We start from the raw sequence: 72,089 nt of genomic DNA, 5'->3' as shown, positions 1-72,089 counted from the left end.
AGTCAGTTACGCCGCGATATGACTGCGGTATTCATGTTGTCAAGGTGACATTTATATCTGAATTCTGTCAAATCTAAGATGACAACATCATAATGGCAATTCGTTACTCTATAAGAGTGGAAAATAGGAATACATGCAAAAAATGAATGTTTTGTGGAACTATGGTGAAGGATTTGTTTCCCTCGTGGTGTCCAATCCAATTGAAAGCTCATCATACACGTAGATTGGGGGCCAACATCTTCCCACTTTTAAAGGTATAAATTTGCTTTAAACCATGTTGAAGTTCATGTCTATATAAGTTTTACAAGATGCTCTGATGCAAGATCTCCATCTCCATAGTGCAACTAGCAATAAATAACAAAAAGAAATAATTATCGATTTCGAGATACCTAAATGAAAATTTTGGTCCGTTGCGATGGGAAGTGACTTCAATGAAATTGTGTGTGACAGTAATTTTTTAACCTATTTTGATGGCATCTAAATCATGACAACACTTCATCATAATGTGTTGGCACTGACTAAGTGATGTTTTATAGATAATGCTTATTACAAAGGCCAATAGTAAAAGTGTTGCCATGCACTTCAATAACTTTTGAAACTTATGCACCCATGCTAACTAGTGAGTCAAAGAATTACAGTGAAGGGTGCAACGCAAAGTTACTTTGCGCGAGGAAAAATACGTTTTAAAAATACACTCCGACAGTTCAGCTGCACTATCACGCGAATATGAGCTCTTAATTCATGCATATATACGGTTTATTTATAAAAAAAAATCTTAGTGACTTTCTCGAAGTTTGAGGAATTCAAGTAATTCAAATGTAAATGAATTCTAAAAAGTGCATTCCCATAAAAATCCCATGTTGTTTTCCCTTTCATTATTTTTTTCTCTCCATTTTAAGTGCTCTATGATGCCATGTGTGTGCATCTGAAGACGTCGTCGTTGTTGTTGGCTTATTTGTGTATACACACAACATTATTGGCTTGATCATTATTTATTTTCAATAAAGCTTGCTTGGTATATCTTAGACATGACTATACCACTACCGGCATTTTAAATCAGGGTTGATGGAGTCTGGACTCTGGTCTGGAGTCTACATGTACTTAAACCTGAAACTCGAAGAGTCTACCACGAACAACTGCAGTTAATGCACTCTTTATAAGTCCGTCATTAACTCCCCCCCCCCCCTCCCTTGTTCACATCATCGTATCCATAACCTTGATCTACGTCATTGACTTAAGGAGTCTTTGAAACCATTGTTCTTATCAAGACAACATCATCAATATTTCATTGTATAAGTTTTACGGGTCTTTATTATATCCGAACGAACGCATGGTAGAGAATGGGATGCACTTTAAGTTGGAAACTCAACACCACGCTAGAACTGGAAAAGATATAGGAGTGGCGTCAAGTAAAGTACATACGTACATGCATCATTGCGTAATCCTGATAATTCTGGACAAAGTTATCCACTGACTGGGTACATCAAATAGAGCTTCTGGTGAGTGCTTTCATACACTAAACATCATTAAGATAATCATCTTGGGAGGTGCAGTGGCGTGAGATGAAACCAAGCATCTCCTTGTTTGCCATGCAAGTTCGCGTTAAACTTTAAAAAGCTTGGATGTATTCCCTCTTTAAAGCAATCACCTCTCCTTACAAGAGTGGTTGATGCAATTCCCCAAATGGAAAATCATTTTTAAAATACACACTTTATTTAAAATCAACATGGCCAAAACTTATTTTTTGCTTAGTATAACAACATTGAAAATGGCTGGGTTGCGGTTCAATATCGTGATTGATAGATGTATCTCGCCTTCGAGAATACCAAACCTTCTTAAGTTGTGATTTATTTTTGTGATTGACGTTCGTTCAACCAAGTAATCAAACATGTTCTATATTTGCGTATTTTCCCCAAGTCTTATTGACACGTTGATAAATTAGACATCATATTTGCACGTTGCCAATAAAATAGGAGAAAAGGTAAACCCGTTGATATACTCGGACGTCCCATCTAAGTTCTGAAATCTGTCACATTGGGGTTGTGTGCTCAATAATAGTTTAAGCATTCATCAACATCTTTATTTTCCTTGTCATCATAATAATGTTGATATATAGCAACTAATTATACCTCCTAATTATAAAAGACATCGTAAATCATATCTTCTGCGGTTGTAGAAGTATACCGCCAGTGAATTTATTTTACATTGTATACCGTTATTTCCGCTTAACAGGTAATGATTTTGTTTTGTTACTTAAATCCCGCTTAAACTGTCAGAAATACCTCAACATATTGAATCTAGCAAATGGAATTCCAACTCTATGTACAGTGCATGGAAAATATAGACCTGAAAAGCATGAACAATCTATATTTAAAGGGTGTGTTGTAATTCACAATTTACAAACTCTATCTGAAATGGTTGTTGATTAATTTTTAAGTAATCTAGATAGCCCCCTCCTTTTTGATGGATCGGATCAAGATACGATGTAGCACGATTGAGCCGTGTGAGCAGGGAACTACGATTAAAACTCATTCCTGTCCCTATAAAGTATAATGATAACCATTATTTCTTGCATTTGAATTACACTGTCAATTAATGATTATTGCCGACAATGGAAAAGATGCAACAAATTGTTAAAACATCCAGACGACAGGCGAACTTCAGTGCACCACTTATCATAAATTCCTAGGTTGCAAATTCTGAACAGTATATTGACAGTAGGTCTTCACCTTAATGGCATTACCTTGGCTTAAGCAAACATTCTTAGCCTATACAGTAGCTGACGGGTTCATTTATTCTTTGTGGACCTTGGTACTTTTGAGAGACACCAGACACCAATTAGGTATTTCATCGGTAAATGAACACTAATAAGGATCTCCACTTGGCGTCATGAACGATTTTAGTAGGCTATAGTTACTCAAAACATATTATCACAATTACGTCATTTATACAACTCTTCGTAACTTCATGATACTGATCTTAAATATACGATCTAGTTCGCTGCAATGATAAAACCAATTTCTAAGAAGCAGATAAAACGAGCGATGATTAAAATTATGGCCATGAGAGTTATTTCTCTGCTCTGCGAATTTTAACTCACTATGTTTTTTCCCCAGCAAATTAACACAAACTTCCCATTTAAATTGACCTGATAATCAAATTTCTTTTTACATCCTTCATGCAAACTGAAAGAATAAAAAAATGTTATACATACATGAACTTTTATAGAGGCATACATTACTTGTTAAATTTCATAATTTCTTACCTTGGGCGTGTGTCATCAAATAGCCAATGTTCGCAATCACGTGTTGCCTGCTTCCTAGACCCGAAGGCAACATGGCTAACAACATCAGGATGAGGTAGAAATAAATCCATGTTAGAGAGTCCATGGTCGCAATACCTCTAACCCAACGTTCCTTTGCTGATGTCAGCATCAGCGAGGTTCCCGGCGAGGTTCTGTGGTCAGTTACCTGAGGCCCTCGCACCCGACAGCAAACGCCAGAATTTAGGCCAATCCTCATTCCTTTGTGTCTTGAAGATTCACCCGTGCTGTGACCACAGAGATGGCTAAAACAAACTTTAAGCTACAGGTATAGGCCCGGGGCAAATGTAGCTAATCGCATAATGAACCCTGCCAAAGTAGAAGTGCCAAAGTGGCAGAGATCATGGATTCTAGCCGGGCCGCCGGCCGGGATAAAAGAATCACCTCCCAATGCCGATTTTAAACCAAGCTTAGTACTCGAAATGTCAAAGATCTTTAAAACAGTAGCACTCTTAAAGATTTGATTCTTTTCTTGTTTATTTAGCTGTTTATACAACCAATCTGATAAAATACCTCATTATTGGCTCAACTCCGCTAAGAAAGAGATAATTCTGACTCTGGTAGATGCGGTTGTAAACATTATCTTGTCATCCGTTGTGAAGAGCTACGAGATTGTTAAGATCCACGCCCAGGGTAGGACTAAATCGAAACTTAAAAAAGTTTCCTGGCGTGGATTATGAACGCTGTCGCAGTTGAAACACGGCTTTTTATATTCGGAAGTACAAGATCCGATCTGAGATTAAATTAGACGGCTGAATCCAAGGTAATGCTGAAACTCGTCACCCTTCGGTTCAGACCAAATAATAAGGTATTCTCGATTCTGCTATCTTTCACCGAAAAGAAGAGGCCTCTTGTGCCGCTCAATATTACGTCGCCCTCTGAGACGAAACATTTTTTTTACACAACACGGCTCTATCCTTACACCTTACTCCCCCTATCCCTCTCGCTCTCTCTTCCCCTCTCTCCCCTTCTGTGATAATTTCTCTCTCTCTCCTTAAAAAACAAGGAACTCCAAACTTAAATTTTATTTGAATAAAAAGAGAAAAATCCAAAATATAACACTGAAAATTTCATCGAAATAGGATGTTAAATAATGTGGAGCGTTGTGGCCCAGTGGATTAGTCTCCGGACTTTGAAACAGAAGGTCGTGGGTTCGAATCACAACCATGGCGTAATTTCCTTCAGCAAGAAATTGATCCACAATGTGCTGCACTCAACCCAGGTGAGGTAAATTGGTACCTGGCAGGAATTTATTCCTTGAAAAGCAGCGCGCGTAACAGCTGCACTGCTAAAGCCAGGGTTATGCTGCATATACTGTAGGGCGCTTAGAGACTTCTGACAAAGTAAGTATTAAGCGCTATATAAGCAAGTATAATTATTATTAAATAAGAAAGTTAATACATTTCAAACTTTGGTTTAACTTCACAACACATTAGTATGCACATCCTGGTCAGTATAGGAATGAAGGGACTAATGACGTCACCAACTCACTATTTCCATTGTCTTTTTATTATAACATATATGAAATATTCTTATTTTCTCCTCTTTGTCGTAGGAAATAAAGTTTAATTCCTCCCTGAACATTTGGAATTATCATTATTTTAACATTTTATGGTTCAGTCTAGTGGTTCTGTACAAAATGAAATATTGTATAATTAAAAGAATTTAAAAAAACACAAAATAAATAGTGAGTAAGGGACGTCATCGAATCTCTCAAAAGCATATCACTGAATATAATTATTTTGTGCATATAACTATTTTGTGAAAAGTAAGGCGAAATGTTAGAATATCATAACTTTCTTATTTTACATCTGATTTTGATGAAATTTTCAGCGTTAGGCTTGTTTGATTTTTCTCTATTGATTCATATTTTTCAAGTTTCTGGGGGGAACTTGACCTTTTTAAAGTATCTTCCCTTTCTCTTCATCCTGTCTTTCCCTTCAAACTTTGCTCCTTCTTTCCATCTGATTGTATCAAATTCATTATTACATTCGCTAAAGCGCTAAAACAGAAACTTAAGACACATTGAATTTCTTATCTTTTACAGTTCTTTTGTTAAATTTATATTATTGCATACACTGTTAGAAAAAATAAAAGAAGTTCCTGCAACAGAGTCTCGAGAACACCTGTAATCTTACCGAATTGCGTAATCTTACAGGAAATTGGTAAAAACCCGTGATTTTACAGAAAATAAACAGAAGATTTTGTAGAAAGCAATAACAGAATCATTCTGTAAATTCATAAAACAAGAATGTTTCTGCAATTTAACAGAACAGGTCTGTTTAAAAAGGGGAAAAGGGTGTTTTATTCAAGGAAATTTGTAAGATTCCATACATCAAATACCAATTTCCTGTAAGATTACGCAATTCGGTAAGATTACAGGTGTTCTCGAGACTCTGCTGCAGGAACTTCTTTTATTTAATTTATATCATTGCATATCATGAACGCAGCTTTGACTGTTTTGTGAGTGTGGTCGTATCGCATCGTTGTTTATTATTCTTTTAATTGTGTGATTCACCGCATGGAAAAATGATGATCAGAAACTTCTCGCAATCATCATTTAGAATCATTTTTTAAGGAAAAATAAAACCATTACCAACATACCACTGCCTGTTACTTGATAAGTCAACACATGGTGTAGGAGAAATTTTACGCGGCATTGGCAAAGCTCAAATGAGTGCAGTCCTGCGTTTCCGATACTATAGTTTTGTTTTGTGCGATTCTGAAGATGCATGAGTAATTTACTATCTAAAATGCACGGGATAATATATACATACTTATCGCATTAAAAGAAAATGAGCATTTTCTTCCAGACTACAAAAATTAATCCGTTTGCAATTTACCCACTTTTGTCATGGTGCATGATATATAGATGGGGCATTTAAAAAAAATCCCATTTTGGCAAATATTACAAAGACCACGAACTTCTTTCGAAATATTATTGTGATGGCGCTGTTCAACTTTACTTAAAGATGACATTATCATTACATAGCACTGACCGGGGAAAGAGTAGGCATAAATGATCACCGGTTGCTTCATTTCCTAACATCCCCATTTTCCCCATGGGGAAAAATAGAACTGATTTTGTTTTACAAGCTACTGAAATCCTTCAATCTGATTGGTTGATAGAACATTTGTTCTAGAAATTGTGCATTTGTTATTATGCATATTGTGACTAATTATTTTTTTTTAAATTGAATTGACTGATTATTCAATATCAGGGAGAGTGCCAGGGTACACTTGCTAATTGTGCAAAGTTGCAACATCAGCGTGCAAAGGTCCCAGACGAACAAAAGGTAACGTCTTTCTTCATCAATTGAATATAGGGGTAATATAAAGTTACACTAGCTTTTAATCTCTATATTCTTTTTTCTTTCTCTCTCTCTTTCTTTATTTCTTTCTATCTTTCTTTCTTTCATTCCTTCTTTTTTTCTTTCTTTCTCTCTTTTTTCTCTCTTTCTTTCTTTTTTTTCTTTCTTTCTTACTTTCTTTCTCTCTCTTTCTTCCTTTCTTTCTTCTCTCTTTCTTTCTTTCTTTCTCTTTCTTCCTTTCTATCTTTCTTTTCTTCCTCTTCCTCCTTTTTCTCCACTTTAAAATCACAGACCTCATGTAGCTTCGCTCCTGCTCAAGAATGAGAACATTCTAGATGTTAATCAATTCACTCTGGGCCCCATAAAATTACCAATATAGTAACTTTGCCATTCAACATGTCCAATGGTAACTTGCATGAAATCCTTGATTTTGATTGGCTAATGATCAGCATTACCATGGTAGTTGCTATTAGATGACAAATAATAGTAACTTTTATGCAATGGGACCCAGATATGCCGGCGAAAATTACGTTTTGATTATGGAAAAGTTACCTTTTATTTTTTTTTTCGGAGGGTGAGGTACATTTTAGAATTAAACACAAAATACTTTCATAAATATTATCCAAGCATTGGCTAATTGAGACGAGAGACAAGCGATTTATTTATACAACCTTGGCAAAATATTTGTTGTTTATTATTTTCATTTTATTCTACAAAGAAATTCATGGAATACACATCGCAAAATGAGTTACATTCATTTCTACATCTTTTTTAATATGTTAAATGGCAAGGTTTTCCGAAAATGTAATAATAAAAAACGATATAAGCCGTTCTACACAGTAAAAACGGTGTACATTTTTTTGATACATCGCTGTTTCTTATATGAACCTTACAGTAGTGGTTTAAACTGTGTAAACACAATGTTTAAAATCTTACACAATAAAGTTTGTTTTTATATTTAATTCTCAATAAGTTAAGCATGTTTGTTTAAACGGTTAAACAACTACTGTAAGATTCATATAGTAATAAGCTTTGTGTAAAATTGTAAACTGCGATTTTACTGTGTGGGACGGCGGGGATACAAACAAACATCTAAACCCCTCCAAAAAAAAGTTTGAAAATCTGTGTTTGGCCATTAATATCCCCCAACTCCCAATTATACACAATGCATATTTTACATCATTCAAAAGACGGTTTAATTCTCTTTAAACTGATACCATGCTTGTTATGATCATGCCATCATGAAAAGAGCAGGGTTCAAAAGTGTTGGATAAGGTCTGAATTGAAAGCTGCAAAACGAGCAAATTTTTTTTTTGAAATCCGAGTTTGGCCATTAATTTCTCCCAACTCACAATTTCACACAATGCATATTTGATATCATTCAAAAGATCATTTAATTTTCTTTAAAATGATACCATGCTTGTTATGATCATGCCATTACGAAAATAGCAGGATTCAAAAGTGTTGGATGAGGTCTGAATTGAAAAGCTGCATAACGAGCAGAAAGAGTCATGAAGGGTCAATGCAGAACATGATTCTTTTGTCTGTGTCAATAGAGATGAAAATTCATTCAAATCAAGCCCCTGCTTCTGTAGCGATGGTTCTGTGAGATAACATGGTTTGAGTCGTAGTTTGAAATACCTATGCATGTTTGTTTGTGTGTTTGCTTGTGCAGAGGTGTGTTTGATTCCATGATAATGTTGATGTTAAGGTGCATGAAAATAATCAAACGAAACCGCTGAGAAACCCACTCATCAATGCACCACTGGAAAAAGAACAGTGACTTTCAATATTGTGTCATTTTGCAACTTTTGAATTTTGACCTTGCCCTACATTTCAAGGCACTGCATTTCCATGTGAACGATAATCACATCATGTAGGGTATTATTTTAAAGAAAATTAAATGATCTTTTCATTGATGTTAATTATTTATTGATATTTACTAAAACCGATGAGTGATTATCGATCGAAGTCAAAAGAAACCGCTGAGAAACTCACTCATCACCACGGAAAAAGAACAGTGACTTTCAATATTGTGTCATTTTGCAACTTTTGAATTTTGACCTTGCCCCCACATTTTAAGGCAATGCACCTCCATGTGAACCATAATCATATCATGTAGGGTATCATTTTAAAGAAAATTAAATAATCCATATTAATTACACATTGATATTTACTAAAGCTGAGGAGGGATTATCGATCAAAGTCAGATTTCCAAACTTTTTTGAGGAGTTTAGGTTCTAACTTTATTTGGGGGATGGCCTTAAATGTTGTCATCGGAATCGTTCAAGATAGTGTAAGAAATACGAACTTGCAAACGCTGTTTACTTTAGGAACATACAGTATAGTTGTTTAAACGGGTGGAACAGGTTTTTAAAATCTCAAAAGACAAAGTTTATGTAATTCTCAATAAATTAAGCACTGTTTCTTAAACTGTTAAACAAATACTGTAAGGTTCATATTGTGAACATTGTTGTATAAATTTTAAACAGTTTTTTTTAATGAGTAGGGGATTCAGAACAGAAAGAGTGTTTTCGCCCCCGGATCTGAGAATAATGCAAGCCAATGATATCATGAAAAACAAGAATTTGGAAAGCTCTGGCGCTCCCATCATATGAGATGCTTGAAGAAATAGCGGATTGATAGTCATCATTACATTATGTATCATTTTGTTGTTGCTATATATATTGTTTTTCTCAGAGCGAGTGTCAATATGACCCCCATCTCGTAATGTAAAAAGGATGATTCCGAGTTGGCTCTCATTATTGAATGTGAATATAAATCGCATCATAACCGCTTAAGGACACACATATTAGAATCATATAGAAAACTAGAATAGACATCATACTTAAGGAAATTTACCAAAACAATTAAAGAGTGGCTTTCGACTGTCTTAAAAAATTGCAGGTTATATGGTTGAACGAAACGGACGAATGTGTAGCTTTATATTTGCTTGCCAGGGCTTCTGTACACCTAGATATTGATTGTTCATTCTTCAAAGTTTTCAGCTGGTTCTACAGAGAAAGCCGACAACCAAGATATTTTCATGATATCCTTCTACTTAACGGTTGATATATTTTATCAACGGTCTTCGGCGTCCTTTGCTGATTTCTGAATCAGTGTGCGTTCCACAAATTGTTTTGTTCACGTTTCTGTAACTGTACTCAGAAGAGGTTTGGCGGCAGCAGTTACTTTGTGATTCTTTGGAACCCGCCCAACCAGCGACTTCTCCACCTGTACCGGTGGCAGTTTAAGTTTCCCAGCATCTCCAGTCTTTTCTGAAGGCTGATTGTCCGGCTTTGACCCTTCGTTTGGTCTGTTTGCATCTGCGAGTTGCTCAAGTGTCCCATAATTCTCAAAGTCTCTTCTGCTTCCTCGAGTTGTTTCCCTTGAAACGGGCATGGCCAGCATGACGCTAGGGTCATCCATCATCAAACTCTCCAAGGCTTTCCGCATCTCAGGTCCAAATTCTTTCCTCAACTGATTCACATCAAAAGGCGGCGGTGTCTTGGTACTGCTTAGAGACTTCGCCCGAAGATCACTCTTGTCAAGATTTATCTTAACCGGCATCGCCTTTGAGATCTCCTCGATGTCGTCGTCGTCATCGTCGCTGTCTTGGAAGGCAAGAAGCTTAGCTGCAGGTGGTGCCTCGACCACGCTAATACGACGACCCACCTTGAGATAGGAATTGGACGGTGCCAGTCCTAATAGTTTTCCTCGATCCATTGCCAATGTGCTGTTCTTCTTAGCCGGTTGTAGCATCTTCCTGGCCTTCTCGAGACGTTCGTTGTAAGATTCCATATCTTCCTTTTGCGTCTTCACCTCGTTCCGCATGGCATAAAGATAACGCCCTAGCAAGGGATGAAAAAAGCGGTCATACAATATTAAAAAATGTCATGACTTACTTGTGACATAGCATTATAAATTTTCCCACGACCTGATATTCAGCATGATGGTAGCTTGCCCAATTCGATTATCAGTACTTGTAAAATCTTATCTATAATCCATAGCTTTTATTGCATTTAATTTTTTTCACCATTTTTGTAAATTTGTATTTAGAATAAATGCATAAAACAAACAATTTTATGAGAAACTCGCTCCTCAAAAAAATAATGAAATGATTATGCGTTTGGTTATTTTTAGGGCACCTTGATCAAGCTTCAGGGTACCAGCTCATTTGAAATATTACTCTGTTATTTTGTGTGACTATGGTTACAGTGATCTCTCGTCATAATGACGTTTATGAATTAAAAAGGAGTATATATCATGCCTACCTCTTTGGCAATACTTTGACAGATCCTGTCTATCTCTATCCCTGTCCTCATCTCTAACGCAGATGGAGCGTCTCCTAAGGGCTCGTCTCCCAGCCTCCATCTCGTGAAGCTCCCGCCTAAGCTGGAGCTTCATGCGCTGGATCCTTGCCTCCGCCACCTTGTGTGCCTTCACCTATGATTTGAATAATTATACTGATAATCAAACAATGCAGGTGGTTGAATGAGTGAGTATTTGATCTACAATTGATCCTACGCCAGTCACATCGGTGAAATTTAATCAAGTCTACAGAAGTTATAACCTTTTATCCATTGTCAGACCATCGGTCGGTTTGGAGTCGATTTTGTTGGTGAGACTGGACATGCTCGGAATGCAATATTGAACATCGGCTAATGCAGGATGTAATGTTTACATTTCCCATTAAAAAATCATATATTATTTTCTAATACGATTAGATGAACACAGTTGTAAAAAACTTATTTCGTTCTCGAAGACTTGTTTTCATTTTTGGTACTATATGCCACATCGAAGGCTTTTGTTCAGTACCGATGTCATAGTACGATTACATTTACCATTACAGGGATGTATGAACTATAGATGAGCCTTAAAGTCAGACGATTCTTATAGTATGACGAGAATATGGTAGAGTCTTCATACTTCATACTTTGAAAAACAAATGTAGTACATGAAAATAATGATTTTTGTTGGTTTTCACCCTTTTGATCCGCTGTGTTCTAAAAGAAAATAGAATTGAAATTAGTATTTGACATACCATTTGATTTTCTACGATTGTCAGTCTGTTCTTTTCACCAGTGTTTATGATACCGGTACGATGTCGAGTGCGTGCCGAATGCTTCCGAATGTTCTCGAAGCGACGTCGAGCCAATATATCCCCAGAGTTTCGAGGTTTTCGTTCTTTCCCATCCTTGTCCTTGTCAGTCTCCCCGTGCTGCTTGGTAGCAGGGCGACTGGCCTGCTCAACTACCATCATCTTTGAATTTCTTTCACCCTCACCTGACTGTGCTGATACTGATAGTTGCCAAACGAGACTGTGTATCTTTTCACTGGTGTCTGAGAAAACTTTCAAAACTTGGTATTCATTAAAGTAAAAGTTTTATATAGATTTATCAAGCAGCCATGCTTCAATCGAATATTTTTTCAACAAGTTCACTTACAGATTAACCTGGCCGCAAAACAAATGCAATTTGACGTTCTCGTTCGAAGTTTCGAGATTATACAAGCTAGCTTAATATTTCAAAGTAGATTATCAAAATGTTGTTTCTTGAAGAATATCTTAAAAGACAACGAAGAACTCCTTTCAAAAGAAAAATATAAAACGTCTTCCAAATGTCAGGTTCCGCGAAAGAACATGGCTATGACGCTCGTGCAAACGTTCTTTGTTGATCGCATGTGTTCCTTTCTTCAAAACGAGTATATCTTGAAACAAAACCAGAGTATTATCAGTTATTACAAGCTCTAAAGTGCAATCAGTCAAATTTCACTCCAATATTTCGTTCCAGATCCATCAATTTATTACAAGCAATGTTTCTCTCAAAAGTTTGAATAATATAAGCATAGAGCTATTAACAGATTGGTATGCAGTTTGTACCTTGATAGCTGTGTCAGTAGTGCGGTTTGTTTTGCATCCTAACAACCAACCCCTTGTATATATATACCCCTATCTGTACAGCCCCCTTATCGATAAAACTGTTCACAGTTATTCTATTAACTCCCACCCAAGGCTTCTGTTGTGCCTATAATCCTCACCTTAATCCATCCAAATCTATTGATTATCTTCGCATCGAAGACTTCTTCGTGTCTTGTCATGATTGTCTTCCGAGGACAATACTATTATTAGAGTGACCGCTTCGGTCGATCGGCAGCCTCTTAGAATTAGACTGACCATTTTTCATCGTCATGAAGAATTCTTGTAACGCTCTTGTTTTTGTTGTACTTTTGGGAGTTGATGATTTGGCAATTAGGATTCATGGTCGCACGGACGTTCAATAATCGATATTTCGGGTTCTGCCAAATTGCGGTCTTTACAGAAAGCTTTGAAATCATTAATGAGAGTGACGTAAAACTCAAAGAAAAGCACAAAAGAAGAATGCAGAAGCAGTTAAGAATGGTTGGTTTTCCTGCGAATTCATGCCATTTGACAACAGAAGTAAATCGCCTGTAATCTTCTTCGAGTTCTTTATCTTTTTTTTTTCAATCTCCTTATTCTTTCTTCTTCTTTTTTGTAGTTATTGTTATGATTTTTGCGTTGTTCTTCTTCATACGCTTCTTCTTTTTTTCTTATTCTTCTACCATAAAAAGCCATACTTCTTTGCTTGTCAGCCCACCAACGCAAAACAAATTCGTCATATCTGACAATTTTTCAGATGACAAATGTTGATACAACGCCTCCCAGGTCATGCAGGTGTATATTTATACATTCACAAATTTATTTTCTAAAGTAGCCACGATAAGTTAAACCTTGGTGAACTTAGACCACACTTTTATAGAGAGCCAGTTGTCAACTCTTTCACCAGCTAAACATAATTCTTAACCTCCTACAAAAAAGTTGTCACACAATTATTACAAATTTCATGAAAATTGAAGCACAGCTTTCCATAGAAGTGTGGTTTAAAATTCTATTTCAGACTAGGTTTAGTTATCAGAATACCACCCAAGATGTCTAGAATGATAAGAAGACTGGCTTCCAGGCTTCGTTGAATGATTTACTGGCAGACTGACTGACAGGCAGAAAGTCTGACCGACAAAAAAATGTTGATACACCACACCACACTCAAGAAACGATTCTACGGGCACAGATCCACCGTCAAAACAGCAAAGCCGTGTTATCCATCAAATAATTAGAATTTAGTTTTAATAGGCAATTTTTTTTCCAACTCGCTTTGCTCGCTGGCGACTTTTTGCAGATTAATTGCTGTTTTGCCCCCGTAAAAATATTTCTTTTTCTTTATTTTTTTTAAAACGAGTGCACACCTAGTTACCAATAATGCATTTAGCATTTCCATTTATCTAAAAGCAGGATAAAAGAGAATTGGAGAGTAAATGCCTTGCTCAAGGGCATAGGTGCCGCGGCCGGGGATCGAACCCCGGACTTTCCATGTGTAATCACGCGCCTTAGACCACTTGGCCACGGCACCACCACTTAAAAATATTTGGTTCATTACGCAACTGGGTTAACTAAATTTACTTCACCTAATCTATTCCCACTTCACTTCTCGTCCTCCCATCATTCCTTCCGTCCATCATCTTTCCCGCCATTCTCTTTCCACATGCATGTGATGTTAGTGACTCTATCTCACCCGTCATTCCTTCCCTGTTCATCAGTAATATCAAACGAGCTCATCGTGTATAAAGCTCAAAGCGGGCTTCAGCTGGATCAACAACTACAACATGAACCCGTTTGGTAGTTACAAGCAGTCCGGCCTCGGTTGTGAGAATGCCTTGGATACGATCAACCATTTCACCCAGAGTGTCTATATTGAGATGGGTGATAACGACTGCCCTTTCTAAATTACTAATATAATTGCCAAGCCTTAAAACTCAATGATTCCATGATGGTAGCTCAAGCGACAATGGCTACTTTGGAAAATCTGCACATCATTTAGACAAAATTGGAAGGCCAGGGGCATTTCATGAAAAGTTCCATTCCATGATTTTTCACTGACTAAATTACCCTTAGCCAATCAAATGGAAGGACTTTTAGTACAATTAAAAAGACTAATGAAAATTAATGACTATTTGTCTAGTGAAATTCTCCCCATAATCGTATCCTTAATGGGCTATCAAGAAAACAAGACAAGGCTGGAAAGCCCTTTTGTAACGTAAACTTTGCATTTACATAAAATGTCTTCAGAAAAAAGAATTGTTGCAGGAGCATTACTTAGCCGATAAAAGGTCACCAAGCCCCAGTGCTTAGAACATAGACATATTACCACGTTCTCACTAAGCCCCAGCTCGCGAGTCATACCCGCGAGGAGAGACTAATACCCCTTTCATAAACCCAATTATGCGGCTAATAGCAGCATAATTTGGTCGTAAAATTGGAGGAGGACAAGAGTTATCCGCATTACTCTGATGCTGCTATTATCCGCATAATAGCAGCATCGGGACAAGATTTTGAGTTTATAAACGCATTTCCAAATAATGCGGATAATTGCCATGGTGCGGTCACAAGGTCACCCTTTTCCAACACAACCGCATCGGAGGGGGCGTGTCCAGTTGTCATGACGAATATCCGCCTTTTTCAGGATGGGCGCTCGTAAAAATAATACGGCTTATTTTCGTTTGTGAACGCAATTTTTATTGAATTATCCGCATTACTCTTAGGCGGCTAATTGGAGGATAGGTTTATGAAAAGGGTATAACTCACAATGTGAACGGAAATTATCATCAGTAATTTAGTAAGAGCAGTCGTTATCACCCATCTCAACATAGACACTCTTAACCTGGGTTAAGAGGAGGATGATTGTGACGTAGCAACTCCGCAAAGAACATGGATGGATAAATGTCATCAAGAAAAATAAGTACTTATGGGGGTATGAATAATTTTGAAACTGGTCAAAAGTGATAACAATCTAATAATGCAATAAATGCAAATGAGACGATATATTGCATCATCGCAAATTCATAGCCGAGTACTGATACTACTACCATTCCAGGGAGATTTCGCAAAAATATCACTCGTGAGTGAGAAAAAATAATAAAAATACAATTTGTGTGGTAGTAAGAGCAATTTTGTTGATAATTGTAGATACTGGTATTTCAAGTACATCACCAAGGGTACCTCTCCTCCATACAAAGCATATCGATTCAAGCATTTCATGTTTATCTTTCATTTAACACAGTGGATGGTATTCTGATAGTCTAAACTATGTTGACTTTCATCTTCCTTATTCATAGCTAAGATAATAAACAATGAATTCATTAAAAATTCATTACATATTTTCATTTTCCTATTTTCTAACTTCTCAATACAATCAGAATACTCCATTAATAATAATAACATTCAGATTCATTTTGTTCAGACTTCATAACATACCATTTCATCATTTCTTTATTTTTTTAACGAAGAATATAATTAATTACTGTAGTAATCTTTGGATGATGATGATGAGCATTGTAGTAATCAAATGTCCTATAGCAGCATGCTATAACCACACTGACATGACCACATTCAAATGTGCACTATCAGCAACCTCCGCAAACCCTTTCTGTATATTGTTATCATTACGCTATTCATAACCATAGTATTGTCAACCAGACTTTGTCATTTCTTTTTAACAAATGGGGTAGACAAAGAAAACAAGATTCTTGCCTAATATCACGATCAATAAAATATTCAATACGATCTTTTGAACCCTTGATGACCTATGACCTTATCCACATGAAAACATGTTTATTTGTACAATGTGTAAACACAAATGATGCAGAAATAAATAAATGAGAGCAATTTGAACAAAAACTTGACCTTTCGACAAGGTGACTTTTGATCCCATCATCCTCATGAACACACATGTGGTATTACAAAAGGATCATTAATTTTGATAAAAATTGATTTAGAAATAAGGAAATGAGAGCAAGGAGAACAAAAAACTTCAAAACAGAATGGATATGACCTCATATCATTTGATGCTTAGATGACCTTTGACCTCCTCATTCCCATGGGCTTGCAAATGTACCAAGTATGAATTTAACTCATGCAGTAAAAAAGAAATGAGAGCAACTTGAACAAAAATATTTTTGTAACAGACTAACATGAAAAGCGATCACTTGGACTCTGCCGAACTTCATTCAGGCGAGACAACAAAAAGAGGACCCCAAAATCGTATTTTGGGAGGTGGAAATGATTTTAATAGATGTGTTAAGCTTGATCAAAATCGGTTTACATTTCCTGATAAAATGATGGCTGTAAGGTGCAATTAAAGGGCAGAGCAAGATGGTGTGGCCCAAGTAAAATAATTCATCACTAATGAAAATGCTGACTTTAAGATGTACATGAATTCAGAAAGTTTACTTTTGCTTATATAAATCAACAATTCCCAACTCTCACATTATTGGTTTGACTTATTTCAAATCATTATCTTTCTCTATGCCATTTTTTCCCTTTGGGAAAGATATGAGTGAATCAATGTGTATCTAAATACCACATATTTCCAAAAGGGTGTTAATTGAACCCTCTCATATCATATGTAACATAATACATAGAAGAGTTCTATTCAATAATATCCACATATTTACATTGTATGGCTGTACTCTATCAAAATAATACAAATCACACAAGTTTGCATTAAAATTACGTGAACTAGATATGGCACATTAATATATGTTCATCATATTCAAAGATTCCTGAGCACCATATTAACTTATCAATACTATGTACAACACATGTAAAAAAGAATCATGGAATGAATTCAAAATAAACAAAAATCTTATCACTTTAATGCTATGAGCTAGTGGTGTATACTGAGAACATTATATCACTGATATCTTACCATGTATGAGCAAGGAATCAATATACTACAAACATTTTGTTCAAATGTACGTAGTTTAATCAGAAATGTAAATTGGCATCTGTAGTTGAAAACCAGTCTATATATTATCAATTACACTTCATATTATCAATTACGTTTCAGAAATTTTACTTAATAATTCCTAATCTCATATTATTGGTCTGACTTACATATTTCAAATCTTTATCTTTCTTTATTGAGAAGGGATCCATGCACATCACACTACATTCCCAATCATCTGGTTTTGGATCATGGCTAATTTATTTCAATAAACCAATAGATGATCTTCCTGAATAAAACAATAAAACATCCTATAGATATGCATGATTTATACACAACATTTGCATAAATTTCCACCATTGTTTTCATATGCACATAGATTACATTGATGAGGAAACCTAAGTTTACTTGAAATATTTTTCTTAAAAATACAGTGAATTGATTGTTCATAGCTTGACCAAGCCTGGCTACTTTTAAGTTGCTTGAGCATTAAGGCAAATGTTAAAAACAATTGAATTCATTGTATCTTGGGCCTTGTTGGAAAAGCACAATATTAAATGAAAAGTAATAATTGATAATAATTATAATCATGACAGTAATAATAACATTACCATCACTATAACCACTTCTACTACTACTACTACTACTACTACTACTACTACTACTACTACTACTACTACTACTACTACTACTACTTCTTCTTCGACTACTACTACTATCTACAAATAAAAAATGGAAATGAACTACATTACTTCATTACATTTCTTTTTTTATGCCCAGTATTCACAAAAGTATATTAAAAAATGATTAGCACGTAAAAATGTCATACCATAAAATAATGAATTGCAGTGTTACTGTTTGAAGTGAATATAGCAATTAAAAAAATCTATACAAGTATATACATCGTGTACCAGATAAAGAATAATGAAACTAGGATTCTCAATGTTTAATCATAACTCAATCACGAATATGATTATTAAAAGATATAATTTCAAAGCTTATAGTCTCCTCTTTTATCTGATGTTACTCTTAAAAAAATCTTAAAATCCATATTTTATTGTTCGAAATAGACACCAGATATGACATACTCCGAAAATTTGTTTTGCCCAATTGATTGTGGGCCCGGCAGCCGCAGTGCAGCGCCAGATCGACGAGGCTCTATCCCTTTAATTATTGAACACCAAACAGGGTAGCAGCAACTCCCATCTGTTAACGTCTTTTGGTCTGACGCGGCCGGGGTTGGAACCCTCGACCTCCCGGTTGTGAGACGGACGCTCTACCAACTGAGCCAACACAATACCTACTTCATGCATGAGTAAAAAACACTTTAAGAAAAACTCCCCAAAAGGTCATTTTGTGAGCAGTATTTGAGTTTACCCCCCCAAAAAAAAAAAAAACAGTGTCTCAAAAAAGTTTTACATCTGCTTTTCAATATACCTCTTCACAAAAAATAACAAAAACAAAAATAATCTTTATGAAAATACCTGTATTTCCATTATCATGAAATAAATGTGTTTTCACAGATTGCCTACTGCAGCAACAGCACGGTTTATCGTCAACAGATTGATACGAAATGTAAGTCTGACATTATACATGGCTGAACATCAGCAGAACATAGTGATATACTACATGTAGCACATCAATGATGTGGAGCTCATCCAGCATCTCAACGAAATTTATCACAATTTTTAATTTCAGCCCAGTTGACACTGTAGTGAATTATATTGGTGACATAAATTGAGGAAAAAGAATTGAAATTGATATAGAAATTACATAGAACAAGCATTCTTTGTGATTTATGAATAAATTTTGTATACATTTAATAGCATAAGTAATGTTCTGATCAAAATTTCTAAATTCTGTGTAGAACATTGGTGAACCTCATGTAGCTCTCAGATGGAACCAAAAAAAATCAAAATCAGTCAACAAATACATATTTTTGTGAGTTTTGAAATATATGCATGAATAAGCATATTTAATGAGTTTCAAAATTCTGTGTTGAAATTTTGTATCCCTACCAAGAGCTTTCATTTAAAGGAAACATATGAAGGAGAAAAAGCATTTTTTGTGATTTATGAATAAATTTTGCATAAATTAGCATAAATAATTTTCTAGTCAAAATTTCAAAATTGTGTGTGGAAATTTGGTGACTCTCATGTAGCTCAACCAGATGGATGAAAATAATCAAAATCGGTCAAAAAATAAAGAAAAAGAAGCATTTTACGTGAATTTTCAAAAATATGCATAAATTAGCATAAAAACTGTTCTCGACAAATTTCAAAATTCTGTTTACAAGTTTGGTGAAATAGTGTCAGCATCAAAACAACAATAATGAACAAACATAATAATTTTGTGATATCATCTAAAGTTCATTTGAACAGAATCCTGCGTAGTCTTTGAAAAGAAAATTAGCAGTCTTGGGGCTGTATTGAGGTAATTAGAGCAAATTTTTATTTTACACCTGAATTAGCATAATCAAGTCTTATCATTTTGAAAAAATTTACCCCCACAACCTTGTAGATTACATTACAACCTACCACAATACAAATTTTTGTACGGCTCACGTGATCAGCTAATAATAAAAGGATGTGATTTTTTTTTATATCACATTGAGTAAGAGAGAGTGAGGAGGGAATGAGGTAAGGGGATTGCAAATATTTATTATTAAGTAGTATATATGTATAGGCAGTGAGTTGCAAATTTTCAAAAATAAACTAATTTGTGTCAAATATGAAACAGAGACAGTAAAACAACATGGATGAAGAATCAAACAGGCAATTTGCTTAAAGAATCTATCAAAATGTCTAGATGACAGTGTTGTATGCATGGTACTATGGCAACCATTGATTCTAGGCAAATTTCCTCATCAGTCATGTATTATAGTATCAAAAATATATCTCCTGAAATAAGTCCTCTTAAATATATCTTGAGTGATTGCCAACATATTTAATTGCTATTGTTGAGAAAAGTATGTTCAAGTACAGGTGGGAACCTGTTTATCAAGCACTGATTTTAGGCTACGTGCAAATTTAAATCTTATATTTTATCCTGCATGTAGACTGCTCATCTTAATCCCAGATCCAAGGCATGCACTTCAAGATAGCAAAACATATTTATTATTGGTGATGGTAGGATCCTGAGTCATTCAGCACATTACATACTTCCAGACACACAAACAATTAATGAATCTTCTACTTTCCATTTGAATTACAATTTAAAGCCAGTCTTTAACTTGGTAAAAGGTCATTAATATGAATTAGACTCCAGTATCATTTAACATTCTAATATTACAAAAGTGTCATTAATGTGTTAACACCCATTAAATTCTAAATTCTTTGTCCATTAGCGTTTGAATGTAGAATCTAGTGCCCTCTCTCAGCTATGTTTTTATTGAAAACATCACTTTGAAAATCAACTTCACAGTTAGTAATTGAATATTAAAAAGTTACTGATACAGATCATATCCTGATATTTTAACCCATTTCATTCTTCAGGAGGGGTTCTATTTAAACAAGACATAAATAGATATCTAAATTTGATAGGGCACTCAATCTTTTGATGTAAATCAGTAGATTTATTCAATAAAACACAATTTTAATTCATATCCTTCTAATCATAACCATTTTGAGGCACAATATAATCTAGTAATCAAGTGGGATAGTGACATTCATTTTGAGGTACAATATAATCTAGTAATCAAGTGGGATAGTGACATTCATTTTGAGGCACAATATAATCTAGTAATGAAGTGGGATAGTGACATTCATTTTTGGGGAACTTACCAAAACTACCATAACTAAAGATTGCCTTTAAGAAGGTATTTTTTTCAAGATGGCGGATCTAATCACTGTTGATGATAGTAGAAGGTACCATCCCTAGATGTGGGTGTGTTAGAGTTGATGCATACATGTAAACCTGAGCATCCACAATAACATCCTTCTCCTTCGCCATTTCTATAACAGAAAAAAAAGGTACCAAGAATTTTCATAATAGAATGTGAAAAAAACACAAATGAAATAAAAACCCAAAATTTAATTGATGAAATCTGCAATAACCTTGAGCAGAAAAGTGAAATGAAGACTAATTTGATGTCGATCATTTTACCACAACACATTATATCAACATCTGATAACTTAATTCAATCTGGAGCTCCCTCTACCTTGAAATTCAAAAGATTTGCAATTCTTTTCAAAATATCTTGATAGAAAAGCTTGGTAGAGATTATCAAGTTATTACTTCACTCAAAGAGATACATGTAGTATACTGGGATTAATTAAAACCTAGTACACTGGGGCACCTTGTTGTGTAGAGCTATTCATTCAAGTATAACTCCAGAGTTATGTATAGAGTCAGTGTTGCGCTCCATGGCGTGACTGCGCTGCTCACGCTATGCGCAAGCTAGTTAGTGCGAACGTATTATCACCATCACACAATAGTATACAAATGATGCATGAGTGGGTTGTTAGGAATTGTGTGCACAAGGTTATGACATGGTTTAACCTTCGAGGCACAGCCATGTAGGTTTATACCCATTCACACATAGTGCGAAGTGAGCTATAATAACATCGCTCTAAGAACATGATTTCACAATGGATTTTTTAAATAACAGAAATAATATTTAGAGAGTCAAAAAGGGCCTAAGCTTCGATCCTAGCAGAATCTTCGTCGGAGGCAAAATGACAAACATATAGAGTGGAACAACCATTATATAGACCACAGACATGCAACAGAAACTCTTTTTCGCTACTCATTGGGGCTCTTTCCAGTAAAATGGCTTTCTGTTTTTTTTATTTTGAAATATTTTCTTAATATAAAGGCATATAAAAAAGAGCAAAATCACTTACCTCGGCCTAGAAAGTGGGTTCACATCTCAAATAAAAGGAAGCTCATTGGTGGCGCTTATAAAAATCACAACCTTAATTCACCTCATCGTCGGTATTTTATAATTGTCTAAATTCATTGTATGTACAATTTCTATGATTGTTTGATCAAATATGGACACCAACAAATGCAATACCTTCAAATACACACTTTTAGATTATCACTGATGATGACACTTTTTGGAAATCATTTAAAGCGATGACAAATTACACCATAAAAATAGAGAATTTTATGTGCCTCGAACAAAGCCAGCCGTGCGAGTCTTTGTTCATTTGTCAACAAACATCCACCAAAGTCTTTTGCCGACTTCGCTTAACGCTTCTCATCCATTTGCGTGTAAAATAGTGTAGTGCCTTGTCTTTTCCTTGTAGTGTCTTTGATATGTATATAAATCACACGCCCTCCTTAGTCTAAATTGGTCAGCACAGAAGTCTGGAGCACCAACCTCAACAGCGAGAAAAATATTATTTATTCAAAAGTCAGGTAAAAAAAAGTCCCAAAAGAGACTTTACATCAATCGGTAAGTAGAATGTAACATTTTTATTAGATTTGAGATTTCGTCAAAGTATCAAATTTTGTGCAATCCCATGGAAGGTTTTCATCTGGACTCCAGGAATCTCAAAAAAAAGTGGAAGGATCAGCTAAGAGAGAATTGCATGCATCGTGCCTTGATTTTCTTGTGGACGGCAGCATGTAATGAACCTTTGATTGGTTTATACCATACTTCCACTGATGCACAAAAGAAACCCATGCATCCATCTCTTTTAAAGAATCAATAATTTTATTGAATAAACCACATTTCATGATTTACCAAATGGAAATGCAAAGCAATATCTGATATTTTGAGTATAGTAATGGGATATGGCAACATATTACCAAGATTAGCACATGCATGTATTGATTTAGTCCAGGGTCCTCATTACTATTTAGAATTTTCATGCATCCAGTAAAAAAAAAAATCATGCATCCGGTAAATTGAATTCACAGGACACATGAAATTATCATAAATTCGGTAAATCATTAATTTTTGTGGTTTATTCAGTAAATTTTTCCTTTCTATCAAACAGCTGATGAATGGGTTTCTTTTGTGGGTGAGTGGAATTATGTGCATGTAATAACTGGCATTAAGGTCTAAGCCTACTCGACTGCACCTCGTGGGTTAAACCATGCACCTTATGCGCAGAGTGTCTACCGAAGCCCATGCATCACTTGTATATACTCGAAATGCAATATAAAGCTTGCATTGCCATTGGCTAATGTGGGCAGTGGACTACTACTAGCCAGGCTAAGAATTCCTGTAGCTGAGTGTGTATATGCCCGGGCAGTGCTAGGGCCGGTGCCTATACATGTAACTGCCAGTTGACTGGCCCTGAGAGTGACTAGCTTGTTAGACCTGTGCACCTATCCCCAGAGCGTATGGACTACTCAATGAGCAGGACAGTGATAAAGCAGGCATTTAAACAGAGAATCATTTATAAAAAAAAAATTTGCATCCGTTTACATGCGCGTTGACATCTCATTAACCTTTTTGAGCGATAGCTTGTTTACAATGGATATCATTTTTATTATTCCATCATTGATGTCACAGATCATTCAAAATCTCAGACGCACTGAAAAGCGAGGTGTCTCCACCAGGCAATTCTCCTGATGCAACAGTGCACACTACTCAGATTCCGCTGAATGCACTGGCTGAACAAAAAAGTAGGTCTGTCAGCACTGCTCTGCAGAGCATCGTATAGATTTTGGTTCAGAGGACTATTGCTTTAACATTGTGATTTATCCCTCGTTCTAACCTACTGACCCTAAAAAGCCTGGAGGGGGACAGGAATCGGCTCCCTCAACATCTTTCGAGATAAAAACTTGTCGAGTGCGCTGCTCACTGACTTGTAACTTTCAAGTCTCGAGCAACTTTTGAGACCAATTTGTGAAACATGGTTGAGTTACTCGAGTAGTTCGGAACTTATGCTACATTACCCAAGTGAAGTGTCAGACCCAGAATTGCTTAAAAATCTGATTTTATATTCAAATTTTAAATGTAGCCAACTTTGGTAACTGTATAATTTATTTTACTATTAATGAGTACCAGTAAAAGCAATCGATTTCACATTATTTATGACTGAGTTCAGTTTGAGTTGTCATGGATCACATCCGAAGGGCTCCCATTTTTAAAAATGCTGAAGAAAAATGAGTTGTTAAATTTCAAGGTCACACAACCTGATGGCCCAATGAACATATTAAATTGATAGGAAATGTAAGATCTCCCCAAACAATCAAATCTGGCATTGACTTTGTTAGTTTAATTGGATTGTCTATTTGGGGCCTTGCCAAGCCAGATCAAATTTTTGGGTGGCACCTCATTTTGGTCCAATTTGAATAACAATGGCATCAAAATGCTCAGGAGATGATACTACAACAAATAAGGTGTAAGATGGTCCCCTAAAGAATTTAAAACATCACCACTTTTTACCCCTGTATAGCCCACCTCTATTTATAGATCATCACAACTAGTATATACACGAAAAGAATAAAAAAACTTTGTCCGAATGTTATTGAATTGAACGTTACTCTTTTAAATCAATTGCATAAACTTGGTATGTAATCAACAATCATCAACACACTTTCATCTCATTATAAATTAGGATCTAAATTTGGGACAGGCATGTAGAGATACCACATGATTGTTCTATTCAGTTTTCCTCGCCATTTATTTTCATAATTTCAGTGTCTATTTTGCGACATACGTGGTTCTATGAAGCAAACATCAAAGAGAATCAAGGATGAAGATGGGCTCACAAGATTTATGACCTAATGACCGGGTACTGCTATGAATGATCTTACCTTGTAATCTATGACGCAAACTGGTATAAGATGAGCACTGCAATGAATGATCTTACCTTGTAATCTATGAAGCAAACTGGTATAAGATGAGCACTGCAATGAATGATCTTACCTTGTAATCTATGAAGCAAACTGGTATAAGATGAGCACTGCTATGAATGATCTTACCTTGTAATCTATGAAGCAAACTGGTATAAGATGAGCACTGCTATGAATGATCTTACCTTGTAATCTATGAAGCAAACTGGTATAAGATGAGCACTGCTATGAATGATCTTACCTTGTAATCTATGAAGCAGTTCATTGACTGGTATAAGAAGAACTTCAACAAATTCATCATTTCCTGTGGAGGGGAGACAAGAATCATCTTTATCAAATGATCAAGAACAGAGGGTTTTGTTGTTAGTTTGAAGCAGGACAAATCACTAAAACGTATGTAGAAAATAATGCAACTCTTGAAATCGTAATTTTGCCATAAATTTCTCATTCATTTGGAGTTTATTTTTGTTTCTTTTCTCCAGTGATATGAATATATGTGGGGGGGGGGGGACATGAGCACACCTGGCATAAAATTCTTAACAAGTGGAGCGACTCTGGCTGTCTCACCCCGCATCACGCGATTCAATATAGCAGCAGTACTGACTATGAATACTACTATGAAATAATTGACAAAAAACACCATTCATATAATGATACAATACTATGTTCATTGACAATAAATGACATTTGAACTTGATCATGCGACCAAGTATTTGGGCTCAAACAAAAATAAAGTGTGAAAATAGCAGCTTTTGTCAGGTGAAAATATTTATTTTGTAGCATATTTTAGATCAAAATTTTAACCTATATTACAAAATCTTTGACCTGAAACTAAAGAATGATTTTTCTTCTTTACAATGATACCAAAATCATGAAATTTAATGCGCAATTAGAGCAGCAATGACCGAAGGAAAAGAGGTGTTTTGGTCCGCATCAAGCTCATTAAATATGCAAAACATCTCAAGTCATGAATATCACTTGGATGAAAGAAGCCACTTTCTTGGGACTTGCCGTCTGACTGCCTTATATCCAAGTTTAATGAACTAGGTCCATATACTTTCTAAGTTATGCTGACATTTAAAAAACTTAACCTTCAGTTAAGATTTGGTGTTGACGCCAACGCCGTCAGAAAAGCGGCACCTACAGTCTCACTCTGCTATGCAGGTGAGACAAAAATGTGAACTAAAGAGGTAGCAACAAATAGCATCATTTCAAAACAAAATACATATCATCTAGCAAACTGTTTTGATAAAGGGATTCAATTTTGATGAATGGTACCAAAATTACACACAAAGTCATCAAAAATAATGCTAACAAAATCAAGAATTCAAAAGGAAAATTAAAAAAATAAATATTGATTAAAGTAGAAGAGATGTTACCTGGATGAGCGACTGCACAGTCATTAGCATTGTCATTGCCATCGATCTAGTCAAAAATAGAACAATAAAAAATTCAATGTCTGAGGTAATCACGGTGGAAAAAGGTAATCACCAATGAACATATACTACCCATAATCTTGAGAACATTGTAAAAATCTCATTTCACATATGACCATTGCTACACCTGTGATGAAAGTAGAGAATATATAGATTGCATTTCAGGCCAAGGGAAAGTCAAAAATTATTTTAATAACAACTTAAGTATGGTTAGCCATAAGAAATTCTAAAATCACTCTAAATTGCATGAGATAAAATTGAAATAAAACAAATGAGGGGGCAGGTTTAATGTGAGATTATTAGAAGTACTTTCATACTTTGACAAGAGATCGATAGAAAACATCAAGTACCTCAAAATAGGACTTCTAATTCTTATTGTGTGCAAATAATTTGTAATTTAGGAAGAAACTCATGAAAGAGCCCCCTAGTCTTAAGAGGGTGAATAGGTTGACTGAAGGATACTAAAGAATGTTCAAAAGGAACAGACTCAAAAGTCTAAATTTTTCTTCTCGGCAAACTTCATTATGCAAGGAAGTATTTTCCAGAAAATATAATTGGGATCATTGAAATATCTGATGCATCAATATAATCTAAATTTGTTAAAGCGTCAGGAAAAGATTGATAATCCCACTTTGCCTACAATAGTTAGTCATCTAGCTGTCCATAGTCAAGTCAAGAGTATTAAAAATTATCAAACTTACTTGAACATGAACATAGCTACACGTAGATGATGATATGCCTGGGTCTAAAACTGTACCTATAATAAAAACAAATAAAAAACATCAATAACATTAAGGGTAAAAGAAATACTTTTAATAATCATCTCAAAATTTCTCAAAGATACTTCTGTTGAAGACATATTCTGAGCTTTTTCTAAACTATTTTTCTTACTTTTTGAACAGAATACATAAAATTGAGTTTTTGTAAACTGGACATTTTGGTTCAATTTTATACTCTACATATTACACACTACTTGGAAATGAATGATGCTACACATTCTAAAAATCTGTTTATTCCATGTGCAGAGAACACCTACTATTTTGCATGAAAACAGGTGTTTAGTATAGTTGGGGGAGATGGAGGTGTTTCACAAAGATTTAAGTGTGACTTAAAGTCGCGCTTAGATTACCAGTAGTATGTGGAATGTACGTGCCAACGCATTGGTGATATCATGCTATAAAGAGAACACATGCTACTGGGTATTAATCAAGGCCATTGCTTTGTAACTATCATGTAAGCATCAGCACTAAAGGTCTGCCAAACTCATTCAAGTATGTTTAGAACACAGTCCCTGTACATAGGTAGGTGTTTCACACCTATTCACAATCAGCAGAAATCAACTACATGTAGAATGAAAGAAAAGTGAGGACAAATTTGGGGGGATTTCAAATTCACCCGACTAGAGTTCAAATACTAGTGCATTGGCTCAGTTGGTAGAGCGTCTGCCTCACAATCAAGAGATCGGGACTACAAGACCAGGCCGCATCAGACCAATGAACATTAAAAGATTGGAGTTGCTGCTACCCTGTTTGGTAGAGCTACGAGGATCTAGTGATGCACAGTGGCTGCCAAGCTCACGATCAACTGGGCAAAAGTATTTCTGTTTCAGATTTCAACAATATGTTACAGATTTTGCATACTGTATATTAACCAGGACACTCATCTCAGTCCCACTAAAGGCAAAATGAAGTGAGATTGAACAGATGTTCTTAGATATTCCAGGGGTATTCAATCTACAATATACCCACATTGTGCTGCACTCAACCCAGGTGAGGTGAATGGGTTCCCGATAGGAAGAAATTCCTTGACTGCTTGAGCGCCTAAGTAGCCCAGATAACCTTGGTTCAGTACAGCGCATCATGATCAATTTCTTGCAGAAGAATATTACGCAATGGCTGGGATTCGAACCATGATCCTCTGTTTCAAAGTACAGAGAAAAAATCAACTGGGCCATGACGTTTTAGGAGAGCATGAGCCGAATAGCCGGGGGGGGGGGGGGAATTGACCAGCATTAAGAGTATAACAACAGTCATTTCATTCTGGCCAATTCTCCTTGATTAGGAATATGTGGAATGGGGGCTTAAAAGTACTAGTCTAAAGCTGTTCTTACAATTACAAATGACTTTACGGATGACAGGTGAACTTTACTTGTGCTAATTCATATATCCCTATGTAACTGGTTAAATTGATCTCCGAATCATAACTCTTCCAACATTAATTTCCACATTTCATAAACATGTATCCTCCAGTCTGGCTAACCTGTTCAAATCAGATCCTGTAATGACCTGATTGTGATCTCTCTAAACATATTCTTGCAAAATACAAACTTTACTTAATCTCAAATAATATTTCAATATCTAATCTCACTACTAAACAAGTGGAATGCCTCTGGCAGTTTTGGCTGCATTATGCTATTCACAAAAAACACCATTCATATGATAATAAAACACTATATTCATTTACCCTAAATGACCATAGACCTTAATCATGTGTTCTAAGACTAAGACTCTTGCTAAACAATAGGTAATACTTGATTACCCTTTCATCCTTGTTTCATGATCTAGATCAATAAACTTTAAAGTTATGATGACAATTCAACCATACCCCCAACACAGTCAAAGTTCATTGACCGTAAATGACCTTTGACATTGGTCATGTGTTCAATGATACTTGATTACTCTTATATCTAAGTTTTATGCAATAGATCCACAAATTTTCAAGGTTATGATAGCAATTCAAGAAATATTCATGTAGGAGCTATATCTTAGAATTTATAAGCTCTAAATATATGCGGGTTCTTCCAACACAGAACAAGAACAAATGCTTGGCTATAGTCGGAGCTGTCTGATCTTTCATCGGGTAAATATTTGTGCACTTGCTGAAAAGATCAACAACTACCAGTATAAATCAGGAGACTATTCTGGAAGTAGGGAGCTCTGCAACATCCGCAAATACTTTCTGAAGAAGACGCTCTGTGTTGATATTGTGAAGTGATGCTCGGTACTTGGAATTTGGCAATCTCATCAACTCACATGCTGCACAAGTTTGGCAATAGTTCACAATATCTCTGTGTACAAATGGCCAATAACAAGAGGATTTGGCCTTTGAAGTGTTCTTCGGGTACCAAAATGTCCGGCAGCGGGATCACCATGTAGCTGGTTGAGAGCTGTTGAGGCCATGGAGCGTGGTACTACTGCTTGGAATGTAGTTTCACCAAGATTTTTTGTATCTGGCGATAGAGGATGTACTGTTTTGTACTGGGAAAGAAATTTGATGAACACCTACACAATCTCCTTGAAGTACTCCAACGCTTCAGAGAAGCCGGACTCAAACTCAAGCCAGTTAAGTGTCAGTTCTTTTGTAAGTTACATACATGTACCTGTGTTATGTCATCAATGCTAACAGTGTACTTCCTGATCCAAACAACATCAACAAAGTAGCATCTTGGCCAAGATCAAAGAACCCTACCAATGTCAGATCCTTCCTTGTACTATACTCCTATCGACGGTCAAAGTCAAAGTTTCATGTAAAGTGCGGAAGCTTGAAGGCAAATTTTTCCTATGGTTCTTTCAAAGAACAAAGTTACCAAGAAATTAAACAAGTGATAGTGACCCATAACAAGTGGAATGCCTCTGGCCGTCTCACCTGCATCACAGGATTCAACATAGCAGCAGTGCTGACTTTGAAAACTACTAAAACTCGCAAAAGATGTTCAGTGATACTTGGGTACTCTTATTTCCGTGTTTTATGAACTAGACCAATACACTTACAGAGATAGGATGGTAATTCAACAAATGATGCACCACGCCGTACACCGAGGTACCGTAGTACCCCAGGGTACGGCGTTGTGCAGCGCCATCTCGTGTTGTAATAGTGTACAGTTACATTGTTGTCATGTTGATCTCGGTCGTACGATCAGTGCGACAATCATGACAATGAATGGGGACAATGATCACAACGCCTATTTCCTTTCTTTGATACAATCTAATGCCAATAATAGTAAACAAATTATGTTATACTTAAGAATTTAAGTATACTTTTCGACAGCTAACTTACACAAAAGATTAGCTTTTAATATAGTCCCAAAACTCGCCCCGGTACACGCGGTGGGGGTGGTGTTATTATTGAACAGTGAAGATTAGAAGATTAGAACACTAAAAAGAAATAAAAAATCTATACAAAACATTAAAATATACTTGTACACATTTTTTGGTAACCCAGGGTACAGCGCAAAAAAATAAAATAAATAATTCAACAAAATGGCGAATTATTATTTGGTACCCCAGGGTACCAAATACTGCATCAAATACCCCCAATGTGGCCAAAGTTCGTTGACCTCACATGACCTTTGACCTTGATCATGTGACCTGAAACTTGCACAGGATATTCAGTGATACTTGATTACTCTTATGTCCAAGTTTCAAAAGTCAGATCAATAAACTTGCAAAGTTATGATGGTAATTCAACAGATACCCCCATTATGGCCAAATTGCATTGACCTTTGACCTTGGTCATGTGACCTAAACTGCGCACAGGATGTTCAGTGATACTTGATTACTATTATGTCCAAGTTTCATGAATCAGATCCAAAAACTTTTAAAGTTTTGATTGTAATTCAACAGATACCCCCAAATCGGCCAAAGTTCATTGACCCTAAATGACCTTTGACCTTGGTTATGTGATGTGAAACTCATGCAGGATGTTTGATGATACTTGATTATGTCCAATTTTAATGAACTAGGTACAATTTTAATGAACTAGGTCCATATATATTCTAAGTTATGATGACATTTCAAAAACTTAACCTCAGGTTAAGATTTTGATGTTGATTCCCCCAACATGGTCTAAGTTCATTGACCCTAAATGACCTTTGACCTTGGTCATGTGATATGAAACTCTAATAGGATGTTCAGTAATACTTGATTCACCTTATGGCCATGTTTCATGAACTAGGTCCATATACTTTCTAAGTCATGTCATTTCAAAAAATTTAACCTTAGGTTAAGTTTTGATGTTGACGCCGCCGCCGTCGGAAAAGCGGCGCCTATAGTCACACTCTGCTATGCAGGTGAGACACATACAAAAAAATATACTAGCATTGTTAGAAAGACAAATTTCCCTAAATCATAGTCTCTCAAAATGTAGAATTCTAGACCTTTTTGGGACTTTGGAAGGTTCTAATGGCCAAATTGAGGCGGACATCAAAGGACCAAAGTAAAAAAATATGAAAAGAATAAACTGGGAGGACAGTCACATGTAAGTGAATTAAACTTTAATCATTGACCATCTCTCATACATGTATGTTCAAGGATATCCAGAGTTAAACTCAAATCATACATGTAGATTAGAATTTGAATTAACCAGAGTTCAGAATATGGGACCAAGTTTCATTGAAGCATTTACCTGGAGATACTGATAACACTGTTCCTGTATATCCCGTCTCTTCTTTCAATTCTCTAAGTGCTGTTTCCTCTAAGCTTTCATTTGGCTCAACTAATCCTGCAAATTAAAAGAATAATTACAAGATCACATGAGTAATTTTACAATACTAGGGAGGGAAAGTATGACATCAGACTAAAAATATAAATTCTGTAATAAAATGCTCTGAACACACTGAGTTATCAATAAACATTCATGAGATATCCATATAACCAGGGAAGACAGTTCAAGCAGTCTCCAATAATATGAACATACTTTGGTTTTTTTCTTATGTATAGGTCTCTATTGGCATTTTCATGAATTATACATGGTTATCCACCATAACAAATGTTACCTAAGCATGGGTGTCGATCACGGGGGGATGGGGGGGATATATCCCCCCCAATATTTCAAGTGGGGGGATGGCCTGTATTATCATCCCCCCCAATAATTTAGGGTAAAAAATTATAATAATGATGATGAAAAAATGAAAAGTTTGATCATGATGATTATAGTATGCCATCAATCAATTTGTTTCCCTCGCAATTTGTGTATATTGTTATTAAATAAAAACAATCTTTTTCAGGACTATTAAACAGATGGGTGGAGGTTCAAGATGAAAAAGAATGAAATGTTCATGTATCTGATATTTTTTAACACATGACATAAAAGGACCCCAACGAAAATCAACTTTTGTTGATTGGGTGTTCCATCCCACCAGTGGTGAATAAATTAATTTAAATATCATTAACTCAAAAGGGTGGAAAAATAAACGGGAGTAAAAGGGTGGCAAGATAAATAAAGGAATGACGGTAAGCCCGATGGCGCACGAGAAGCCACACAGGTTGTAATTTGTGCTAGTCTTAATTGGTCCGAATCTGCATTTTATCATCATGCATTAAGAAGAATAAAGATATTGCCAGTCAGGTTAGATTTAAGAGAGAAGTTGTATACACAGAGGCGTCGATCCTGGGTGGGGGGGGGACAGGGGGCGATCGCCCCACCAATGAAAATATTGGGGGGCAAACATATCGTTTTGCCCCCTCCCAATAATTCCGCATGTGCAACTAAAAAATAAAATAAGATTGTAATGCTACACTAAAATCAGCAAGCGAGATTGAGATACCAACTCGATCTTGATTTAAAATCATGCTCAAAATGTCTACTTTTCAGATTGGAATATAAAAATTTTCAGCTCGCGCTTCGCGCTCGCATCATGTACCAAAACCCCATACTTTTCATGATTATATAGGTGAATATAATGTCCCGTTTTCATTTCTAAACCTCAAAAGAACTTTGATTTTGCAATAATCTTTTGTTGGATATATATCTTCCATTAAAATGTCCTTTTTTCCAGATCAAAATATCAAAATTTTCAGCTCGCGCTCGCATCTAGGCCTATTGTTCTTCTAGATACCCATCTTAATCATTGGTACCAAAAATGCTTAGAATATCAAGCTTTCAGGTCAGAATATAGAGAAATATCAGCTCGCTCTCTAGTGAGATACATGATCGACCCTCCTCATGAGTTACTACAAACAAACGTAAACAGGTACATTTTTCCTGTTTTCATGACATACTAAAAAAATTTAGCTCGCGCTTCGCGCTCGCATTGTTGGTGAAGGTGAGATATGTGTCTCTTTCTCATGAGTTATATATATATATATACATATATATATATTGTGATCGAGCGCCTTTGGAACGTTGATTCATAATTTTGCCCCCCCCCATCTGAAAAATGGATCGACGCCCCTGTGTATACATCATGCTCAATAAACAGATCACTATGTACATGGTCCAGTCAATTTTTGTCATTTTTTCTCGGTATGAGTTTAGAATAGGCTTTTACTTGTAACACAAATTGAATTTTCAAAAAAATTATACAAGTATAGTACACTACAACAATGAAGGAATTTCCAAGAACACCATGCATATTAACCACTCCCAAATGTCCTAACTTGTGATTTTATATAGTGGGGGTAATGTTGAAATATCCCCATCCACAAGAACATTTGTGTCAATCATCCCCCCCAACCAAGAATACCGATCGACACCCATGTACCTAAGATTTAGAGAATTAGCTCATTTTCTTCACACAAAAGTCCAACAACTTAAATGTTTTTAGTTTGTGCTAACATATGATTATATCCTGCCAGTTAGACGTGGGGGTATTAATTTCTTCGCAGATTTCTCCTACCTCTGAAAATGCATGAAACATTTGTTACACAGTGTCCAAACATGGACACCAAATTGAAAGTGGCTGCCACATAAAAAAAATCTATTTCTGGATCGATTAATATTCATCTGTTTTATAGACCTTTGTGCTATATATTTCTGTTTATTTCAGATTATAAATTAACAGAACTATGGATGCAGAACATGTATTGATGACAACAAATATGTCCCTAATTTTGAAGGCAATTTCTCATTGTTTATCCATTATTCAAGGATTTCTTCAAATTGAAGAAGTTTTACTATAAAGGTATCTCATTAACTAGTCCATATTCTAGCTGTGCTGTGGAACATTTGTTACCAAAATACAAGCTGGACACCAAGAGTAATGTGCGTTCCATTTTTGGAAATCAATAATTTGAGACCTTTAGTGACAATGTATTTGCAATTTTCTGTTATTCCCTGCATTCTTGACAAAATACATATGTAGATAAATTGCTTCACATGTATACCCTGTTTTGAGCATGTCACAATTTGGTGTCCTCAAATTGACTATTTTTCCCACAAAAAGCTTTGTAAAATGAAAATGCTTTTGTCTCTAGGCCTAATTTTACTATCCTACTAGGCCCGTTTTGAAAGTCCATTTTTGATGCACATGTACACGGCATATTTTTTGGTTGTGTACACGTTGTAAACAAAAACAGCCAGCTATGTTAGGTATGACAACTTGCGTTGTCTGAATTTCCACCAATAATTCAGGAACTGATGATTACAATACTCACATTTTGTTCACTTGATTTTTCTTTCTGATATACTGCAAATGTAAAGTGTTTTAAATGACTGTATATTGCTTTGATATCATACAATCGCCAATCTCACTCAAAAGTTCGGGAGGAAGATCAGATATGACACTGACATGACCGCCACTCGATCGCTATTGAGGCATGGTCACTGCAAACAGTGTACACTTCTATCCCATGCACACACAGAAGCTCAATTTGATTGAGGGAAGATAGTTGATCGAGAGATGGGAGAGAGGATAGAGACATGTATAGGGGAGGGGAGTGGGCTAGATTGAGAGAGAGTTGGAGAAAATCAGGTCGACTCAATCATTTTAATCCTCTCATTTTATTCCATCATTTATAATCATTCATTTTATGTATATGTTCACAACCAGAATAATTGTTTTAATCATCTATACTGCATTATTTGCCCACATTATTTCAGAGCGGAAGGATGTGTTTTTATCAGTTCCGGGAAAAAATAAACATTTTGCAGCCATAATTGATTGAAATGTTTCTTACCTAACTGTTTGGTCATTGACAGCAGTGAGCTTCGTATTACCCTTTTTCTCATATCTTACTGACATTTAAAGCTTTGGAACATTTTATACTGTTAATTTGGTTAATTCACTTCATCTTTTTTTTAGTCATTTGAACATATTTAGCGGTTTGTTATCCCTTACGCGACGCGATGATGCTCTGTGATGTGAATGTGGCAAGGTGGGTCAACAACAATTTTATGATGATGTCACAATGGCATTAGTTGTAAGCAGACTCGATGTAAAGAACTCAAAACTGAACTACAGAAACGTGGACTCAATAGATCGGTGTTAAGGAAATGCTAGCTAAGAGGCTGCAAGGTGCAATAGATGAATTAAATCGTTTGCATATCCATGATGATGCACAAAGTAGCAAAAATGATAAGCAAACCAACACAGAAGAAATGGATCTATACGAACTATTTAATCTAGTGTAAAAATGTGTGTATAAACTCGCAGAAAGAATTTTGAAGCTTGAATTCAAGATTGATGGTGAGAACTTGTGAAAAGGAGGAGAATCTTAATGATTTCAGTGAACGCTATCACGAGGGTTAATCCACAGGAAGTTGAAAAGATTGTTGAAACCATTCCGGTTGAAAACAAGTTTGATGTTCTTGAGGAGACTGGAAACTCTCCTCAAGCAGAGTCTACAAGTGCAATATCCATAACTGATCAAATTAGACAGTATCATGAAGGACATCGCCGTCAACGCCTTTGTGAAGTTCCTGATACTGTCTTTGAACGTAGCGAAGGCAATGGTTTGAAGATTCCTACGGATCTATCAACAACCAAACAATCAAATGAATACTGCCGCACGGCAGAGCTACATGTAGATGTATCTGATGCTGTCCCCAGAAGAGGAAGAACTGATGCCATATCTGTGTCATCTAGCCAACCAATTCGACAAGGGCATCGTAAAAGCCGTTTCAACGAGCAACCTGCTATCATCGAAGGTGACTCGATGATTAAGCACACTGAGGGCCGAATCTTGAGCAGAAACGTAAGGTAGTCTGTCACTCTAAACCAGGAGCAAAGGTGGCTGATATATCCCTCAGGAAGGCTACTGAAGATGTAAAGGCTAATGGAAGTCCTTCTACTGCCGATGAAATCATTGCCCTAGCTGATGTGATTTCGATGAAGGGATGTAGCGTCTACCTGTCTGGTATCAATACACCGCAGATGGGAATCGGTTTACCAGAGGGGTCTTGCGGATAGAGTAAGCTCGTTTGAAGAGAGCTGCATATGATAGGGGTTGGAGTTTCATTGACAATGATAACATAGGTGACAAGCATCATGGCAGGGATGGAGTCCACATCAACAAGGCATGGCAGGCTGTTGCGTCGATCCTACGACGCAACTTTGAGCGACCTCGAGAGCAGTACCGGCCTACACCTGAACAAAAGTCCTACGTTGAAGTTTTAGGATCATTTGTGTGTGATTTTAAGATGGCCCTTCCAAGAGGGATAATAAAGTCGACAGATCTCCATCCATTGCTTCCAATGACAAAGGCTCAACAGGGTTGGCCTGAGTATCTACAGTCGTCCTCAAAATTATTCATACCCTTGTTGATATTTGTGATTTTTCATGTTTGTGATGAAATGAATGCATTTTATCAAGTTTCTCTATGATTTATGTGTGACCTACAAGTGAAAGAATAACAACAATGCACAATTCAAGAAATTTCTCTTTTCAGGGGTATTTTATTCATAGATATTCAAACAATGTCATGTTCAAAATTATTCATACCCTATAGGTTTTCTGAGTCCAATGTCTTTCATTAATAGTCAATAGCATAGCCTTTGTTCTTACGACTGCTTCTAGACGATTCCTGTAAGTGTCCACAAGCTTCCTGCACGTCTCCTGCGGGATGTTAGCCCATTCTTCCTTGGCGTAGGCCTCAAGCTGGGTCAGGTTGGTCGGGTTCCTAGCCATCACTCTGACTTTCAGGTCTCGCCACAAGTTCTCGATCGGATTCAGGTCAGGACTCTGACTTGGCCATTCTAGGACGTTGACATCATGGTCCTTGAACCATTTCTTCACCAGCTTGGCGGTATGCTTTGGGTCATTGTCTTGTTGGTACTTCCAGTTGGGGCCAAGTTGGAGTTTTTCGGCAGATTCCTTCAAGTTCTCATCAAGGATCTGGATGTAATCCTCCTTTTTCATGATTCCTTTGACTCTAACAAGGTTACCTGTGCCACTGGAAGAGAAACATCCCCATAGCATTATGTGCCCACCACCATGCTTGACGGTTGGCAGTGTTCTTTGGATTGTATGCTTCCCCTTTCTTCCTCCAGACGTATTCAACATCCATATGGCCAAATAACTCCAACTTCGTCTCATCAGACCACAGGATGGTTGACCAAAAGCTTGGATTTTGCTTCAGATGACTTCTAGCAAAGGCCAGTCGAGCCTTCAGGTGTTTCTTCCTGAGCAACGGTGTCTTCCGAGGCCTGCTTCCATGGAGACCTCCTTTGTGCAAGACTCGCTCCATGGTGGACAGTGACACCTTCGTCCCTGACCGGTCAAGCGTTTCAAGTAGGGCCTTGGTTGTGGTCCGGGGGTTGTTGTTGACCTCTCTGCAGATTTTCCTGGCAAGTTTAGGAGACACCTTGCACCTCCTGCCACACCCACTAAGGTTCTTCACAGTGTTGTACCTCTTGTGCTTCTTGATTATGCTCTGGACTGTTGCCACAGGGACGTCATACTGCTTTGAAATGGCCTTGTAACCTTTTCCCTCAATGTGGGCATTCAAAATACGTTGCCGTAGGTCCTCACTGACCTCCTTCTTCTTGGCCATGATTATCAGAGACTGAGAATTACCAGAATGCTTTCCTCTATTTATACCCTTTTAGAAAGATGCTATTTTCCATCATTGTTTAATGGCTTGTTTAACAAAGAGGGTATTTAATTCATTGGAACATCTTGAAATAACTATAGAACAAAGAATAGCACATTCCCAGACAGTGAAAATAATGCGCATTGTCATAAAAGGACATTTTTGTTGAGGTATTGGCAAGGGTATGAATAATTCTGAACAAGTGCAAAAAATAACTTTCGACCCTATCTATTATTATGCTAATGAAGACTTGCCAGCTCATATGTCAAATCATGCATTGCAACAAGCAGACAAAAGATACAAAGAAAGTTACATCATAATAGCTTTTACAAGTAAAGAATCTACCAAAGAATGTTTTTCCACAAGGGGTATGAATAATTTTGAGGACAACTGTACATGTAGGCCTTGTTATGCAGTTGAACTTCACTCACTGATAAACTACTTGATTGAGAATAATGGATCAATGGATCCCAGCAATAAAACAAAGAGGCATTTAATAAACTTTCTGACTTAAACATTTATAGTTTGATATATAAGATTGAAGAACTGAAAATCCTACTTAAAAATGAGCCTTCTGATGTAATTTGTTTGAATGAAACAATGTGTGACTCATCCATACCTGATTCTAAACTTAAGACAGATGATTTTGTTTTCATAAAGACCGAAACAGACACGGCGGAGGAGTCGCTATGTACATCTCAAATAAGTATGATTTCAAACAAAGACATGATTTGAGCTAAATGTATGATGGCTTGGAATATTTGTGGCTGGAGCTATGCCATCCCTACAAATCTCTAATAATAGTAGATTCAATATTTAGATGTAGAGAAATATATATATAAAGTTGAGAGCTCATCAGGAGGGGGAGAGAGAGGTGGTACAGACAGACAATATATAGAGACACAGTCAGAGAGGGGGAAGAGAGATGAAGAAAGGGAGGGGGAGAGAAAAACAACCTGATCAGCATAGAGAAGGGAGAGAGGGGGAGTTAAGGGACTGTGGAGACAAGAAAGAAAGAATGAGAGATGGTGGATAAAAAGAAGTCAAGGGGAGGAGGGTGTAAAGGGTGGGATGTAAGATTAGAGAGAGGGGTCAAAACAATGACATCAGAAAAATTACGAGATGTCTCGAGGTCAACAAACTTTGAACCTCCGAAGAACACATTCATGTGAGCTGTAACATGAATGCGAGTGTGTGGCTAAACTTGTGTCCAGCGGGAAATTTAAGCTGATCTTCTTGACTGTTTCACTAGGGAATTGCATACTTAGTGGTTACTTGTGGGTGAGTCCTGTGGCTTCAGGGTGGATATGAAATTGGAATGTTAGTGATTAAAACTTGTGCAGCGTATGAGAACTTAGAATTATTGTGAGGGCTGTGAGCTTGTTCACTTGTTTACAACTCCCATGCAAGTTTTATACAGATGCTACCGTGTACAAGGTCATGAAATTCAGTGCACATGCACTGACTTGACTGTGTGTGTACACGTGTACCTGAAATGGCCCTAAGACTCATCTATTCAATGCTTCCTACTCTTAATTGTTCCTAAATCTATTACTATTATATTTGTAATTTTTCTCTTTCGTTATTTCTTTCTTCTTTCACTGCGCCTTGGGCTCTCTGCCGAGTGGATTTGGCGCATTACAAATCACATATATTATTATTATTATTAACTCTACATCAAGAGATGAGGATCCCTTAAAAAAATCAACACATTTGACCCTAAAACACAAGAAATATCTGTTGGAAAATCTCTCCACTATCATAAAAATACTTGTATCATTAAAAGGAGTTTAATAGTGGATCAACAGACCAAGAGACAATAAATTAGTTTTCAGAGATTGAGCCACCCCCTGCCCTAAAAAAAAAATCTTATAAAGCAGATATATTTGGCATACTTACCAGCAGGAAATTCAATAGTATAGCATTTAATAGGTGGCCGAAATTGTTTGACGAGTACAATACAATCATAGTGGAGCAATCTATTGAGTATGGCTATCATAGCAACACCTGCAGTAAAAACAAAACAAAACTAGAATTACCAATAAATAATGACTGTTACCCTTGCCCTATGATGTTACCATGGCAACAAAGTATCAAACATCTCGACTTTACCCAAGATGAACGTTCACGTCAAGTTTCAAAAGTAACGTTAAAAAAATCTTGGGAACTACTTTTCCAGTTTTTGCAATAACATGCTGTTACCATGGCGACACATTTTCAAACACATTTAGAAAAGGAAATTGCATGCTCTTGCCCAAAGAACAATGTTGGTGCCAACTCTCATGAACACTCATCAAAAACTGGGGAAGTATTTTGATCTGCAAAGAGTTTTCCTGGGGTTTTGGCCATATGTAGTTATTAGTTATTCGGTAGTTATTATGGCAGCATGATTTTGAACACATGCAAAAAACATGTGTTGCACATCTTTACCTCAAGACCAATGAGAGATTTTAAGTTCTGAAGTACGATACCGATCGTGATATTGATAGCCCATGACGTCATGCTTCTGGCTGCTGATCATCTCAACTTCACGTGAGAAGTCTCAATGATGAAAGTGAAATGGGTGAGAAATTGCAGTAAAATCTTAAGTACAGGATGCAAAGGGTAAAATCACTAAAAGAATCAGAAAGAGTAAATATCATTTTTCATTAAAATGTACAAAGCTGTAATGATTTACTCATATTAACAATAAAAGCTAATTTAAAAGGGTGTTTCATCCTGTATGCCGCCTGTTTGTGGGCTTCAAATAAAAACAAGTGGAATGCCTCTGGCCGTCTCACCTGCATCACGCGGTTCAATATAGCAGCAGTGCTGACTATGAATACTACTCTAACTCGCACAAGATGTTCAGTGATACATGGTTACTCTTATGTCCAAGTTTAATGAACTAGACCACTTTTTATGAACTAGACCAATAAACTTAAGAGATATGATGGTTATTCAACAAAAAAACCCAACATGGCCAAAGTTCATTGACCTTACATGACCTTTGACCTTGATCATGTGACCTGAAACTCGCACAGGATGTTCAGTGATACTTGATTACTCTTATGTACAAGTTTCATGAATCAGATCCATAAACATTCAAAGTTATGATGGTAATTCAACAGATACACCCAATTCGGCCAAAGTTCATTGACCTTTGACCTTGGTCATGTGACCTGAAATGAGCACAGGATGTTCAGTGATACTTGATTACTCTAATGTCCAAGTTCAATGAACTAGACCAATAAACTTTCAAAGTTATGATGGTAATTCAACAGATACCCCCGATTCGGCCAAAGTTCATTGACCCTAAATGACCTTTGACCTTAATCATGAGACCTGAAACTTGCACAAAATGTTCAGTGATGCTTGATTACTATTATGTCCAAGTTTCATTAATCAGATCCATAAACTTTCAAAGTTATGATGGGAATTCAACAGATATCCCCAATTCGGCCAAAGTCCATTGACCCTAAATGACCTTTGACCTTGGTCATGTGACGTGAAACTCATGCAGGATGTTCAGTGATACTTGATTAACCTTATGTCCAAGTATCATGAACTAGGTCCATATATTTTCTAAGTTATGATGACATTTCAAAAACTTAACCTCAGGTTAAGATTTCGATGTTGATTCCTCCAACATGGTCTAAGTTCATTGACCCTAAATGACCTTTGACCTTGGTCATGTGACATGAAACTCTAATAGGATGTTCAGTAATACTTGATTAACCTTATGGCCAAGTTTTATGAACTAGGTCCATATACTTTCTAAGTTATGACATCATTTCAAAACTTAACCTCAGGTTAAGATTTGATGTTGACGCCGCCGCCGTCGGAAAAGCGGCGCCTATAGTCTCACTTTGCTTCGCAGGTGAGACAAAAACATGTAACACCGAACTTAAAATTCAAATTTTCTGTGTGAGTTGGTGTTGGTGTAATACATGTATCAAGTCTCAGGTAGGGGTCCCAACATTTTTGTGGGTTGTTGAATTCGTGATCGGAAGATAAGATATGCCAAACACTTCCACAGCATTTCAGAGCAGCAAAAACCATGCAAAACGTGCAGAAATATGCTGCTTAAAGCTGTCATGCTGACATGCATATTGTTCATAAATACTGGACTTGACCTTTAACTCTAAGAACATTTTCAAGCACAAAGACTGCCAATTCAGCAAGAGTTTTCAAGTGTTTTTCAGCAACTCTCAAACGGAAAGGAAGGGGATTTACAAGACACAAACCAGCCATTTCAAGTGATGACAAATTCAATGTTCACTTAATTTGGATGAGCCACAAGATCTTTGATGTTTTAAAGAAAATGTGGGAGAGAATTGAAGAGAAATGATCATCAAAACCACTGAAATACAAAAGGAGGAAAATGCTCCTACATTAGTTTCAAAGATACACAAAAAATTAACCATCTTGAAAGCTGATGATCAAAATGAATCGACACCAGCAACATCCTGACCAGGGCCTTGTACTTCTACTACTAGAACAACAGATATCTTGGGATGTAGTCAAAGTGCCAAATCAAACAGAAGTTTGTCTAACTTTGCACTTCTGAATGAATCAGAACTGAAAGGCTCGGTTTGATGGTTCCATACAAATATTTCAGGAATTTGTAGAACAAGGCAATAGCAATTTTGTGTCTCGCCCACTTATGAAAAATAACCAGAAATATTGTGATTTGCGAGGGCACGCAAGAGAATTACATTGAAACTTCATTGTGAAATGACTGGGATGGAATAACACTTGTCTTAAGAGCCTTGCACGTTAACTTTATTGTTGACCTGAAAATGACCTTTGACCTTACCATGTGACCTCCGACTGCAGCATAACATGCAGGTCCCCCAAGTCCATCTACCATCCAAGTTTGGTTGAAAAGTGACTTACGGTTGCGGAGTTAGGTGTCATAAGAGAGTCTTGCATGTAAACTTTAACGTTGACCTGAATATGACCTTTGACCTTACCAAGTGACCTCCGACTGCAGCATAACATGCAGGTCCCCCAAGTCCATCTACCATCCAAGTTTGGTTGAAAAGGGACTTATGGTTGTGGAGTTATGTGTCATTACAGGTTTGTGACGGACAGACGACGGACGGACGCCGGAAGACATTTGGATCCCTAAGTCTCGCCTTCACCTCTGGTGGGCGAGACAAAAATGGACAATAAAACTAAACATTCCTTTACACTCACGATGTCTGTTTAGAAGTTAACAAATTCTGCAGAAATGCTAAATCAAGGTTACAGTTTTGGCTCATTCATAGAATTTTGGGAGTGAATTAATTTCTTTTAAAAATAAATAAATTGATTTAGGTTTATGTTCTTTCTGTAAAATTGAAGAAACATTAATTTATTTATTCTCTATTGTCCGTTAACGTTAATATTTTGGCACAATGGTTGAGAGAACTTTCAAATATTAATTCTGTGCTTTAAGGCCTGGTCACACCGCTCAACGTTGTTGGAGCGGTCGTGGAGCGGTAGGGAGAGAGGGTCGAATTTCGCTCACAAAATTGGGGAAAATATCAAAAAAAAAAAAAAACAATCGAAAATGGTGAATGGTAGCGAGCGGTGATGATTTTTCTCTCTCCGCTCCACGACCGCTCCAACAACTCTCAGGTCGTGTGACCAGGCCTTAAAGAAGGGAAATGTCAATCTATTATCCATGACACTACTTCTGAGCACTTTCAAGTACTGCGAAACGAGCTTGGAGATTATCTATCTTTTTTTTATCTCAGATTATCTTATTATTGGGGAGAGTATCCCTGTAGCACATCAAGCATTCTGTGATTTGATTATGAATTCAAACCTATGACATAACCCCCCCACTCAGTGTTATTTAGAGTATGCCTATGCTCGTTCCCTCCCTTTGAAAGCACCCCCTATCCGGGACGCGCGTTTCCGTTTTACACCCTGGCGAAGGCATTTTCCGGAAAAGTAGCCAAAAAGCGACTAGTGAAGAGTCTAGTACACACGTCGCTGGTTGCATGCAGCGTGCGACACAGGCGAGTCCACCACCGCATGCATGCACAGTTACTCATCAGAGCACAGAGTTCCTCGGCACTTCATGTACAGAGAGAGCGGCAGTCAGGAGTGAAATCCGAACATGCTTTTGCAGTCGCGTTGTTTATGATAGTTTTTTTTCTAAAAATAAATTATTAACTAAATGAATAGAATGACAGACAAAATCAAAATAAACAGATACTTATAATGGAAAGACAAATTGAAGTTTGATGGATTGATACACTTAGAAGCTGCCGAAAGATAGATATAGAAGACTGATAAATAGATAGAGACAAGATAGACAGATAGATAGAAAGAAATAGAGAGAGAGAGAGAGAGGTGGATAGATAGATAGAAAGAGAGAGGAAGAGGGAGAGATGATGGGTAGATAGATAAATAGAGAGAGGGGAGAGACAGAGAGGTCGATATATAGAGGGAGAGGGGAGAGAGAGAAAGAGAGAGAAGGATAGATAGATAGATAGAGAGATGTTATAGATAGAAATATGGACAGACAAAGAGAAAAAGACAGACAGATATGCTCGAGAAGGAGAGAGATAGAGAATTTGAGAGACAGATTAGATAGATAGAAAGATAAAGAATGAGAAAGACGGAGAAGATAGACAAATTAACAGATATAGATAGATACATAGATAGATATATAGATAGAGAGAAATAAAGAAAGACAGTCAAATGGATAGATAGATAGATAGATAGATGAGAGATAGATAGATGTTAGATAAAGAGGGAGAGAGACAAAGAATATTAACAAATTAACAGATAGATAAGTTAAAAAAATAGATATATAGATAGAGAGAATAAGAGAAAGACAGGCAGATGGATAGATAGATAGAGAGAGAGAGATATTAAATAGATAATTAACGAATGAGAGAGACAGAGAAGATTATTAACAAATTAACAGATAGATAGATACTCTAGTTAAAAATAGATAAATATAGATAGAGAGAAATAGAGAAAGACAGACAGATGGATAGATAGATGGATAGAGAGATAGATAGAGAATTTGAGAGATAGATGTCAGATACATGTAGATCAAGAATGAGAGAGAAGAGCGACAAATTAACAGATAAGTTACATAGGTAGGTAGAGAGAAATAGAGAAAGACAGACAGATGGATTGATAGATAGAGAGAGATAGAGAATTTGAGATAGATAGATGTTAGATAAAGAATGAGAGAGTACAGAGAAGATTATTAGATAGATAGATACTGCAGTTACATAGATAGATAGAGATAGATATATAGACAGATAGAGAGAAAGACAGACATAAGCAAATCGGCAAGGCAAATGATCAAGGCAAACATTCGTATTGAACCATTTGCAAGTACGGCATGTTCTGCGGGATAACTTCGGTGCGGACTTTGGATCGCGCGCCCAGCTGATAATGTAAACAAACGTAGACGTAGACTCTTCACTAGTCGCTTTTTGGCTACTTTTCCGGAAAATGCCTTCGCCAGGGTGTAAAACGGAAACGCGCATCCGGGACACTGCTCAATGTACCCCCCATCTCAGGTGAGCTGTCATTACAATAGAGGTTCCCTGATTCATCTTGGAGGACAAAACAATAGCAAAACCATAAAAACAATAATTTTTCATAGTCTGATGCAAAGGTTTTTATTGTTTGTCTTCCAATATGACTGCTTGTGGGAACCCTCTATACCATAGGAAAGATTTTTAAATTTCTCAGGAGTCCAAAGAGAGAGAGAGAAAAAACAAAAACACTCCCCTTTTACCAGACATTTTGGGAACACGCTTGCGGTCCCTCCGACCCGAAGTGGGGGGGGGCCTGGGACATAACTATTTACAGACTGAAAATATACCAGATTGTGACCACATACTTACAATCACTGGCTCCTTTTTTTGGTTTAGTTGTTCTTTCAGCCACTTCCCAGGTTCTCTCTCTTCCTCTAGGATCCATGTATGTTACTCTCTCTAATGACAACCATTTTTCTTTGTGAATGGTCTGTAATTGGAAACAAAAACATTGGTGACATCAGTCAGACAATATGGCCCTTTAGCAATTTAGGCATGTGACTTCAATTGAAACTAGGGCTAAGATGAATAATTATTCACAAAAACACAGAGATGCCAAGTTCAAAGACCAGCTACATGTACATGTATGCATGAGATTTTCTGTGAATCTGAGTAAGATCACAGACATTGTGTACAATGTATATGGGGATAGGCTGTGATAGTTGCGTGAGACAGAGATTTGAGGGGATGAACAAGAGTCCAAAATGCTTGAGTCTCACGCATAATGCGTGAGACTTGGTAGCTCTGAAAACACCATACATTGATAATAAAATACTAACTGAAATATATGTGCAAAGTGATACTTGACTGCCCTTATATCTAAGTTTCATGAAATAGATCACTATAATTTCAAAGATGTCAAAAACTTAACCTTGTTTATGATTTCAATGTTCATACCCCACATTGTCAAAGTTTATTAACCCTAAATCATGTGACCTCAAACTCATGCTAGACGATCAGTGATACTTGATTTATTGCAAAGTTACGATGACATCTCAAGAAGAAAGCAATTTGAACAAAAACTTGACCTTTTTATCCCTAGATCCTCAAGACACATACATGTACATGTACGTTATTACCCAAGGATCACATGAAAGAAGTATGAACATACTTGATGTAAAAATAAAGAGCAAGTTTATCAAAAACTCCAACATTTTTGTAACAAACAAATGGACTGTTAACAGACCAATAGACTAACAGAAAAGTGATCAAGAGGTCTCTGCCGAAGTTCGTTCAGGCGAGACAAATACAATTTCCCAAACTGAAGACCAAAATAGCTTTAAAAACCAAGTAGCAATCAATATCAATTATAAGCGTGACAACAATAATTTGCCAAACGGAAAACAAAAATAGATAACACTATAAAGTAGCGATCAGTATCATTAAGCTGTATCAGATTCTTTAACATACATTATGCTTTGCTCTAGTTTCATCGTTTTAGTGAAAAGTAATCACACTACATGTAAGTAGGTTAATACAGTGTATGCCGAATTATGCATCACATATATATTTTGTTTAGAAAATGTGAAGGGAAATAAAATATACACCCTTTTTTTCATATGGCACTCTAACTCAATGAAATTGTTAACATCTATCCATAGCAATGGTACTTCAGAACAAAATATAAACAAATAAATATAAGGGATCTATTAAAAAAAGAAACCCTGATTTTACAGGCCTGAATTCCAACAGAGATATTAGCAATTAGGGGTTTAAACCAAGGCCTGTCAGACTTTCTGGATGTTGTGCTTCATTCAGAATGTACACTGAGAAAGGTTCAATAATACTTGTACATGTACAAAAAAAAAATTGTCTGCATGCTATTGGCAAGGAGCACTAAATCATGTGTCGTACGGGACGCAGAAAAGGTGGCTTTTTTGGAAACCTCAAGTCTGTGAGTTGGACAGATAATTTTCATAAAAACTGAACTAAAATTGATATTCAATTACCCCAAAAGAAACACATAGAAAGAAAGCACAATAAACATTCATGAATAAATAAAGCAAATTATAATTTTCGAGAACAATGTGTCGTACGGGAAACTCAAAATGTGTTGTATGGACATCTCTAAACTGAAGCGATGCTTTCTTACTTTATGTCTCTTTGACTTATTCAATCACTTAATTTGGCTGATGATAATATGTCACAACTCTTACATTACTCGTAATTCCACAAAATATTTTTTTGTAAAGATATGCAATTTCAATTTTTTTAACTTTTCTGCATTTTATGAAACCATATGGTTTGTCTTATTTTCCAGATTTTTTAAAAACTGGAGAAAAGTAAGGAGTTTCAATACAGTTTATAAAAAAAAATAATGATCAAGGTATGTCCAAGTAGATGATTGATATGTAAATTTTTTTTCTTACATCTTATAACAATTTCACAGTAGTATGCAACAGGAAATCATCTTCCATGCTAAGGTGAATCAATTATAAAAGTTTTATTTTCATGCTCAATGAAAAAGAAATTAACCAGCTCTGACCAGTGAAAATCACCAGTTAAGCTAAAGGGATTCACAAAAGAATGACATGAAGTCAATTAAAATGGTTAGAAACACGTATTTCATGTTCTATGGAGATAAAAAATACCTATTTAGTTCACCTAATGTCGTATCAATTACTTAAAATAGGCCTACTGTTTATAGTTTCTGAATCCAAATCGAGCAATGAAATGCAGTATACTTTTGTGTGTCGTACGGGACAACTTTTAATAGGACAATTATTGAAAAATGAAGGGCAGTAAGTAGATCCTTATAGGATAAATTGGTGACCCGTGGGTCAAATAAAGAGAAACTGATATTGTAAGATTGCATCATCAAAAATAAAAGTAGAAACTTTTGCATTTTCATGTGTCATACGGGACATATTGATATTCATGATCCTATTCTGATTGCCGAAAAATTAAACGAACCTTTTGTTAATATTTTGTTAATATAGGACCCCAGTTAGCAAATTCAATTATAGAGCCCACAGTTAATTCAGATCTTACGTATTCTTTCGATTATTTGCCTCAAAATACAGTTTCATTTCACACTAGTAAATGAAAGTGAGGTGTATAGGCATATCTTGAATTTACAAAATGATAAGGCTATGGGGTGCGATTCGTTACCTAAATTGATCAAATTCGTTGCCGAATTTATCACTCAGCCCATAACACACATAATAAACTTGTCTCTTATATTCGGTGAAGTTCCTGAAAAGTGGAAAAATGCCATCGTGACTGCATTACACAAAGGAAGCTCTAATGAACTTAATAATTTCAGACCGATTTCTATTTTACCGATCTTATCAAAGATCTTAGAGAGAATAGTTTTTAACCAATTGTACAATTATTGTAATTCTAATCATCTATTGAACGCTTCCCAATCAGGGCCCCTCCATTCAACCATGACAACACTGCTTTCAATCACCAATGATTGGTTTAATGAATTTGATAACGGGAATATTGTATGTGCTGTAATGCTAGATCTGCGTAAAGCGTTTGACGCTGTGAATCACAAATTGTTAATCGATAAATTATGTCAGTATGGTATGGACAGAGTGTCAATAAACTGGTTCACAAGTTATTTAAAAGGAAGAGGGCAGGTTACTAGGGTCAGTGGCCATATACATGTATCACAAACTCGCCTAGTTTTGTTTTTTATTGTTTGAATTATACAATATTTCAATTTTTACGAATTTGATGATTAGGACCTCATTGCCTGAAGCACAAAATGTTAAACAATGGAATGCCACGTGTTCAGGGAGGAATAAAACTTCATTTCACATGACAATGACGAGAAAATAAAAATATTTCATATTTCATATAATAAAATAAAAAAGAAATAGTGAGTGAGTGATGTCATCAACTCTCTCATTTGGATGTAACTGGCTCGTTCATATCACTATTTTGTTGAAAATAAGCGAAACTTTAAAATGCCAGAACTTTCTTATTTTACATCCGATTTTGATGAAATTTTCAGTGTTATGCTTGTTGAATTTTTCTCTTTTTATTCAAATCAAGTTTTTGTTGGGGTGGACTTGTCCTTTAATGATGACGGGTGTTTGGAAGGGTGTATGGTGTGTATCTGTTTGTGTGTAAGAGTGTGCAGTGTTGTTAGAGTTTTTTTTCTCAATAATTCAAATTAACCCATTTATAATTATGTATCTGAGTAATAATTCACCCCATGATGATGTTATTTTTTCTGTATTATGCATTTATATTGAAGATATTTCTGTATATTTCCAACTTATCATTTGATTACGATTCGTTATTATTTTCATAAACTTTAATAACTTTTTGTATTATCACCTGGTAATAATTACGATTATCATGTTTTATGTATTCATTCATGTAAGTTTGAGTGCCTTTTACTTTGTATATTTTATCAATGGCACAGCCCCAACGTAAATCACACTTTGTATCTGTTTGGGTTTTTTCCCGTGTGAAAATAAAATTTATCTAAGGTCGAGTCCATCACAGGAAAATGCTGACTTTGAATAAACAGAGAAAAATCAAACTAGCATAGCGCTGAAAATTTCATCAAAATCGGATGTAAAAAAGAAAGTTATGACATTTTTTAAACTTTAGCTTATTTTTCACAAAACAGCGATATGCACAACTAGGTGAGTCAGTCGATGTCCATCACTCACTATTACTTTGTTTTTTATTGTTTGAATTATACAATATTTCATCTTTCTTTAAGATTTGACAATAAGGACCAACTTGACTGAACCATATAGAGTAAAAAATGCTAATTTTACATGTCCGGATTGTACTAAAAAACATTTTTTATAAAAAAAAAAGTTTTTTTATTGTTTTAAATCATTTTTAAACGTTTTTTTTCCAAACAAGTGACGCAATTTTTCGTTAATCAAATACACTGCACAGTCTGATTCAAGCTCTTGATGTTTTAAATATGGTACAGTTTTGGAGTCAGTAAGACATGATTACAATTTTTGTTACTAAATTTCCAACAGAAAAGTTCATATTTCAACAAAAAAATTACTAATTGAAAGCAGGGTTGGCGGATTTAAATCACGTTGATTTAAATCGTGATTTAAATCACCATGATTTTTTTTTTAAATCATTGATTTGAATCACTTCCATTGAAAAATGTACAAATCATGGACAAAGTATTTGTTCAATGCAGTTTTAATTCTTCAAGTCAACTGAAAAACCTTGAATTAACTTTATATCAACAAAAGTCTTCATATCTACTTAAAACAAATTAAAATCAAATCAATAAAATCAGGTAATTCCTTAAAAACCACAGATGTATGTTGTCAATAGGTACTCATTTTTTGTAAATTACATGTATGTCGAGTTTTTCTTCTGAAATTTTACATTCTTTGCAGTTATTATTAGTCAATTTCTTTCTTAACATAAAGTTTTCACATAATCCAAAGACTTTTCAGAGAGCAGTTTGTAAAAAAAAATGTAATATATAAAAGTCAATGAGAAAAGGTTTGTTGGCAGTTTTCCAGTTTTTATCCTTCGCCTACACATGACTACTTCTGTCATGTAAAATAAAAAATGATACCTGCATGTAATCAACATATTTAACATGCCTCTTATTTGGTATTGTTACATTTATCATACATTTGATGTTTTAAATAACATAATTATAAAAATCACATTAACATAATGTAGTACAGTCATAATTTGACTGTTGAGAAAAGCTTTATCTTATAAACCCTTTTAGTCACTGCAGCCCATCTTATGTTCAATTTCTGGAAATGAATCCATATTGGATCATTTTTCCTGCCCGACATGGTGCCTTCTTTGCCACCAAGCTTTTGTGTGCATATGTGAGACAATTTCCACTGAGTGCCTGGGGATTTTTCCTCTTGGATTTTTTTAAATATTTGAATGAAGAATCCCAGAGGGGAATTTTCTCTACTCACTGGGAATTCCCTATGGAATATTCCTTCATAGGCCTATGTATGATAGAATTAAGTTCCGATACATGATTTCTCAAATTTATTTTTAATTGTCCATTTTAACTGGATTTTAATTACAAAATATGTGGTTAAGAACAATATTAGGGGTGAAATGTATAACATCAATAATGATGTCATTGTAAGAATAAGGGGGGGGATAATTACCCTTTTTTTCGGAGGAACTTTTAAAAAATCAAAAAAGTAAAAAAAATCTGATTTAAATTTTAAAAATCTGATTTTTTTAATTAAAAAAAAAAATCAAAAAATCGCCAACCCTGATTGAAAGAAACAAGTGGAGTGCCTCTGGCAGTCTCACCTGCATCACGCGATTAATATAGTAGCAGTGCTAACTTTGAAAACTACTGTAACATAATTATTCACAAAAAACACCATTTTCAATAATGATACAATACTATGTTCAATGACAATTAATGACATTTGACATTGATCATGCGACCTAAGACTTGTCGGTGATACTTTATCCACTATATCCACATTTTATAAACTATATCTATGAACTTTGAAAGTTATGACAGCAATCTAATAAAAATGGCCAAAGTGCAATAACCTTAAATGACCTCTGACATTGGTCATGTGACCCGAAACTCGCATGAGATGTTTAGTGATACTTGATTACTCTTATGTCCAAGTTTTATCAACTAGATCCTTACAAATTCAAAGTTATGATGGTAACTCAACAGATACCCCCAACTTGGCCAAAGTTTATTGGATGTATTTTAAGGATGTTGATTAACCGCATGTCCAAATTTCATAAAGTAGGTCCATATATTTTTCTAAGTTATGATGACATTTCAAAACAGAGAGCAAGACCTCTGCAAGACTGCTGTATTAAAGACCATGAAACTTGCTTGAACTTTCAAGGGTCTTTCAACGAACTTTCAAAGATCTCTGAGGTCTTTCACGATTCCTGATGGATCTTTCAATGGTCTTCATGGTCCTAGTGAGTACCAAAACTTTTTGAAATGGTTCATAACAGTCTTTCAGTTGTCTTACAGGAAAATTGTCTTTTGATGATCTTTCGGCAGTCTTTCAGTGGTCTTTCAATGAACTTTCAAAGTTCTTATTAGTTTTTCCATGATCTTTCGGCAGTCTCTCAAGATTTTTGCGGAGATTACTGTTAGACTCATGAGAGATCATTGAAAGACCAGGCAAAGTCCATGGAAAGAATTCTGAAAGATCACTTGTTGCATAAAAGATCTCTGAAAGACCACTGAAAGATCTCTATAGCCTAGGACAAGTCTAATATCCATCAGTCTTTCAGAGTTCTTTGAGGGGTCCTTCTGAGCCATTCCACAGAGATGACAAATTTCAGTGATATTGGAGACTGCTGTAAGACCTTGCCAATTTTGGGTCTTTGAAAGGTCCTTCAAAGGTCTCCCCTCTGTGGAATGGGGGCTTAAGGCCCCCATTAACCATAGGTTAAGATTTTGATGTTGATTCCCCCAACATGGTCCAAGTTCATTGACCCTAAATGACCTTTGACCTTGGTCATGTGAACTGAAACTCAGGCAGGATGTTCAGTAATACTTGATTAACCTTATGGCCAAGTTTTATGAACGAGGTCCATTTGCGATTATGCAGTCATTTAATAAACTTAACTTTCGGTTAAGATTTGGTGTTGACGCCGCTGCCACCGTCTGAATAGCAGCACCTATAGTCTCACTCTGCTATGCAGGTGAGACAAAAAAATGAGAGCAAATTGAACAAAAACTTGAAACAAGTGGAATGCCTCTGGCCGTCTCACCTGCATCACGCGTTTCAATATAGCAGCAGTGCTGACTTTGAAAACTACTCTAACTCACACAAGATGTTCAGTGATACATGGTTACTCTTATGTCCACTTTTTATGAACGAGACCAATAAACTTACAGAGATATGATGGTTATTCAACAAAAAAACCCAACATGACCAAAGTTCATTGACCTTACATGACCTTTGACCTTGATCATGTGACTTGAAACTCGCACAGGAAGTTCAGTGATACTTGATTACTCTTATGTCCAAGATTCATGAATCAGATCCATAAACTTTCAAAGTTATGATGGTAATTCAACAGATACACCCAATTCGGCCAAAGTTCATTGACCTTTGACCTTGGTCATGTGACCTGAAATGCGCACAGGATGTTCAGTGATACTTGATTACTCTAATGTCCAAGTTTATCGAATAGACCATAAACTTTTAAAGTTATGATGGTAATTCAACAGATACCCCCAATTCGGCCAAAGTTCATTGACCCTAAATGACCTTAATCATGAGAGCTGAAACTTGCACAAAACGTTCAGTGATGCTTGATTACTATTATGTCCATGTTTCATGAATCAGATCCATAAACTGTCAAAGTTATGATGGGAATTCAACAGATACCCCCAATTCGGCCAGAGTTCATTGACCCTTAATGACCTTTGAAATTGGTCATGTGACATAAAACTAACGCAGGATGTTCAGTGATGATTGATTAACCTTATGTCCAAGTTTCATGAACTAGGTCCATATATTTTCTAAGTTATGACATTTCAAAAACTTAACCTCAGGTTAAGATTTCAAAGTTGATTCCTCCAACATGGTCTAAGTTCATTGACCCTAAATGACCTTTGACCTTGGTCATGTGACATGAAACTCATACAGGATGTTCAGTAATACTTGATTAACCTTATGGCCAAGTTTCATGAACTAGGTCCATATACTTTCTAAGTTATGATGTTATTTAAAAAACTTAACCTCAGGTTAAGAATTTGATGTTGACGCCGCCGCCGGAAAAGCGGCGCCTATAGTCTCACTCTGCTATGCAGGTGAGACAAAAAGGATGGACTTGGCCTTTGACCCCTAGGTGACCTTTGACCACAATATCCTCACCCATACACATGTGGTATTATCCAAGGATCATATGTACCAAGTGTGATCATAATTAATGAAGAAATAAAGAAATATCATCAAGTCGAACAAAACTTGACTTATTGATCCTTTGATGACCTTTGACTCCCATCTTCATCACCGGCACATACAGTATTAGCCAAGGATCATTTGTGCCAAGTTTGAACGCAATTGATGAAGAAATAAAGGAATAAGCTCAAGTTGAACAAAAACTCACCAAAGTTTCAAAGGGTAGGCAGCTCTGGGGAACTTTCATTTCAGCTACGCGTACCATTGTGTATACATTCATAGTATCTTACCCATTCTTAAGTCAATGAAATATTCTTATTTGTTTGAGTCATCATTAGTTACATCCGATTTCAATAAGCATAATTTTGTTTTGAATAAAAAATTTTGTATCCCAGGTAGAACGATGGATGTGAATTAATTGGCCTTCTTAATAGACTAAATAGTGCATAACCCCAGAAAATATAAAATTTGATAAGTTATACCTCTTGTTTGAGAAATACACTCTTGGATGGTGATGCATTCTGGTCTGTTGACATTCTTGCAGTAAATATTTTTCCTGTTGTAGTGGTTTGCTCAGATGATAGACCAAAATATGCTCTCCTGCAAAGATACAAATCTCAATTAAATTATTTTTATTCTTATCAACTCTTAATTTTTTTGTTGGTATACATATAGATAAATACTGCACATATAGATAAATACTGCACTGCAACAAATCATCAAAATTCTGACTTGATTCAATTTGGAATTCTTTGACATTTTCTTTCTGAAATAGGTTTTAATTCATATTCTAGGCCAGGAATATTGGTTTTAACATTGAAATTTATGCTAACAGGATAGGACCAGGAATATGTCTAGAATTATTAACTTAATTAAAAAATCCTAAGAAACCCTCCTTGAGTATTATCCACAATCCAAGATAGCATCCAAAATGGCTGACAAAGCCTAAAATTGCACAAACTTATCTTAATTAGTGTTTAATTTTGTTTCAATGGTTTTAAGGGTCAAGTAGGACATTGGAACAAGAAACAATGAGAGTCAGTGGTCAAGTGTGTCTAAAAATCCAATATGGCTTCCAAAATTGGAGTCTAAATGGGCCATTCAAGTCAGACCGCAGGTCCCTATGCTAATGAGCAAATATCCCAGATTCATCTAAATCCTCTCATGGCTGAATCCTCATGAATCTTGAGACTTTCTGTCTCTAGGAATTAACCTACTTTATCCTCAAGTCAAATTAAATATCATTGCACAAATGGACAGAGTAACTGTTTCTCTTTCATATTAGTAATTTATTTTGTATAAAATATTTGGATAAATATAAATAAGTGAATTTCAGGCCTGGAAATGTGCCACGAAAGTGAATTTTCTTCCTGTTTTCTTGTGCAAATTGTTCTAAGTCAGAAAGATATCTACATGTATCACCACAAAGCTGAATTTCTGTACTTTCTCACAACTCTTTGATTGCGGCACCTTTTATTCGGATCAAGATAACACTTTTCCCACCAAGTTACAAGACAAGATTTTTCAACTTTTGGAGTGGCATGAAATCCAGAGTTCTGATTGGCTGGATAAGGCTACAAAACAATAAGCACGGGTGATTGATGAGATTACCCCATAAAGAAAACTGTTGGAATTTGAGTTGGTGTGTGGTCTCTTTGACCAATCAGAGTACAGTATTCTTGTTTTCAAGCTGCTTAATGTACTTGGCCAATGAATATTGTGATCTTTACCCAATCAACCCAGTTCTTATATTGAAACCTACACCATTTTAAAGCAAACATATTCAGCTTTATCATGATCTAAAAATTATTTGGGCTCAAACAAAAATAAAGGGTTAACATAACAACTTTTGTTAGGTAAAATAATAATATTATAGCATATCTTAGATCAAAAGTTTCACCTACATTACAAAATCTTTGAATAAATTAAAACACACGACCTTAAAGAATGATTCTTATTCTTTACAATATGAAAATCATGAAATTTAAAGTATATTTAGAGCAGCCAATGACCAAATAAAAAGAGGTGTTTTGGTCCACATCAAGCTCATTAAATATGCAAATCATCTCTAATCATGAATATCATCTTGGATGAAAGAAGCCACTTTTCGGGGACCTGCCTAGTGACTGATTCTTGTCATCATCATCATCTGTGAAAGTACAGTCCAACAGGTTGGTGTATCGTCCCGCTTGTAGAATTGTGCAGAAGTATGTAGTGCTGTGGAAAATCTATTCCACGTGAGGTTAAATAGTCAGCGGAGTTGACTTTCTGCACCTATGCCTTGAAGCTGACTACTGAAGTGCAGTTAACTGTAATGGTAGGTAGAATATTCCAGTCTAATGGCATCAAGAATAAAAGTTTTGGGATAAGAAGTAATGCGACCATGTGGGACTTGTAACCTCATCCGATGACCACGAAGCGAGGTAGAAGTAGCGGCCTTGTTGAAGTACAGTACCGTTACTACATCAACACTCGAGTTTACCATTAAGCGATAAACCATCACCACCTTGAACTGGGCTCTTCTTTTCAAGGGTGGACCACTGTAGCTGTTGTAGCATATCGTCATTGCACCATCTCCAGCTTCCAGGAGTTGTCCTTGGTGAAGGGGTCCCAGACTTCACATCCATTTTCCAGGACAGGTCTGAAGTACCTAGACACTTCTTGGGCATGAGGGCAGGTTAATACGTTGCAAAAGGCATGTGGAGAGTCATCCTTCTTGTAGACCGATAAATGGGTCTATTTCTGTCAGGGATATGCTTGGCTGAGACTTCGTCAGGCTCCATGTCATCCCCTCTGTCAATAGACCATTGGGCTCATCATGGTGGAGCAAACATCCACCGCTTAACTGCAGCGTCTATGGAGAAAGGATGCGCTTTTGCACCCTTAATTACTCCTAAATTTTGCTTTTTGACAGGGTAAAAGGGAAGAAATAAGATAAATTTATATTCAATACATTCAGCTTACCACCTTTCCTGAAAAATACCAAATTTGATGACAAAACAGATCAGGATCAGTTCTTCTTCAATTGCAGTCATCAACACAGCTACAGCTGAGCGTACGTATGCTCAGCTGTAGCTGGCGGCGATCGAAAAAGAACCTGGCTGATCCTGATCTGTTTGCAAGGAGCCTAGCACTCGTCCGTGTAATATTAGGCAGACATGGATACTTTCCAAAATGGTGTAGAAAGGGTTCGTAATAGCACTCCAAATAAAAGGGGAAAAAATAAATTATGCACCTATATTCTACCTCGATTATAATGGATGATCTATCGTGCACAGAATCTCGACATCGAGGCACAAACTGGACCCTCAAAAAAAGGAAAAGTTCGACCTCTAATAGAGACTCTATGTCGCATTCGTTCTATGTATCGATCGGTCACTTTCGTTTTCAATTTTGAAGGAGAATGAACGAGACAGAACTTTTCCTTTTGTTTTGAGGGTCCAGTTTTTGCCTCGATGACATGATTCTGTGTCACGATAGACCTTCATCCATATAGGTACCCTGTAAGTGCATAATTTATTTTTCCCCTTTCAATTGGGTGCTATTGTGACCACATTCTACCCCAATACCCTCTGCCTAATATTACACGGACAAGTCCTGGGCTCTGGCCGGAGCTCCCTATATCCTACCGCTAGACCAAAAGCTTCGGTCTCTGTTATGTTGTTCCGCTGAACTCCATTGGCTCCACTCACCAAAATACAGAGACCAAAGTTCTAGCTCGATCTGTACCGGGGACTCAAACTTTGTCAAACTTTGCCAAAGGCCATGTTTCAAGTTCGGATAAAACAGGGAAGTGAAGTTGCACGACAGTCTAAGTAAGTCACTGTTTTTTTCCCCCTTTTAAGGGTTATTTTTCCCCGTTTCGGTGCATTTCAGGCCAAAACGGAATAATAATCTATATTTTGTTAGTTCTTTTTATATATTTGCCTCGATTTCAGGATGCAGCAGCGGCCAAGAGAGGCAATATGGTACTAGGGATGATCAAACGCAACTTTACACATAAAAACAGGAGCCTACCTCTCCTAATTTTTTCAAAATTCATAACAAAATGGCCGATCGAGACTGGGGTAGGAGAGGTATCGCGACAGAACTTTTCATTTTTTGAGGTTCCAGTCTGTGCCTCGATGTCAGGATGCAGCAGCGGCCAAGAGAGGCAATATGGTACTAGGGATGATCAAGCGCAACTTTACACATAAAAACAGACAAGTGATCATGAAACTGTACAAATCTCTGGTATGACCACATTTGGACTATGCAATGCAGACCTGGAACCCCTACCTAGCAAAGGACAAAAAAATACTGGAGAAGGTCCAAGCAAGAGCTACAAAAATGATCCCAGATATCCATGATCTACCCTATGAAGACAGGCTCGCCAGACTAAACCTTACTACGTTAGAAAGAAGGAGAGAAAGGGGAGACCTCATTCAAACATACCGTATTATTACACAAATAGACAAATCAAACCCGGACAATTATTTCAAGAGAGTAGAATGTGCCAGAACAAGAGGACACTCTCTTAAATTTGCTAAGCAACGATCTAGACTGGATATAAGGAAGCACTTCTTTAGCCAAAGGGTTGTCGATCAATGGAATAAACTCCCCCAGTCCACAATTGAGGCACCAACACTCCTGCAATTTAAGACACAATTATCAAAATTGGGTTTTTAAATGGGCTCTAAGAGCCTCCTTAACCCTGCCACACTCATCTGTACACCCTCGTCGTGAAGACAGTGAGATCATGTGGCCATCAAGGTAACTTCAAGGTAACTTCATCCATTTAATTGTGGTAAGTGCATAATGTATGTTTTCACATATTTCTTAGTAAGTTATTGAGACCCCAATCTACCCCACTCCCGTGTCTATGTCTAAATGCATGGTGGACCTTTGGGGCGGTATTCTGAGGTCATTTTATCTTTAAAATATTTTATTTTATCTCTTAAAATGAAATTCATTTTGGAGGCCCCCCCTGGCACCCTACAGTGCCGCCCATGATAATTCTCACCGGCCGCGGGGAAACAACCCCCACGACCACATTATTTTCCATGATATTACAGTGTGGGGGGCCTCAATAACGAGTATACTAATAATATAGCCATCATCCGAGCCCCACACATGTGCGAATGCTGGAACAAGCCATTGGACAGGGCCTGTTTCGCGACTATCTTAGGATGCAAGCTTAATATATACTCGTGATTTAGGCCCCGCTACTCTACTATGTTGGAGTGTCTGAAGTGCAGTAGTGCGGGGCCTACCGTATATAACGGTTATAGTACTAATACTATAGTATACTCGTGAAGCAGGCCCCGTGAACGGGCATTCTATGCCATTCAACACAGCAGCGGGGCCTATATCACGAGAAGCCTGAAATGAATTTAGCAACATAGATATTGAGGTATGATCGATTACAATTTTTTCTTGAGCGGGGCCTCTGGCTCCGCCTAGACTTTATCACGAGTATGCCGAGAAGGCAATTAATAAAAAAAAAAAGGCATTATCGTGAAATAGGTGTCCAGTTTCCTAATTCCCCCGGACACTTACCAAATGAAAAACATGTCCTCCTTTATTAAAGGCTCAGTTTCGGTTCGCCGCGATATGTCTCCCTCTACTCGTACTCTAGCTCTCAATGTCTCGTCTGATCGATGATATGATGTCATCATATAGCTTTATTTAGTCGCTCGTGCGCATGTATGTAAGGCTTGCTAAACCTTGTTAACTCAGGTTAACTAGTGATTTATTTTGTTTTTGGTGTCCTATTTCACGACTATATTAAAGCTTGTTTACCCTTGTTAAATAATGATTTTCATTTGTATTTTGGAGTCCTATTTCACGACTAAATTAAGGCTTGTTAAACCTTGTCAATTGGTGGTTGGATGTCAATGAGAAGTTACGTGGGGAAATAGGTGTCCACTGTGTACAAGTCTATGGAGAGTTTCTCCGTGCGTTTCTACAGACTGGTGTCCTATTTCACGAGTAAATTAAGGCTTGCTTAACCTTGTTAACTAGTGATTTATTTTGTTTTGGTGTCCTATTTCACGACTATATTAAAGCTTGTTTACCCTTGTTAAATAATGATTTTCATTTGTATTTTGGAGTCCTATTTCACGACTAAATTAAGGCTTGTTAAACCTTGTCAATTGGTGGTTGGATGTCAATGAGAAGTTACGTGGGAAAATAGGTGTCCACTGTGTACAAGTCTATGGAGAGTTTCTTCGTGCGTTTCTACAGACTGGTGTCCTACTTCACGAGTAAATTAAGGCTTGCTAAACCTTGTTAACTAGTGATTTATTTTGTTTTGGTGTCCTATTTCACGACTATATTAAAGCTTGTTTATCCTTGTTAAATAATGATTTTCATTTGTATTTTGGTGTCCTATTTCACGACTAAATTAAGGCTTGTTAAACCTTGTTAATTGGTGGTTGGATGTCAATGAGAAGTTACGTGGGGAAATAGGTGTCCACTGTGTACAAGTCTATGGAGAGTTTCTCCGTGCGTTTCTACAGACTGGTGTCCTATTTCACGAGTAAATTAAGGCTTGCTAAACCTCGTTAACTAGTGATTTATTTTGTTTTTGGTGTCCTTTTTCACGACTATATTAAAGCTTGTTTACCCTTGTTAAATAATGAATTTCATTTGTATTTAGGTGTCCTATTTCACAACTAAATTAAGGCTTGTTAAACCTTGTTAATTGGTGGTTGGATGTCAATGAGAAGTTACGTGGGGAAATAGGTGTCCACTGTGTACAAGTCTATGGAGAGTTTCTCCGTGCGTTTCTGCAGACTGGTGTCCTATTTCACGAGTAAATTAAGGCTTGCTAAACCTTGTTAAATAATCATTTTAATTTATATTTTGGTGTCGATTGAAAAACCGTCCCTCGCTGTAAAAGTCGTTCAATAGAATATTGTGTGAGGAGCAAGGAACCAGAAGCGACTGCTCTGTGTGGAGAGTTTCTCATCTGGAACAAAAGGTTTTGCATCAGATCTTTTGAAAATTGTTGAAGCGAGGATTTCTTTACTAATATCATGGTAAGGTAGATCCCGGTTCAAATAAGTGTCCAGTTTTTTAAAGCACGGAATGGCCAAAAAAATTTAAACTCCTCGAAACAGACGGCTGCCAGCCCAGCTGTCTAACGTTAAGTCTAACAACAGTTACAGGTGTAACTTACTAGCAGTGTAGCAGCTTGCGCCTAGCGGTACAGTGAAGTGGAGCCTGCACGAACATTATTGGCAATGATTTGAGGTAGCCTATCGCACACCGGTAGGCCTATTAACGTTAGATACTCTGATCTTGGCATATCTGTCCGAGAATGACTGGCCGGTCGATCATATCAAGGTGACATGAAAATTACACAGAAAACTTACCTTACTAAAATATAGGAACAGCAACTGAGACGTGCCTTCGACTCTAGCTCTCTGACGTGCTGCACACGTGTTCCATAAACATAAACACGAACAACAGATGAATGAATGAATATTGCACGATTCATGGCGCGCAATTTTCCCCCTATATTTTGCTTTGTTTATGGGCGGGGCTCATATATTAGAGTATAACTCTATGGCGGGGCTCGATCAGCGCGCGCTGAAACGGCCCTACCAAATAAAGGTAGGCCAAAGAGTTAAGTTTAGTAGGCCTACGTATTTAACTCAATGGCCCGAATTCACAAAGGTCACAAAAGTTATATACCCCTAAACCGGGTATAAAACGCATCATTTCAATCCATGGCATGGACTAAAGTTAGCACTTAGGGGCTAACTTTTGCGATTACCAAAGGTGGACTAAAGTTATACCGGGGTATAATAACTCAACCGTGGGTTAAATTTAACCCCGGGTGTTAAGTTAGTCCATGGCCTAATTATATAGTCCACCGTTTGTGAATAGCGCAGTGGACTAACTTTATACCCAGGTGTTAGTTAACCCCGGTAAAACTTTAGTCGACTTTTGTGAATGAGGTAGGCCTTGATATGCGGTAGGCATAGAGGGTAGGTGAGGACACGGTACGGGGATTATCACAAGGATTACCCCCCCCCCCCAAATATTAAGTGGGTGTGGCCTGTGATATCATCTCCAAAATAATTTATGGTCAAAAATCAATATGTGCAGTACTGTTTGTGCATGATTCATGATCATGATGATTAAGGAGGACATCTAGATCAAAGGTAATTAATACCTTGGTCACATTTCTACGGTGGCCGTACGGCGAGTCGAAAACAGTCGTTTATTCATTTTTATTCAGACCACCTATATGTAGCTGGTACAAAATATGTTAAAACGGTGAGTCGAAAACAGCCGTTTTAACATATAAGTCAACCGAAGACTAAACTAGAGAAAAATCAAACTAGCATAACGCTGAAAATTTCATAATGGGATGTTAAATAAGAAATTTATGACATTTTAAAATTTCGCTTATTTTTCACAAAACAGTGTCTGTGCATGCACAACTCACTGACATGCAAATGACAATGTTGATGATGTCCCTCACTCACTATTTCTTTTGTTTTTTGTTTGAATTACATACAATATTTCATTTTTTACAATTTGACAATATGGACCAACTTGACTAAACCATACAGTATTAAATAATGCCAATTCAGTATGTTCAGGGAGGAACAATGACAATTGACAATGAGAAAAGATCCATATTTCCAATAATAAAATACAAAAGAACTTGAGTGGGTGCACGTCATCATCAGTCTTCTCATTTGCATACCGAAAAAAGCAAAATGTCACTAACTTTCTTATTTCACATCCGATTTTCATAAAATTTTTAGTGTTATGCTTGTTGAATTTTTTCTTTTTATTAAAGTAAAATTTTTGTTAGGGTGGACTTGTCCTTTAATAATGATGTGGTAGTAAAACTTTTGGTAAATGATAATTACAATAGTGGATGGAAATTAATTGAAGTTTCCTTTTTAGACAAATTTAATGCAATGAGGGACATTTTGTGGAAGGCCCATGCACCTGAACAAATTTTGAATAATTTAAATTGTTCCCTATATACCTGCAGACTCAATCCGGACCTGATATTTGTTTAGAGATAAAGCTTCCAGAAAAGAGTTTGGTTATGATTATTTGTACTTGGGTTATTCACATTGTATTTGGTTTAATAGAAACGTCAGATCCAAATCTAAACAATTTTTCTTTTATGAAAATTGGTTTAATAAGGGCATAGTTTTTATAAGTGATCTCTTTAATCCACCCCATCCAGGTTACAAGTTATTTGAGGAATTAGTTCTCGACTTTGAAATTTCAGCAAAAGATAGAAGAAAATCTAATTTTTTATTGCAAAATATTCCTGGTCCATGGCTAGATTGGCATAATAATCCAGATTTAGATATCCATGCAGAAGTTGTAGATAAATTATTAGAGAAAAGGAAAGTTAGCAGTTATGCATACTCGATATTTTTCGATCGATGTCTCCCAGATAATTGTATTTCCTTTTGGGAAGAGTCGTGCCCTCCTAACGACAAAGTAGACTGGGAGAAAATACATTTGCTGAATTTTAAGAGTACTATTGATAGCCGCCTCAGATCATTTTATTTCAAGGTGTTTCATAAGACAATCGCCCTAAATGCATTTTTATTTAAAATCAAGAGAAAATAAGATTCCCCCAAACTGTTCATTCTGTAAAAGAGACCCTGAAACAATTGTACATATATTTTGTGATTGTCCGGTGGTTAACATTGTATGGGACGATCTTTAATCGATAATAAACCAAAAACAACATTCGAATATTATTCTTTCCCCCTTTGTAAAGATTTTTGGTATTCAATGTGATAATTTTCTAACATTCATTTTCCTTGCTTTCAAATACTATGTTCACTTTTGTGAATTTAATAACAAAACCCAAATATTGTGGAATTCAAAGCTCGTATCAAAGGTATTAAGGATATTGAATATGTTTTGGCGAAGAAGAATGGTAAATTACCTGTACATTTTAAAAAGTGGAGATTTGATATCTAACTTGTTTTATGTATCTGTCTTGACAAAAATATACCTACATGTATGTAAGTGCTGCTCTGTTTAATCATGTAAATAGCTTGTTGATTTGTTTGATTTGTACTGTGATTTATTTTTTTGATCAATAAAGATTGAAAGAAAAAAAATAATGAAGGGGTAGTATTGATTAATGTATTATTGATGACCATCAGCACCATCCTTTTTTTCAGATTTTTCTTGTTTTACTGAATGACTTCACTTATTTTAGAATAATGGAAACGAGATCCAGTCTGAATAGCCAGAACAACATTGCTCATGCATGCTTATGCAGTGGTGTACCGTGGGTCATGCTGGCATTGGGGGGCACCAGCAAAAATTTTTAGTCATTAAGTTGGCGCGCTTCGCCAAATTGCTGGGTATGCTGACCTACTGATAGAGATATTTTAAGGACAGTGCCATTAAACGGAAATGTCTCTCACTGGTCAAATAATGCGAACGCGAAGCGCAAGCTTAAATTTTTTGATATTCAGACCTAAAAGGGACATTGTAATCAATCTTTTGTAATCATGATACGTACCTGTCTCGCTAAATAATGCGAGCGCGAAGCTCCCGAATAGGAAGATATTAAGGACTTTATTTTAGGAATCCATTAAGATTATACACATCCCACCGTAGTGATCTAATGCGAGTGCCAATAAGCGCTTGCAGATTTTTTTAGAATTACATCTAAACAAGCACATTATAAAGCACTTGTAATCATGATTAACTACCCATCCACTAATCAAACCTTGCGAGCGCGAAGCGCGAGCTGAAAATTTAGGAAATTCAGACCTGAAGAGGGGTATTTTAAGGCTTGTTTGTAGGAATTTACGAAGACTAACCAAATGATGCGAGCGCGAGCTGAAAAGTTTTGATATTCAGATTAGCAAAAGGGACATTTTAAGGACTGATTCTAAGAATTCATGGAGAGCAGACATATTTCACCAATCCACTTCTGCGAACGTGAGCACGGATAGGAAATGTTTTATATTAAGACCTTAAAATGGGGCAATCACTTTAAGAAGTCATTAAAAAGAAGCATACTATTGTACATAAAACAATAATAACTCGAAGTGCGAGGAAATACATTTAGCAGTTTGGTGTATGTTGACTTGCAAACGGGAGGTTTTAATACAACATGTCTATTTCTCGGTAAACAGACAATGCGAGCACCAGGAACAATAAAGACATAGGCCCTGAGCAAGTTATGTTTCATAAAGTTATGAAAAAATGTATATAACATTATGATATAATATAACATCATAATGAACAATAATGTCTTCTTTCCCACTACGTTTCTCTTCCTTTCTCCCTCTTTTTCTTCTTTTCCCCCTTTTTTTGGTCAGCCGATGGGGGAGGGGGGTGGGCACGTGCCCCCCATGCCCCCTGTAGTTACGCCACTGTGCTTATGTATTTATGTCTGTCTTTAAATTTACCCCTCTCCGCAACCAAGAGCTTGCTCGGTTCGTTTTTTTAAATCAGAGACATCATTACAAAGAATTTCGAAATTACGAAAAACTTGTGGGAAAAAAAATCACGAAACGTGTGCCAACTCGGCCCGAGTTGTCCTGACCCCGTTTATTTTACCACCCATTTGAATATCACTTCATTTTTGTCGATATTATGATGCTTACGATGTAAAATAAGTGAGAAATAAGGGAGAAATCAGACTGGAAATGAAACTCATAGGCCCGTCAGGTTTAACTTAGACCATAGTCTAACTCTGCGATAAAATTATGGGAAGCCAAAAGTGTCAAAATTTTTATGAAGTTGTATCTTTTTTATGTCTACTGTGCTCTTTCTAGCTGATTCATCGATGGTGACAATCATCTATTTATACTTCCTATATAATTATGAATGATTTGAGAGCCAAATGAGCTGAAATATGATATCTCTTCTGTCAGTGATTTATGTAATAATTGGCTATCAATACTGAAACCACAACTTTAAACCTGAGTTTAAGTTAAACTCGACTTCAGAATACGGGCCATAGTGTTTTTATTCATATTGATAAGGGATTTTTCTGTCATGACAGTGAAGTAATTTTATTCAAGGTTCGCTTACCTGATCGCTACAGACTTCCATTCTCTCCAATGCACATCTACACATGCAGGCTATACACACACTTTGAAATACATTTTGGACACCATTCAGTCCTTCAACTATTTATTTTTGCTGGCTAAATTCGCTCGCTTACAAAATAATATCGAATATTTCTAAGAAATCGCCTATATATAGAGCCCCCCCCCCTACGCGTATACAGCATTGACTCCTGTGGGCGCGTCGTGTATATGGCCTAGTGGTTATGACTCTCGCCTACCTAAGAGGGTCGTGGGTTCGAATCTTAGCCATGTTAGCCATGGTGCGTTTTCCTTCAGTAAGAAATTTATCCACGCTGTGCTGCACTAGATCAAGGTGAGGTGAATGGGCACCCGGTAGGATTCCTTGGAAACCACTGAGCGCCAGTGATGTATAGCTAGAGCTAAAAGCAACGCTTTCACTCTTTGTATCTGAAGCAAAAAGCGCTTTATACATTATTTTTGTTTACAAACACCATTGCGCAAATTTCCTGTAGAAAAAATATATGTATCATCGATGGATAGTTGAGGTTGATTGGATCATCACATCTTTTTGTAAAACGGGGCCCTGTCAAACTTTTTATAGAAACATTCAGGGCAACATTTGCATTTCGGAAAGATCACATGATCTTATTGATTATTCCTCAAGATTAGACAGAAAGATTATATATCACATTGTAACTGTTGTGAGTAATAAACTTTTATGTTCATATTACTGTTGTCGGTAAAGCAGCTCTTCTGGGAAATTCACTTATGTGTGAACTGATCGAAATTATTCTTGTTTTAATTAAGGTAACATAATTTGTGTTGGACAAGTACCCGATCAACGTACTTAATTTTAAACTGTATTTTGAGTAATTTCACAAGCCAGGATTATCTATGAGGGGGCTCTGAATAAAAGAGTGAACCGTTCAAGTATAATCATGATCAGTTCCGTTACTCCCCAGGGCGGATCCAAATTTCGCCATTATGGGGTCAGAAAAAAAATCCCTCTTCATGTTCCCCAATCGGCCACTTAAATAAGTAAAGCGAGGGCAGGCTCTAATTTCTGGATGTTTTATAAATGCAGACCTAAACAGTGAACGCTCAGAGCAATTTTTGTATTGGGGATCAAGATTTGCATTTTGGCAATAGGCCGGCCCCCTAAGTAAACAAGATCAATGCGAGCGTGAAGTGCAAGTAAAGCTGAAATTTGTAATATACTGACCTGAAAACAAGAAAAAGGGCCTGTGAATGTTTGCAGTGACTCATGAGAAACATGCATATCTCAAAGTGGCGTAACAGTCGGGGGCAAGCTGTCCCCCCCCCCTTCCCGGTGGATTTCACCGGAAAAATAAAAAAACGGAAAAAATAGAAAAGGGAGAAAGATATAAAGGGAAAAAAGAAAGAAAGAATAAAAGAAGAAAGAAAGAATGAAAAGGGAAAAAAAGAAAGAAAGAAAGAAAAATATCGTGAAATACTAATACATTAGCATGATTAGCAAGAGAGGGATATACAATCAAAAGATATGACTCATTGGCACGGAAAGGAATTGAATTGAATTTATTTAGACAAGTATATATATACAAATTTAAAAACATGTCTCGGGGAGACAACAAAGGTAACCCGTACAGGCAGTGGCGTACCGTGAGTCACGGCATGGGGGCACCAGAATTTTTTTGAGCGCGCGAAGCGCGCTCAGTTGCCAGATAAACTGACCTAATATAGACATTTTAAGGACAGTGCCATTAAACGGATATGTCTTTCACTGATCGCATAATGCGAGCGCGAAGCGCGAGCTGAAATTTTTTTATATTCAGACCTAAGAGGGACATTATAAGCAAATTTTGTAATCATGATATATATCTATCTCTCTAAACAAACAATGCGAGCGCGAAGCGCGAGCTGAATTTTTTGTATTCGTTGACCCCAAACGGACATTTTGAGAACTACATTTTAGGAATCCATTAAGAGCATACATATCTCCCCTTAGTTATCTAATGCGAGTGCCAAGTGCTTACTGATTTTGTTACAATTATATACATCTAAACAGATGAAACTCTTTTAGTCATTGTAATCATGATTATCACACGCATCTCACAAATTAAAATTTGCGAGCGTGAAGCGCGAGTTGAAAAATATAGGAAATTCAGATCTGAAGTGGACATTTAAGACTTGTTTGTAGGAATTCACGAAGACCATGCGTATTTCATTAACCAAATGATGCGAGCGCGAGGCGCGAGCTGAAATTTTTGTATATATTGACCACAAATAGGGATATTTTAAGAACTCTTTTAAGGAATCCATTAAGAGTACACAAATCTCACCATAGTCATCTAATGCGAGTGCCAAGCGCATACTTATTTATTTAGAATTACATCTAAACACATGAAGCACTTTTTGCAGTCATTGAATCATAATTATCATACGCATTTTACTAATCAATTAATGCGAGCGCGATGCGCGAGCTGAAAAATATAGGAAATTCAGACCTGAAGAGAACATTTTAAGGCTTGTTTCTAGGAATGAACAAAGACCATGCGTATTTCACCAACCAAATGATGCAAGTGCGAAGCGCAAGCTGAAAATTGTTGATATTCAGATCAGAAAAAGGGACATTTTATTGACTGATTTTAGGAATTCATGAAGAGCACACATATTTCACCAATCCACATAAGCACGGGCAGGAAATGCTTTATATTAAGACCCTAATAATGGGGCAATCACTTTAAGTAGTCATGAAAAAGAAGCATATGTCACTACATAAAACAATAATTCGAAGTGCGAGGATATCTATTTGACTTGAAAACGGGAGGTTTTATTACATGTATTATATGTCTCGTTAAACAGACAATGCGAGCACCAGGAACTATGAATGAAGACAGTGGTGGACCGTGACCCGGAGGAGACAAAGCATGGGGGGCACGGCATTGTTCACAAACAATGCAGTTCCCTCCCCCCAATGCATTGTCTCCTCCGGGTCACGGTCCGCTACTGTATGAAGACATAGGCCCTGAGCAGATTGTGTTTCGTAAAGGTATGACATATTTGAAATGTAATACAACATAACATAATTATTATATAACATTATAATGAACATAATTTCTTCTTTCCCCACTACGTTTCTCTCTCTTCTTCTCCTTTTCCCCGTTTTTTTTTTTTTTGGCCAGCCGATTGGGGGGGCACGTGCCCCCCCCATGCCCCCCCCCGTAGTTACGCCACTGCGTACAGGATTGCTCCCATCCAACTGAAATGAGTACAACATAGATATTTACATAAGTAAAATACATAATAAAACATTAAAAGCATTGAATGTAAGAATAAAAAAAGTCCCACACCAATCACTGTTCATGTCTTAATCATTAACAGAGAAATTAAAGAGAAAGAGGGAGAGAGAAAATGCTTGGTTCGTCACCTCAATTAAGTTTGGTCGGTGAGGTGTTTCATTAGGGCATGTTTTGAAAAATTCCATAAAAGGCGGGAAAATGGGAGAAATTGGTAGAAAGAAACGGGAAATGAAGGTAGAGCCATAAGCTTAATTGAAAAATCAGAATAGAGAAAAGGGACAAGAAAAAATAGAAAAAATTAATAACACGACCGGGCTGCCGAGGATTGAAAAATATAAAGAACGGGAAGAAAGGTGCAGTGTCAATATATAATAGGCTTGCTAAATTTTACCAAAAAAAAATCCTTATCCAAGGCCGGGTTAGCGAAGGGCTAGTTATATCCCCGATATTCCGTCCTAACCTAAGTAAAGCTTTACGCTGCATGGCTGGATTTACCGTAAAAAGCCTCTTGTTTGCTTTGGCAAATTTTCCAAAGTCACTATCACATAAGCAGAATTCAATTTCAAAATCATTCTAAAAAGGCAAATTTTTTCTGGCTTGCTTCACTCGCTGGCGACTTTTACAAATTTTTCCACATTTGCTAAGTTGTGCTGCCTCAAAATATTTCGTTTATTATCGGCAACTGCGTTGAAGTTAATTGTGTTGTGTATGTACCCGCGGTTTGATAAAACAGTGGAATTTGCAATATTACGAGGTTCCGGGGCTCCGCCCAGACCAGTGGTGGCACCAAGGGGGGAAGGCACCGGGGGCATTTGCCTTCAGTGAGTCGGCCCCACCCCCGAAATTTCAAAAAAACAAAAAAATATGTATAGTAAATGTTGTCATACGCATCCTACTAAAGCTGCAAAGTGTTCCAAAACAGCTTTTTCGTTCTTTAGAATTTGACAATTTTCTCATCCATTCACTGTTAGCTCAGACAATTTTTGTCACTACATAAATCTTTAAAGTCATTATGTGAAATTCAAATTGTCGCTCGCGCTACACGCTCACAGTAACTGTTGACTGAGAAAAGTAAATTATCTGTTCATATGGGGCTTAAAAATCCAGTGTTCAAGTCCATATGTTTCTCGCGATTAGAGTTTTCATTATTCGTTTAGCGAGATACACATCCTGCGTATTCATAACTTAAAAAAAAAATCAGCTCGCACTAAGCATGCTAAGCGCTCGCATCAATAGATGGCCATGCAGTTCATGATTACAAAAAAGTTTCTTATATAGAACGTCTAGTTATCATCTCCGGATATTAAAAATTTCCAGCTAGTCCATAACAGTTCTACAACCGAGAACAAAAAAGAAAAGATTAAAGAAAGGAAGATATGATGTTATTTTCTGAATAAACTATGTCAAAATCAATCTCAAAGGTAGATTCTCATGAAAAGGCGATTTTTTTTTCTCGCTCGCTCGGGAGTTATTATAAGCAACTTTTTGCTGCGCGCGCCATGCTGTGCCCCCTCTTTCTTACTTATCACGCATTGAGCTGCGCTCTAATGCTCGGAGCACAATTTTAAAAGAAAATAAACCTTGTTCATACCGAATGATATGACCGGGAAATGTTTGCCTCTTGCCCCCCCCCCCCCCTGGCCACCGACCCCTGTTACGCCCCTGTCATCAATCAAAAAATACGAACGCAAAGCGCAAGCTGAAAATCTGTTATATTATGACCTAAAACTTGACATTCTAAGCACTTTTTGTACGAATGATTAGGATGGGTATATAATGAACAGTAATTTATTAGAGCACGAAGTGCGAGCTGATTTTTTTACATTTCAGATCTGAAAAAAAGTTGATGCACATTTTGAATTTTAAATAGGCCTATTCAATCAACAATTATTGCAATTGCGAAGCCCGAGCTTCTTTTAGGTTTAGACCTAAAACGGGACATTCTTTTCACTAAAACCATGAAAAGGATGGGTGTCTCGCTCGTGAAATAATGCGAGCGCGAAGCGCGAGCTTAACATGTTTGCTATCATGAAG

At 36.6% G+C, this 72,089-nt stretch overlaps 2 protein-coding genes across 3 annotated transcripts; both read right to left on the bottom strand.

Moving 5' to 3' along the window:
• Positions 1-8,794: 8,794 nt before the first annotated feature.
• Positions 8,795-12,628, bottom strand: LOC121411928. The gene is made up of 3 exons (XM_041604837.1): positions 11,678-12,628; positions 10,908-11,079; positions 8,795-10,484 (listed from the first exon to the last, which is right to left on the bottom strand). The coding sequence occupies exons 1-3, from the start codon at positions 11,894-11,896 to the stop codon at positions 9,778-9,780; spliced, it is 1,098 nt and encodes a 365-aa protein (XP_041460771.1). The 5' UTR covers positions 11,897-12,628; the 3' UTR covers positions 8,795-9,777.
• Positions 12,629-21,157: 8,529 nt separating this feature from the next.
• LOC121411927 (ADP-sugar pyrophosphatase-like) lies at positions 21,158-62,258 on the bottom strand. Of its 2 annotated transcripts, none has more exons than XM_041604835.1 (9): positions 62,098-62,258; positions 55,222-55,339; positions 46,221-46,341; positions 40,273-40,380; positions 32,030-32,125; positions 27,328-27,383; positions 26,570-26,615; positions 25,432-25,494; positions 21,158-21,385 (listed from the first exon to the last, which is right to left on the bottom strand). In XM_041604835.1, the coding sequence occupies exons 1-9, from the start codon at positions 62,220-62,222 to the stop codon at positions 21,273-21,275; spliced, it is 846 nt and encodes a 281-aa protein (XP_041460769.1). In that variant the 5' UTR covers positions 62,223-62,258; the 3' UTR covers positions 21,158-21,272. The 2 variants fall into 2 exon arrangements, with proteins under 2 accessions (XP_041460769.1, XP_041460770.1); XM_041604836.1 differs by lacking the exon at positions 62,098-62,258 and adding an exon at positions 61,902-62,014.
• Between the last annotated feature and the right edge of the window lie 9,831 nt (positions 62,259-72,089).

This window comes from Lytechinus variegatus, chromosome 3 (assembly GCF_018143015.1).
Source record: "Lytechinus variegatus isolate NC3 chromosome 3, Lvar_3.0, whole genome shotgun sequence".
Classification (NCBI taxonomy): Eukaryota; Metazoa; Echinodermata; class Echinoidea; order Temnopleuroida; family Toxopneustidae; genus Lytechinus; species Lytechinus variegatus.
This window is presented reverse-complemented; position numbering and strand designations above follow the sequence as displayed.

Coding starts and splice junctions, on each gene's coding strand:
- LOC121411928 (XM_041604837.1), bottom strand. CDS start 11,896: ATGATGGTAGTTGAGCAGGCCAGTCGCCCTGCTACCAAGCAGCACGGG. Junction 11,080..11,677: donor CAATCGTAGAAAATCAAATG/GTATGTCAAATA, acceptor TTCAAATCATAG/GTGAAGGCACACAAGGTGGC. Junction 10,485..10,907: donor GTCAAAGTATTGCCAAAGAG/GTAGGCATGATA, acceptor ATCCCTTGCTAG/GGCGTTATCTTTATGCCATG.
- LOC121411927 (XM_041604835.1), bottom strand. CDS start 62,222: ATGAATCGTGCAATATTCATTCATTCATCTGTTGTTCGTGTTTATGTT. Junction 32,126..40,272: donor TACTATTGAATTTCCTGCTG/GTAAGTATGCCA, acceptor TTTAATTTGCAG/GATTAGTTGAGCCAAATGAA. Junction 27,384..32,029: donor AGTGTTATCAGTATCTCCAG/GTAAATGCTTCA, acceptor TTTTTATTATAG/GTACAGTTTTAGACCCAGGC.